Raw genomic sequence first — 71,695 nt, forward strand, 5'->3', positions numbered from 1 at the left:
ACACTATTCATGTGGACACGTTCCAGCAGGGTCGAATGCCCGGCGGCTCTTACGGTCACTGTTTTGTCCTAGCCTGGCTTGCTTTTCCCTTGGCCCTTGTTAGTGGGATTGTTTACATCCACCTTCGGAAAAAAGAGTGACTTACAACGAGGGAACTTCTCCGTTCACCTTGGAAGGAGACTTGTGCTCCTTTCAATTCAGCTATGCATTCATTCTTCACAGTTTTTGAAAGCACTCATGGCACGAAATTCTATGCAATGGGTAACTTGATCCGTGGGGGTTCTTGCATTATAAGCACACGGTTTTCTTTTGCATACAAGTAGTTCTCGACTTATGACCACAATTGAGCCCCAAATTTCTGTTGCCAAGCAAGACCATTTTTAAAGTGAGTAGGTACCCCGTTTTATGACCTTTTTGCTACAGCTGTTAAGCGAATCACAGCAGCTGTTAAGTGAACCATGTGGTCGTTAAAGGAATCCAGCTTTCCCCATTGGCTTAGTTTTCCAGACGTCAGCTGTGAAGCATCCGAATTTTGATCACATGACTATGGGGATGCTGCAGTGGTCATTAAACATGAAAACTATTTTTCAGTGCTGTTGTAACTTCAAACATGTCAGTAAAGGAAGGGTTGTAAGTCAAGGACTACCTGTATTTATATAGATCTCCCATGATATGGGAAATTAAAGTTGTGCCATCATACACTGGGCATTTCTTTAGTCCAACAGGTTACCATGAATTGATATCATGTCATATCATTTTGCCAGCAAAATATTCATGAATATTTTGCTGGCAAAATGATATGACATCATGCCATTCTATCAGCCCATTCTCTTAATATCTGGAGAAATGTTTGCTTCTTGTTTTTGTAATTATGTACATGTAGATTATAGCCACTTTTTACTTTTGCAAATGAGGGAACAATATATTCCTCCTGTAGTATTCTTTTAAAAAAAATGAATAATCTTCCTTTTTGATAAACTGAAGTATGGCAGACAATTCCCCGACCTTTTTTTAAAAAATAGAAACCAGTTTTATTTGAAATATGTATTTTAATGGGAAAAACATGGCATTGGTAGTATAGATATAAAATATATTTCTTTTTTAAAGTTTTTGCAAATGGAAGGCAAATTGAAACATCATGTAAGAGGATCCTCGTGGGGGGTTTAAAAAAGATTTTAAAATGGAGTTTAAATAAGAATCTGCTTCATAACATGTTGGTTTTATTGCAGATTTTTCTGTCTTTTCTCACTTGCCTCTTGGGACCTAAAATACAGCTTGGATAAAATACCTATTAAATTGCAGTTGAGAAAATCATTGAACTTTTAAAAGTTGAAAGAAGAGGCCACGGGACTCTGTGCTTGTTCCAATTTTTTAAAAATAATCTTTTAAAAAGTGTCTTCTTATTATTGTAACGGTAGGAGCATTTGTGAGGGAGGTCAAAAAAGTCAAGATGGCGGCCATAACTATGCAACTGATACCGCCTTTTGTATGCAACACATATAGAAAATTAGGGAGCTTCAGTTATGCACTTGTTTTGTACAGCCATTTCTATTTTTTTTACCTCTATTCCCACATATTAGCTTCATCCTATCTTTAGAATGCTTCCCCTCCAGAATATTCTACATAGGAAAAGTACATTGGGAAAATAATTACTTTTAAATAGATTTGTGGGATAAAAAGTTTAGTTGGTGGGATATTGGTTGTTCTGTATCTAAGATCTATGTTACTATTCCTTAACCTTCAGATTTCTTTATAGTATATAGGCATCATTTGGCAAGCAAAACTGGGACTGTCAACTGAGTCATTAAGCAAAATAGTCGCTAATTGAAAATCACAACTGCTTGTGATCTCCCCTTTACAGACCTATAAAGGTCATAAATATGAAAATTGACTGCAGTTACTTCTTCATCACCATCAGAACTGTGAATGGTCACTAAATGAGGGAGTCACTAAACAAGGACTAACTTTCAGTAACTTCATTCAGTGAGTTACAATTAATTGTAACTCCCTGCTCAGTGGGTGTACAGTGGCAACAGTATTTGTTCCCACTCGTACTTAAATATTTCAAGTTTTTCTAGCTTTTTCCAAATGTATCTCCCTTTATTTTCAACCTACTGGCTGAAAATTATAGGGACTGTAAGATGCATATCCAAAAATCTGCAGTTTAAGGAATGTTCAAATATTATGCATGTGTACCATCTTTCTTCAACAGGTTTGCTCCTCCTTCAAATTGATTGCTAGCCATAAAATTGATGCTTTACAAATGTCCCCTTTTGTCTTCTTCCAATGGCTTTTGATATTTTATATGTATTTTAGAAATTAAAAAAGCAACAAAAAGACTTGACGGAGCTGTTGTTTTCCTTCTTTGGGGTGGCAAATACTTTGTACTCCAATTCTCCTAACTTTCACAAGGGAAGCTCGTATTTAGAGACCGTGAAAGATTATGATTTGGATAGCTCTTCTTTAGCTGACACAATGCGACTATCAACTCCTGTTGCTAAGTAATGTGGTCACTAAGCATAAAATCATGCGACCACAATGGACTTATGATATGACTTGTACTTGGTTGGTAAGTACAGGTAAACCACAATGGCTGTAAAGTAAGGTGTCACATGTCTGTGGTTTCCGTGTCCTCCATTAGTTGTGAAGAATGTGAATAGCGCTCATTCGACTCCGATACTGCAGCATAAGCCATGTGCATTGGTTGTGAAGTGCCTGAACGGTGATCATGTGATTGGGATGCTGGGATGGTTGTGCCACAGAATTTGTGTCAGCAGTCTTTTTTAGAAAAATAACTCTAGCTTTGACACTGCATGAGTTAGTAAGTGAGGACCATCTGTAGCAGATTGCAACTTAAATATTATCCACACAGCTATGTCAGGGTCAGCCACAGTTCCACACTGCAGTTGTTCATTCACTGCCTTACCATCTAATTGGGAAAACTACAGGTAGTCCCTGACATGCAACCACAATTGAGCCCAAACTTTCTGTTGTAAAGTGAAATATTGGTTAACTGAGTTTTGACCTATTTCATCATCAAAATTCAGATGATTGGCAACTGACCCATGTTTATGACTGTTGCAGTGTCTCGTGGTTATGTGATCACTTTTTGTGACCTTCTGACAACAGCTATTTTGCCAACTCTCATGGTGGCTGCTTAGCTCCAACAACTTTTGGGGCTCTAAGGAGCCTGGGCGGGGAGGTGGAGTGGAGAGTAGAGGCTGACAAGGCACCCCTTCATGTGAGTGACATTGAGTGGCCACACCCACCAGTCAGTCATTAGGCAGATCATATTAGTGGTCCACGGGATTTAAAATTATGAATTTAGTGGTCCATGAGTTCTGAAAGATTGGTAACTCTTGTTCTAGGATCCCTTATTCACTTTGCACGTGTGGGGTATAAAATTGGAATGAGTTGCTTTTGGACTGCCTGTGCGGTATAACTACTGGACTGTCTGCCTCACTGACAAAGTAACCTACTCCCATCCATATTAGGCAAAAGTGCAGCTTAAAGTCTACAGAGGGTGCTAATTTGCCATCTGGCAAAGCACAGATCTGTGCCTCGGAATGAATAAATATTTAATCTTGTTGAGATCTGAAGAATATCTGCTGCCAAGCACAAATAGGAGTTGCCTTTTTGTAAGAACACAAGCAATCTGAGGAATAATAAGAGCCCAGACTTAGCAAAAAGATTGCACTAAAAAGAGGATTTACTAAACTGGAGGTTTCTGCAAAGGACAAATGGTTGCTGGCTACTGCAGACTATTAGCTCTTTGGAAACCATGCTTAGAGCATTCAGCGCCATTGCTGAAATTTTTAAGTCACTGTTTTTCAAATTTAGCCACTTTAAGACGTGCAGACTTCCATTCCTGGAATTCCCATGCTAGCTGGGGAATTCTAGGAATTGAAGTCCACATCTTAAAAGTTATGAAAAACATTGTTTAAACAAGTAGGCATTAATACAATGTAGTTATGGTTTGTTCTGTAAGATTTTCCATCCCAACCGGTTTCTCAATGCAAAAATGTGTTACCATCATTAATCATTGGGAAAGATGTTCAGATAAAAAGATTGCCTGACCAACGTGGCCAAGTTGCCTCCGTTTTATCTCTTTATATATATCTATATAAATAAATGACTAGGAGTGTAAGTTCCAGCATAACTCTGGAATGCCTCGAGCAATTTCAACCAAACTTGATACACAGTTTGACTTACCCCCTGGAAACAAATATTGTGGGGGTGAGATACCCCTAAAACCCCTTGGGCTGTGTATTCTATTAAAATACAGCCTGTTGTGCCTTAAAATGGCTTCTACTGTACAGCGCAGTGGAAAGTTTTCAACATTGTTATAACTGCAAACAGCTGCTAAACAAGACGGAAATTAAACAAAGGTTGCCTGTGTTGAGGAAAAAGCAGAGTAGTTATTGCTTTGAAATCAATCGTTTTGCCCAGATGTCAAATTCTAATATAATATCTAATAAAGGTATTATTGGGGATTAGTACCTGCCAACTCAAATAAAAAAGAAATTGCTCTGACAATTATATGGACCACCACAAGACACCACATGATCAGTTGCATTTTTATTGAGAGTCTTTAAACAGGGATAGCCAGATATTATTCTGATTTTTAAACTCCCCACCAGGAATTGAGCTCACCATCATGCTTTAGATGACAACATATAATCCATCTGATTTACAAGCTCTTATGGCCCTGAAACTAGAAATGGGGTATCTGCCCTTGAGCTCTCAGAGACATATCTATACAAAAGTACATGTTTGGACTGTACATGCCATTCAGAAGCATATCAACAAGAGGTTACAATTAATCCTTGACTACAACCTTTCAATTAGTGATTAATCAAAGTTAAAATGGCACTGATAAAAGTGACTTAAGACTAGATTGCACACATATGACCGCCGCCTCATCCTCATGGTCATATGATCAAAATTTGGCAACCAGCAGTCATTTACAATGGTTGCATTGTTCTGGGGTCATGTAATTGCCATTTTCGATTTGCCCAACTAACGTCTCACAAAGTCAATGGGAGAAGCCAGATTTGCTTAATGACTCCATGATTCGCTAGCAACTATAGTGATTTGTTTAGCAAGTGTGGCAAAAAAGATAGTAACCACAACAACTTGTTCCCAAAATTTCAAGTACTGGGAACTTCAGTAAAGCAGAACTGAAGAGGGTTCTTGGGTGAGAAGTGAAACATCTTCAAGGAAAAACAAAGTCCAGTTGCCCTCTGAAAAAGCACCATACAAAACCAGACACGCTGAAGAAAAGAAAATGCAGTGATGCACTAAAAAGTTTATTGCACATGAAAGAGACCTTTCTGTATCTCCCACAAACTATGAAGCATTCCCATTGGATGGAAGCGTGATTAGCATAAGCTCAGGCTCAAAGCCATCTGTCCTGAGGCTCCACTCCTACCACCATCCACGTAGGTATCACCCTGAAAATCTCTTTGGCCAATATCTGGAAACAGGTAACTAGATAGCAGCACCAGTCTCCTTGAAGGATCCCAAGTGAACGGCACGGAAATGTTCTCAACTAAATCATTATACTACAAATGTGTTTACTATTGGCTCTCTTGAGACCAGAGCAGTACTTTTAAACATTTCCCTCACTCATCTTGAGGCTATGTCTATGATTGACCTTTCAATAGAACCTAGAAAAAATTGGATTGCTGCTCTTGTTGCTCCTGTCATACTCTCAAACTTGTATGGACAGAATACAGATCTGATACAAGCGTCTTTCTGGCAGCTCCCCAAAGAATACATAGGCTTTCTCGAGACGAAGGAAGATGGGAAAGAGAAATAGGAGAAAAGCCTCATGTCTTCCAGCTAGGATGGACAAGGCTGCACCTGTTTCGAGAACACTCTTTAGAATAAAGTACATGCACCCATGCATTGAACATATATCAGCGACCCATCCATATAGACAAAAGTCAATGTTCAGGGAGTCACCATAGGGATAGAATAAGAACAGATTCACATGAAAATGCTCCAGTTCATGCACCCTTTCCAATTCATGTAATATGCCATCAGGTTATTGTCAATTCTTAATGACCGCCTATATTTTCTCCTTGACATTTATTTATTTAAAAGTAAAGGCTCCCCTCGCCCATATGTGCTAGTTGCTCCTAACTCTAGGGGGTGGGGATCATCTCCGTTTCAAAGCCGAAGAGCCAGCGATGTCTGAAGACGTCTCTGTGGTCATGACTAAACACCAAAGAAGCACAGAACGCTGTTACCTTCCCACCAAAAATGGTTCCTATTTTTCTACTTGCATTTTTACATGCTTTCGAACAGCTAGGTTGGCAGAAGCTGGAACAAGTAACAGGAGCTCACTCCGTTTCGTGGCGCTAGGGATTCAAACCGCCAAATTGACCACCTTTCTGATTGACAAGTTTGGCGTCTTAGCCACCGCATCCCTTTTTATTTATTTAGTGTATGACAAATACATAAACCTATAGTGGTTTGAAAGTTAATGTCCAGTCCATCCAGCCATTCAAGGACAGGGTGGTCTAGGTTGAAAAAAAATCAGACATTGGGCTGGTGTAAGCTCTTGATGGACATTCGGACACAATGTGATAGATATTTTGTCAAGGAGCAACACAGTCACACTGAGGGGTAGAGACAAGACCCCACTTAAACATTGAATCCTGGCAGATACCATGTTCTCCATGACAATTTCTCTATGACCTGGTCTTCCAGCCATGCATGCACTGTCCCCATAATAGAATTCCTTAGCTGTGTGCAAATTCCCAGATTTCAAATTTGAAGAGCAAAATATTTGTATTTTAGTGTAAAAATTACTGCACCGAGAGGAACAGGGATCTATTTTTCCAGCAAATCAGAACTTACCTATTAATTTATTTTTTCTCTACAAACAACCTGAACTTGCTATTTTCTTCAGGACCACACAGGATGGAAAACGTGAACCTCTGCCACCTCTGTAAAACTGGCAGGAAAAAAAAATTAAAGCAAGGAAGCCTAGCATGTGATATGGCTTTCAAGCCTGGCATTAAGTGTATACTATGCAATTCAAAGTGCTGCAGACGTGATTTAATATATTTTTCAGAAATGCCCCCAGCAGGCTAGCACATGATATTAAAAACCCATCTCGCCCTAAATGCAAAAGAGATTCACTGCTTTGCACAGTGCTCATTTCAAATGTAAACTGCTTCCCCTCATTCCTTGGGGAAAGAAAAATAAACAGCTCAAAGGGGAAAAAAACAGCATGTCTAATAAAAAGTGCTGATATTTTAAAAGCAAGAAAGTTCCTCTCTGTGAAGAAGAGAATCTGAGGTGCATTATGGCTTTGTATAATGAGGTCTAAGGTTGTACTCCAAATAGTACTTTCATAGCATGCAAATGTTAACATTACAGCACGTTTCCAACAGGATATCTGGAAGAAAATCTGGCGTTAACTGAAGCACATCTCGGGAGCTGAAATCCAATAGCTTCTAAGGATCCATGTGGCATAAGTAATTACACCACAGGGCACTGTTCTCTTAGAGCTTTGGAAAAATAAGGTTCACATCCTTTCGCCTTCAAAACCTGGCATGCTCAATACCACAGGGACAAGGCTGATTTAGAGCCCCAAACACCAATTAAAACAATCCTAGGAAGCTCTCATCCAATGACAGGATGGGCTGCTCCCTTAACTCCCAATTCCTTGAGATGCTTGCAGGCACGTTCAGCACAGAAGTTAATTTCAAGCCCAGAGCGTTGACGCAGCCAAGCCTCAACCTGTTTCCTCAGGTGTTCAACAGGGTTACAGTCTGCAAACGCAAAGAGAGGAGTCAGAGACCCTGCTGGAGCTGAGACAGACCCCCAGAGAAGCCCCCCCCCGCCTCCTGGCACCCCTATTCCAGCCCAAGGAATCAAAATCAGACCGTACCTGTTTCCACTCCTGTCTCCTTAGGCAAGGGCTGCTGCTGCTGGTGCCGTAATAGGAAACTGTGTGCCAAGATGACTTCCTTGGCATGCTCCTCCTGGGCTCGCAGAGTGAGGGCATTCAAAAGCTCTGAGTTATTGGAGGTGCTGCGGTAGTACAGCATATGTACCAGTTCGAGAGAGTGGATGTTCCTCCGCTGGCCAAAGACCTATAAAAAAAACATAGAATATAGATCAGCAACCCGCGGCTCAGGAGCCGCATGTGGCTCTTTCATCCCTCTGCTGCGGCTCCCTGTCACTGGTCAGCTCCACAATTGATAGGGCTATCGGTTAGGACAGGTAGAGGAAAAAGGATGCCGTGATAGGAGGAGACTCTATGGTGGGGGAACCGGACTTCTGGTTGGCTCTAGAATTGAATGGGGGGCTTCCGGTTAGGACCTTTGTGGCTCTTTGAGTGTTTAAGATTACTGACCCCTGATACAGGTAGCTCTTATAACAGTTCATTTAGTGACTGTTCAAAGTTACAACGGCACTGAATAAAGTGAGCTTTGGCTGTTTTTCGTACATGACCGTTACAGCATCTCCATGGTCACATGATCAAAATTCAGATGCTTGGCAACCGACTCATATTTATGACAGTTGCAGAGATGTGTGTGTCATGTTTTTGCAACCTTCTGACAAGCAACGTCAACGGGAAGCCGGATTCACACATAACAATTGTATTATTAATTTGATAAGTGCAGTGATTCAAGTGTAGCAGGAAAGGTCGTAAAATGGGGCAAATTTACATAACCAATGTTTCTCTTTGCAATAAAAATCTGAGGCTCAATTGTGGCCCTAAGGACTATCTTAGTAAAGCCTTAGTAAGACCACACCTGGTATACTCTATCCAGTTTTGGTCACATTACAAAAAAGATGTTGAGACTTTGGAAAAAGTGTAAAGTGTAAAGAAGAGCAACTAAGATGATTAAAGGCTTGTGACTAAAATATATGAAGAACGATTGCAAGATTTGGGTTTGGCCAGTCTAGAGAAAAGAAGGACTAGGGGAGACATGATAGCAGCATTACAGTATTACAGGAAGGGCTGCCACAAATAGGAGGGGGTCAATTTATTTTCCAAAGCACCAGAGGGCAGGACAAGAAACAATGGACGGAAACTAATCAAGGAGAGACGCAACCTGGAATAAAGAAGAAACTTCCTAACAGTGAGAACAATTAACCAGAGGAACAGCTTGAGCAGGGGGTTAGACTAGAAGATCTCCAAAGTTCCTTCCAGCTCTATTCTTACTCTGATTTTGTATTTGAATCCTTAGGAGGCCAAGTGTGGCGGAGGGGAGGGTCACACGTGAGAGACATAGCAAAATGCAAAGTGAGATCCTGGCCTCTTGGAGGAAGCATGCCAGAGTGCACAGACACCTCTCTGTAACATAATGGGAACAAAACGGCACAGTTATGATAAGCTGGTGAAATGTTTATGTCCATTATGGAAGTGTCATACAGTTAGGTCTCGATGGGAAAGAGGCACTCCCTTTAAGCGGCCTCTCTTTACTGCTAAAGTTAAGGGGCAAGAATGGAGAAAATTACTGGCATTGTTTCCTGCCAGTGAAGCAGAAACCACAGACATTATTACAAATTCTGACAAATTTAAGACACAGAGAAACCTCAGCCTGCTGCTTGTTTCAAGAAAGTCCTGTAAAAAGAATATATCAGGAAAATTTCTAATCAAGCCCTAACCAAGGCAGCACACTGTCTTCTTTGCATTTATCGGCTCTACCCCTGCATCAAAAGTACTTCACCCGCTATCAGTTTTCGTCTCAAGCAAACCTTAACCGCAAGATCTGGACTCCCTTCCCAGATATTTATTCAAAGAAAGCCAAAATGTCTGCGGGAAGACATAAATCTTCCTTCTACAGGAAGTTAAAAGGCCTCCTCTCTCAGAGCTGTCTCTTTGGCAGCAGCATCCCCCCCCCCCCACCAGCTGTACCACATGAGATTCCTCTAAGCAGAAGACATGTGCTCTGCCATAAAGCTCTTGACAGCTGTATGGGATAGAGGCCAAGCCTGCTTTCTGCCCTAGAAGAACCTCAATTAAATTAAGCTTGCTCCTACAAGGATAATCATGCCTCTCCATCTCCCTAGTCCAGAGCCCCCAAGAGCCCCTTCAAGAATTGCCCATGAATTATAATCGTTCATGTTACTGAAAGGGGAAAGTTATTAAAACATTATATTGCTGCATTTAATTAATTTGAAGGTCTGAGCAGGGTATTTTTATTTTTTTTTGGCTCGCAGCTCTGAGTTCCTGGAAACCCTGGAGACTGACTTACCTTCCAGGCCCTGAAGGCCATTAAGGCAGCAAAGAAGATGAGCAGAGTGGTGGTTCCTATCTTGAGGTCGGACAGCACCACCATGCCCACGTTCACAAAGAGGGCCAAGCCGCTCACAACCAGCATAGTGTTGAGCAGAGCTCTGTGGAAGATGGAGGTGCGGACTTTGACCAAGGGCAGCAGCTGCTCCAGGCCTTCCAGAGGGATGTCCTTAAAGCATTTCAGCACCAGTTTGGAATTCTTGGTTCGGGCAGCCACTATAACTCGTTTGAAGTAGTGCCTGGATTGGAAGAAAAAGAGGAGGAATTGAAGAAAAGCGATGTTAAGGAGGTGGATACAGACTCTTCAGATGTGGGCCAATGATTCTGCCCCGCTCTTAGATAGTATTGGCAGACTCCCCAAAATAAATACAGATTCAAAAAGGGCGAGATCTTACGAGAAAAACGAAACACCCAAAATGTTGGTGTTTTTCCATATGATCCTATGAATGAACGTTGAAATCTACAGGTGGTCCTCAACTCATGAAGCAATTGAGCATTTTATGTTTATGTTGCTAAGCAAGAGAGTTTTGACTCATTTTGCGACATCTTTTACCACATCACCGCAATTGTCAAGTTAATAATATGGTTGTTAAATGAATCTGGCTTCCCCATTGACTTTGCTAATCAGAAAGTCGTAAAAGGGGATCATATGCCCTCCCCCTTCCCGGGGACACTGCAACCGTCATGAATATGAGTCTGTTACCAAGCCTCTAAATTTTGATTTTGTGACCATGGGGATCAGTGGTGGGTTTCAAAAAATTTTGGAACCTCTTCTGTAGGTGTGGCTTGCTTTCCGGGCCCACTGGTGGAACCTCTTCTAACCGGTTTGGTAGATTTGACGAACCGGTTCTACCAAACCGGTGCGAACTGGTAGGAACCCACCTCTGATGGGGATGTGCGAACTGGTAGGAACCCACCTCTGATGGGGATGTTGCAACAGTCGCTCAGTGTCAGCGACACTGGAACTTTGAATGGTCACTAAATGAACTGTTGTAAATCGAGGACTACCTGTAATGTAATACTGGGGGAGGGAGGGAGGGGATAAAAATGTCAAAATTTGGAGGGTTGTGTTTTGTTTTGTTGAGGAAAGGAATGCAACTAAGACACCTAAAAACGATGCCAACCCCTGCCCTAATCAGCAACTTCATAGTTCCTCTCTCCCACCTCTCTACTTCCACGACCAAAGCTCTAAATTCTGCAACAAGACATTGTAAAAAGAATAGCCTGCTGGCCTTTTACTCTGGTTTTTTGAGAGGGGATCAATGCATTCACACATTAGGATGGACATTTGCTTTTACCTCCAAAACTTTAACCTTAAGACTCTCTACTATCAACCTCAGAAGTCTTTAAGTGGGAGTGCATAAGCGCACCAGCATGCCTAATGTTCCTGTCCTAATATTCTCTTGTATTCGTAGTCATTTCATGTATTCATACTCATATCTATACTTTTATCTGTTATCTAATTCATATTTGATGAAATAAATAAATAGATAGATTAGATAGATAGATAAATAGATAAGCTCGGAACACTCTAGAGCTAAGCCGATTTTTGTGTTCTAGACGGTCATGCTTTTTCCATCATTTTACCTCAGTACTTTCAGGCCAACACAAATAGCTATAGTGCAATGACTGCTACACAGGTGGAAAGGTGGGTCCCAAGAATGCACAGATCAAAGTCATCACTCAAAGAACCGCAGCTACACAATCAAATAACAACCTTCACAGTAATTTCAGAGGGTAGGGACTGCCTGCCATGACATCGTTAACCATCCAAATGCATCATTCAAAATAAGGCTTTATAGGTAGGTAGTCTTTAAGTTACAACAGTAATGGAGCCTGCCCATTATGATCAGAGTCAGGAGGGCTGTTGAGCGAATCTTCTCACTTAATGACAATACCCCCTCCCACATTTCTGCTCCCTCCCAATGCTTTTGTTAAACAAACATGCAGGTTATTAAACGGAATATGGAGTACCTCAAGGGTGGGGGAGACCCTAGTGTAGGCACAAGTCCACCTGCCTTGGGCCACCCCACACCCCAAGATATTCCCTGTTCCACTTCCTGCTCCTTGAGGTCCCCAAAGTCACTTGGGCGTCCTACTCATCGGCCTGAAAAATAATGCTGGCAAAGCTTTTGGTTTTCTTTTTCTCACTAATGCTTGCTTTTTAGCTCTGCCAATATTAGCTGCACCAGCATTATTTTTTACTCAGAAAAAGATGGCCACTTGTGGGTTGTGCCACATTGCCCAGCAACAGAGTGGCCTGTTCTCCTTCTCTACTCAGACCTCCTGAGCTCTGGGGATCTATAAACGTTAAGTAAACAGTTGGGGAGAAGCATGTGGTACCTGGTGGGGTGGCAAAGCAGAACCAGCGTATGTGTATGTGGGTACACAGCAGGGCAGGATGGGGGGGGGAGGAAATGGGAGGGGGGCATGCTAAACTATCATAAGGGCAAATGGCCACAGGGATGCTGCAGCTGAGGTAATTTCATGAGTGAATCATAGTACCTTAGGGAGGGCTGTTGTCACAACCTTGAATGGTTGTTAAGTGACCAGTCATAAGTCGAGGACTACTTGTATAAAAGCTGCCAATGCTGTCCAAAGAGCTTCACACAAGTCAAAGCACGGGATACCTAGCAGAGCTGCAATACACGAGGGACCAGCTAGCAAGGCAGCGTTTTGACAGCGTGTTGACAGTGGAAGATTATATAGTAGACATGATAATTAAATCATTTGCTACACGGTTTGGTACAATGAAACCGATGAGGACTTTGCGGCAGAGCAGTGCCAAAAAAAATGTGGAATCTTCCAGGTCAGGGCCTTGTCAAGCCAAAATACCAATATAGGATGAATGGCCAGAAAACGCAAAAAGAACTCTTAATACAGGTTTTATGATGGTTCAGATAAAATGGTACAGATACAGGTAGTTCTTGACTTACAATAGTTTGCTTAGTGACTGTTCAAGGTTACAACGGAACTGAAAAAAATGACTTATGATCATTTTTCCCACTTACGGTTATTGTAGCATCCCCATGTTCAGGTGATTTACATTCAGATGCTTGACAACTAACTCATATTCATGATGATTGCAGTGTGCAGGGGGAGGGTGTGTGTGTCATGTGTCATCCCCTTTTGCGACGTTTTGACAAGCAAAGTCAATGTGAAAGGCAGATTCACTTAACAATCTGGGTTACTAATACTCCAGTGATTCACTTAACAAAAGTGGCAAGAAAAGTCATAAAATGGGGCAAAACTCACTTAACTAATTTCTCACTTAGCAATATAAATTCTGGGCTCAATTGTGGCCATAAGTCGAGGACTGCCTGTAGTCCTTAACGTACAACCACAGTTGGAACCAGAATTACTGTTGCTAAACAAGGCAGTTGTTCAATGAATCACACCCTGATTTTAGGACCTTTTTTTGCCATGGTTTTTAAGCAAATCACTGCAGTTGTTAAATGAATGATGTGGTTGTTAAGCCAACCCAGCTTCCCCCATTGACTTTGCTTGTTGGAAGCCGGCTGGGCAGGTTGCACAGGGCGATTACATGACACCCCCCCCCCCCCCCCAGACACTGCAGCTCTCATGAATGAATACATGCTGGTTGCCAAACACATGAAGTTTGATCACACAGTCCTTGGGGAGATGCAATGATTTGTAAGGCCTGATGGTAAGTTCAGTTTTTCCAATGCTGTTGCCATCAGTCAATAAATGATAATTGTAATCAAGGATGACCTGTATTTCGGTGACGAAATACCACCGAGTCAAGGCCCTAAAACAGTTTTGAGAGCTTTCAATACCACCAGACGCTCCATTACACTGAAGGATCTCCAACTATGGCCATTTGGTATTGATAACCAGAGCATTACACTGAACTCCCCAGCTTGGTAAAGACGCGACACAAGGTCTGAGAGAAAAATCATAGAATAAATCTAGCATTGGAGATAAGTTTGAACTGGAGCTGGAAGGGGTAATTTGCATGATGATAAAAAAGAGCTGGAAACACTTTTGAAAGTATATTCTATCAATAAGGTTGCAGCCATGACAGCTGTTGAATATTGTGCAGAGTTTGATATGACTCCACCTGAAATTCATATATTGACTTCTATATTGTAACCACTTTATCTGGATCAAGGAATATGCCCCTAACTGAAAAATATTAGCCCTAAAACTGGAAGGAATTCAGAGGCGATAATTCCAAATTTACAGAAAGACGGAACGCAGAAAGACTCTTTTAACATAAAAATGATATCCCAGTTTATCTGGTTTCTAGATAGTGCCACAATTCAACAACTATAGGTAGTCCTTGACATGCGACCACAATTGAGCCCAAAATTTCTGTTGCTAAATGAGACAGTTAAGTGAATTTCCCCCCATTTTATGACCTTTCTTGCCACAGTTCTTAAGTGAATCATTGCAGTTGTTAAGTTAATAACACGGCTGTTAAGTGAATCTGGCTTCCCCATTGACTTTACTTGTCAGAAGATTGCAAAAGGGGATCACATGACCCTGAATCACTGCAATGGTCGTAAATATAAATCAGCTATCAAGTGTCTGAATTTTGATCATGTGATCAAGTGATGGACAATGGTCAAAGTATGACAGTCATGTCACTTTTTTTGTGCCCTTGTAACTTCAAACGGTCACCAAATGAACTAAGTTGAGGACTATCTGTACTGCATAAAACTATGCAGGCTTTAAAGATTACAAGGGCCAGACATTTCATAAGGTTTGTGGAGCCATCAAAAGATAAAAGATTTTGAATTGCAATAGCCAATCTCCAACAGGAAAACAGAGAAATCTCCAATGATCTGGTCAGATATTTATATCGAAGTTGGAATTCCAGAGAACTACTCGGGCAAATCATTCTCTGTAAGAAAGCAGGGGAAGGGAAGAATACTGTATTTTTCGGAATATAAGATGCACCTTTTTTCCTCAAAAAAGAGGCTGAAAATCTGGGTGCATCTTATACATAGAATACAGCATTTTTGCCTCCTGAAGCCTCATTCCTTCACCAAAATGGCCGTGCATAGCCTTATGAAGGCTTTCAGAGAGCTCCTGGGGAGGGCATAAATGAGCAAAAACGGGCCATTTTTTGTCCCAACCCCAGCCCCCAGCAGCACTCTATAAGCCTCCATAAGGCTATGCATGCAATTTGTGTGACAAAAAACAGGCCCGTTTTCATGAAAAATGGACCGTTTTTGCTCGTTTTTGGGTCCCCCACCTCCCAGGAGCATTCTGCAAGCCCCCCCTAAGGCTATTCATGCCTTTTGGGAGGGGGGAAACGGGCCCATTTTCACAAAAAATGGGCAGTTTTTGGGAGGTTTGCAGAGTGCAAAAACTCCCCCCCCTTTTTGGAAAGCTCTTTAACTGATTGATGATAATTACATTGATCAAGTTCTGTGCCAGCAGAAACAAAGGTGCTGCAGATTGTCAGCAATTTCCTTCTCCAGCACATGGATACACCTGGAAACATCTACCTACCTACCTACTCTCTCTCCCTCCCTACTTACCTACTGTATTTCTCTAACTCTTTTTATTTCTCTCTCTATCCCTCTACCTACCTACCTAACTAAATAACTACCTACCTATTCTCTCTCTCCCTACCTACCTACTGTGTTTCTCTCTCTTTCTCTCCCTCTCTATCCCTCTATCTACCTACCTACTTTTTTTTAAATTTGTCTCTTCAAAACCTTGGTGCGTCTTATATTCTGGTGTGTCTTATACTCTGAAAAATATGGTAACTACATCATTGTTATACGGGATAGATAAGACCAAGTAAATTCACCGTACTACGAGACAAAAAATGAGGTCTATCGTATTTTTGGTTCCACCACAAAACCGCATTCGACTAAACCGAGCTCGACGAAACCGCGTAGCTGACGTCATCAACAGGGCGACAACAGCGCGGAGACAGAAGCACGCTGTAAACGCTAAACCTAAAATTAAACCCTAAACCTAAACCTAACCCCCCTAAACCTAATCCTAAACCTAACCCTAAACCTAACCCTAAACCTAACCCTTAACATAACCCTAAACCTAATCCTAACCCTTAACCTAACCCTAAACCTAACCCTAACCCTTAACCTAACCCTAAAGCTAACCCTAAAGCTAACCCTAAACTTAACCCTTACCTTAACTTGAATCGGCTTGATTTCAAAGCGCTATTTAAAGCGCCCTTCTTTCTCCGCACTCGCTGTTGTCGCCCTGTTGATGACGTCAGCGACACGGTTTAATCGGGCGCGGCTTAGTCGAGCGCGGTTTTGTCGTGCCACGATTTTTTTTAGTGTTGTAAAATACTTGGATTAGGAACTAATGGGTCTTTTATAGGCATGGAAGTAACTCAATTACCCTTTTGACAAAAAGTTTCAGATTTTAGTCTTGAGGGTGATGATACAAGAGCCCTGGGGGGAAAAAGGGCACATTATTATGTCAGGTATTGCCAACACAGATGATCTGGAGGATGCAAAAATCAGGAACAAACAATTGAAAGGAATGTTTGTACAAAAGATGGAGTGATTGTAGCCAAATCACTCCAACCTGTTGAGGGGAAAAACAAAATATACATAAAATTGATAATAAACAATAATTACAAACAACATTTTATAATTTTCTCCGCAAATAATCTTTGCCCCGAATGATGTTTCCTCAAAGCTGACTGGGACAATGTGGAAAAGTGTGAACATTTCTGTGAGACTTCTATTCTTGTTAAGATATAAACTAAAAGCATCCCAATTTGGTTGCTGAAAATTAATTTGTGTGTAACCTTCCATAGTTGAACAACTAAAACCTATCTGGCAAGGCTTATTTTTCATTTTCTGATTTCATTTCATAATCCCTTCTGCTTCAGAACAGTCTTGCACTATCACATGCCAAAAATGTCATATGTTGCCTGACATCCTTAATCAATCTGGACAATCAGTCAAGCATGACCAAACCTGCTATAATTTTTTTTAAAAATACACAGTATTTTACCATACCACTGTATAATAATCTGCTACGTCAAGCTGTGTTAATTTTGCTGTGTTAATTCATGAAGAACAATCAATACGGTACTTTGTTATGCCTAGTAATAATATCTCAGCATTAATGCAATCTTCTATAAAAATAGTTGGCAAAAAGTAAGAAGGTCCAGGTGGAATATAACTTCCTATCTATGCTTTCACATCCCTTGCCATCCAACTATAATATGGTAGAATGGAACTTCTGGGATGAACATCTTTATATCCCTTTCATTTTTAAAATTATTTGTCCCTTTAAGACCATTTTTTGACTCCTGGCAACTGTCTGGAAAAGTCCTTGCAGTTTTATTTGGCAAGGTTTTTCAAAAGTGGCTTGCCTCTGATTTCTTTTTCCTAGGGCTGAGAGTGTGTGACCAGCTTAATGTGAGTCTGTCCACAGTCCCTAAGTCAAAATTAGAACTCACAAATACGGCTTCTGTTACAAGTTAAGAATTGGGTCATAGATAATAAATTAAACATATAAGCCCATCACCATCCAACAGAGTTGTTGGAAAATTAAGTGCCATATGCATTTTTAAGTTTTTCAATCTCAGCAACTTTTAAGATTTGGACATCAACTCCCAGAACATCCTAGCCAGCATGCCAAAATTGGCACATCTTGGTTGACGAACTTGAAAAACACTGATTAAAGGAACTGGGAAACAGTAATCAAACCATGTCAGAGCAGGTATGATGGAAGAGAGCACAATCTGGCCAGCCCAAATGCAGCTCCGAATGCCCTAAAAAAGCTTCTGGAGGCAAACCTTAGCATTTGATGAAATGAATCACAGATGAAAACATTTAACTTCTAAGAAAGAACATTCACACCACACACCCCCAAGAATGTATTTTTCAATTTTCTATCCACAGAACTTTAAGGAAAAAAAATCAGTACTCTTATTTTATGAACATTTCACTTAGAAGCCATAAAGCATTTCCCTCCAAGTTGTAAAGCGCCCCATCTATACTATCTCATTTACAACAGCACATAAAACTGGGTGAAAGAACCACAGTTCAGTAACAGAGTTTTTACAAGCAAAAAGCTTCAGGTTTATGAGACAGGAAAGGAACCACATAAATTCACCAAACCATGCAATTGATTTCTTAAATGTGTGACTGGGCCATCTTGAAAAGTGAGGAAAATGGCTGTTAGATTACGTCAAGGATCAGAGATGATATGCTTCTGAATTCAGTGGCAGACGAGTATCTTGAGGGCAAAGCTGCTCTCAATATTTGGTGGTGGGGCCCTACTCAGACTACCAGAATGCCAGTCTATGGTCTGTTCCATCACTGCTCTTCTTAAGACAAAGTAGGTAACATCAACCTAGATGGACAGAAATCTGACCTGTTAGAAGACTGAGTCTTGGGAATACTCCCCCAAAAGGATCTCCAGGTGGCAACAGATACTAAGGAGACCATTTTTTTTCTTGCCTGTCTGCAGGAATCCGAGCAGTGCCGAAGAAGCCTGCCCTCTGGGCTCGAGTTGCAGCCATCACTCGCAGAGGTCCTATCCGTTGGCCCAGAGCCCAGAAGGTGATGTATTCGTATTGATCCAAATTCACTGTCACCTGAAGAAGGGAAGCCAGAACTGACATGAAAACACAAGTTAATAGGGACTCCCACATTCTGAACATCACAAAGTGATGGGAAACAAACCATCTATCACTGTATGACTGGTGAAGCCAGCCGTAAATACCTGTCACCTGCTCAAGTCTGCTTATCTGTAGGCTTCCCCAGGTATGCTTAGAAAGAGGGCTGCTGCCATATGAATCAAAGTGCATGTCAAAATTCAGTGTCTTCCCAGCACTGCTGAGCAATGTTTGGTAAAATGAGAGAGCCCAATTTGGAAGGCATCAGATTCTTCCACCTTCACCCTGCTACCTCTTGTAGCACCTGTCAGCTCTGGGAAATGGTAAATTTATTTGTTTTTTTTTCCCCATCCTGCCTTTATTGTTTTTATAAGTACCATACTTTTCAGAGTATAAGACGCACCAAAGTTTTGAAGAGGCAAATAAAAAAAAGTTTTTGCACTCTGCAAACCTTCCAAAAATGGCCCCTTTTCATGAAAACGGGCCCATTTCTCTCCCCCCCCAAAGGCATGAATAGCCTTTAGGCGGCTTGCAGAGTGCTCCAGGGTGTGTGTGTTAAAAACAAGCAAAAAATGGCCCATTTTTTTCAAAAATGGGCCTGTTTTTGTAAAAAAAGGGGGCATGGATAGCCTTTAGGAACCCTATAGAGTACTCCTGGGGGCTGGGGAGGGGGGGTAGAATTGAGCAAAAAAATAGGCCATTTTTTGCTCATTTCTGCCCTCCCCAGCTCCCAGGAGTTCTCTAAAAGCTTCCCACAAGTTATGCACCATCATTTTGGTGAAGGGGGCGGGGCTTCAGGAGGCAAAAAATGCTGTATTCGGTGTATAAGACGCACCCAGATTTTCAGCCTCTTTTTTGAGGGAAAAAGGTGAGTCTTATACTTTGAAAAATACGGTAACTCAAGAGGGCAAACATACAATACATAATGGTCTTTCCTCCTCCTCCTCTTTTCCCAACAACAATCCTGTGAAGTGAGTTGGGATAGAAGTGACTGAATGACCAAAGGAAACCCAGATGGCTTTCGTGTCTAAGGTGGGATTAGAACTCAGAGTTTCCTGGTTTCTAGGCCAGCGCCTTAACCACTACACCGAACTGGAAAATACAATGGCTTTCATATTCATCATCTCCATGAATCAGCCATCTAACAACTTGTAGCTGATCTGTAAACTCCAGATGGGGATGTTAGACAGACCAATCTGGTTTGAAAGGGGTGGATTTTCTCACTCACAAAAATAATAGAGATAGTCCTCAACATACATCAATTCCTTCATGGCCATTTGAAGTTACAACAGCAATGGAAAAAGTGACTTATGATCATTTTCAGACTTATGACTGTTATGACGGGGTCATGCGACCACCTTTGGCAATCTTCTGACAGATAACGTCAGTGGGGAGCCTGATTCACTTAACAACCGCAGTGATTCATTTAACAACTGTGGCAAAAAAGGTCGTAAAATGACACAAAACTCACTTAACAGATTTCTCACTTAGCAACATAAATTTGGGGTCAATTGAGGTTCTAAGTTGAGGACTATCTATATGCAATTATGACCTTGGTGAAGTGCATCAAGGATCTGAGAGGAAGAGTCAGCGATAGCCCCAATTTGTGAGTAACCAAAAGATTCAGGTTGATCCCAGTGTCAGTGGGTCTCCTGTCTGCCTCCAAAGTAACAGGAAGCAAAATGTGACAAATTTTATATACCTTGCAGTGGCTGTTGAATACTATTGGCTTAAGGCTGAAATTATCACTTTAACACTGGAATATCAAAGGTGTTTGTTGCTGTTTCAGGAATGGGTTGTGAAGAAGATAAAAGTAACTACATGGGCACATACCCACTGTCTACAAAGAGAAAACCCAAGATGGCAAGGCATATGTGTTACATGCTTGGATCCTAGCAGGGCAGGGCCCTCTATCTGTAATGGGAATTCCATGCCTAATGTAAATATTTTTATATGTGATTTCTCTGACTGCAATCTGAAAAGGGGAAGTTTTTGCTTAGTCTCATTATCTCAAGCCAGGCCTATCCGTTTCCAGCACTGCTCAGACTCTTACAGCAAAAATGCAAATCCTACCCCTTTCCTCCCCCCGCTTTTAAAGTTGGTGAAGGCAGATTTTCTCAGGCTGGGATTACGCACAAAGGCAAATTATATAAGCAAGATAAGATGGATAGGATAGACTAAAAAATAACCTCTACAGTCCATTTTTCTGTGAGCACACTTGCCCACATTAAAATTGAAATTCTGTTGCCTACTCTCACCAGAAAGTGTGTGTGTGTGTGTGTATACACACACATACACACGCACGCACACAGACAGTCCATTTTGAATACAGAGCTGAAAGAGGAAGTGTGAGAATTCACAAGGTCGATGCTATATGGAACCAAACTGTCACTGAATCTGAATGTTCTGCTTTGGATACCACGAAGCTCCTCCCAGAAGGTTACAAGGAAAAGAGGTCGTGAAGAGGATGTTTAGCGTCCCTAACAAGTAGGAAGTGCCAATAATCTACTCTGCCATCCTCACCATTCTTTGAACTGCCTTCATGTCTGAAGCAGTAAGGCTTCCAGTAGAACAATTTGTTTGGCTCTTTAACATATATTTTTTTAGCAAATAAAAAACAGATGCAAAAATAAACAAACAAACAAATCAGAATTTACCAAAGGATAGGCAAACTGTGAACTGAATACAATCCCCAAAGTTCTGTTTTGTAGCTTTCAAAAGTCATACTATCAAATTTTAGAAGCAAACTATCAGGATACATGATTCATGCTTTTTTCCCCAGCTGAAAACATTTTGTAAAGTGTGAATCTTTCTTTAGATTTAATACCATTCAGCATCTACCTGCCTTGTGGTTACTCCCTCAGCAGCCTCAAAAAATAAAGAAAATGATGATCTCTAGCAGCCAAGATATCCTGCCACTAGCCAGAAATAACTTTGTACTCCGTATGTATTAACTGCATTTCATGTCTTAATAGATACAATTTCCCTGAAAATAAGACCTTCCTAGATAATAAGCCCAATTGGGCTTTTGAGTGCATGCGCTAAAATAAGCCCTCCCCCCAAAATAAGCCCTCCCTGAAAATATTGCAACACAGCCGCAGCCATGAGATGACCACATTCGCTGCCTCCTGCACCTCAAAAATAATAAGACCTCCCTGAAAATAAGGCCAAGCGGTCTTATGATGGTGTCAAAAGAAAATAAGATCCTGTCTTATTTTCGGGGAAACATGGTAGTAGCAATATAATAGATAGATATCTTATTACAGGGTCTTATTTTCATTTGACTCCCAAAATAAGCGCTTGGCCTTATTTTCAGGAAGGTCTGATTATTTTTGAGGTATGGGAGGCAGAGAGCATGGTCACCTTATGGCTGCTGCTGTGTTGCAATATTTTTGGGGAAGGCTTATTTTCAGGGGAGGGCTTACTTTAGCGCATGCGCTCAAAAGCCCGATTGGGCTTATTACCAGGGAGGTGTTATTTTCGGGAAAACAATGTAGATAATAGCAATTCGTCACCATATCTTGTAAGACAACCAAAGTTGTAAGGATAATAGGCAGCATATAATTTTCTAATAAAGGAGCTACATGTTAATTATGAATAAGGCACGACATAGGCAACTGTAGATGATCATATAAAGCGTAAGACAAATCTATGGAGAAAAAGGCTAAACTTTAACATGTCTTTTCTCCAGCATCAGACGGTATATGCCTCTTAATATGATCAATTGAAGTTATGACTGTTGAGGAACACAAACAAGTTGTCATTCGTATCCCGGTGAGGACTTTTTAATTGGCAGTAAACCAGTTATAGGGCAAAGAAACTGTGTTTCTTAGTTGCCTTCAAAAGATATCCGGCTGGAAAAGGTCAAAGTAAGGCAAAGCAAAAGGCTGAATAATACTGAGAAGTTGTGAAATTTTTATCTGTGGGCTTGGAGAGATCTAAGACCATCCAAAGAAATTCTAGGATTCTGTTTCCACTCATGTAATTTGCCTTTGTACATATCCCCAGCCTAATAAAATTCCACTTCTCCAAACTTTAAAAGAGAGGGGAAAGGGATAGGATTTGCATTTTATTATAAGAGTCTCAGAAGACAGTAGTGCTGGAAACCGATAGGCTTGGCTTGAGATAATGAGACTGTAAGCAAAAACTTCTCCATTTCTGATTGCAGTCAGAGACATCACACATAAAAATGCTGACACACAGAAAGCCATCAGGCAAAATTATTGTAACTTGTGTTTTTGGGTTGAATTTATTATTATTGGCCATGGTTCCGTTGAAATTATTTTATCTTTTGTATTTGTTGAATTGTCCTGCAGTGAGTTGGCTGTGATGAATTGGCCGTGGTGAGTTAGTAGCAAGTTGACCCATTCCAAGGAAGAGAACCTGAGTAACTGAAATTACAAGAGGTATGTCGGGGAAAATCCACAGGTATTATCTGCATCTAAAATGTTAGTTTGTTTTACCATTCCAGGACCCCTTCATCCTCTATCACAGGGATGGTTAAGCTTTTCGGCACCAAGTGCTAAAACAGGAGAGCATGCATGTGGATGTCGGAGCGCCAGAACCCAGAAGAGAGCAGCTGGCTGGTACGCATGCATGCGGCAGCCAGCTGCTCTTCCACGTTCCATCACGTGACCAGCTGGCCACCACGTATGCACACACTGGAACCCAGAAGAGAGCAGCTGGCTGGTGCACATGCATGCCGGACCAGCTGGCTGATTCTCATGCTCACTGGACCAGCTGGCTGGTGCTCATGCATGCGATGGAACCTGGAAGGGCAGCTGGTGATGGAAGAGCAGCTGTATGCCCATACAGAGGGTTCTGCCTGCCATCTCTGGCATGCGTGCCACAGATTCGCCATCACAGCTCTATCACATATAACATAGATGGGACACCTTGGAGGAAAAAGATGGAATGGGGGGTGATCTTTTTTGCAGGGCACACCTGAACTTCATCGTGAGGGTGATTGACAATCAGTGCATAAGCCAGTGCTTCTTCTGACAACTTGTTGAAGTTGGCTTGATCCAACAGTGGTTCCATCGTGGCCAAAACTTTATGTTCTTTTATTAACCGTTCGGCATCTGTCAAAGGGAATTCCTGCAGTGTGTCCCGGTCAGGATCAATAGGTGTATAGAGTGTCTAGAAGGGGAAAGCATAAGTGGGAAGATTAATGCAGTTAGTATTCATGTAGCCTATTTGCTTTATGTCTGGTCACTATGAGCAATTTATTATTGAAATCATTATCACAACAACAGTGGGTGAACAAGCAGAAGGAACGAATTACAAGTAGTCCTCGACTTACAACAGTTCATTTAGTGACTGCTTAAAGTTACAATGGCATTGAAAAAAGTGACATGACCATTTTTCATACTCGCATCCCCATGATCACATGATCAAAATTCAGATGCTTGGCAACTGATTCATATTTATGACGGTTGTAGTGTCCTGGGGTGATGTGAATACCTTTTGCAACCTTCTGAATAGTGGAAGCCAGATTCACTTAAAAACTGGGTTACTAACTTTTAACAACTGAAATGATTCACTTAACAGTAACAAGAAATCATAAAATGGGGCAAAATTCACTTAACAAGTGTTTGGTGCAAAAATGGGGCAAAATTCACTTAACAAGTGTTTCGCAAAGCAACAGAAATTTTAGGCTCAATTGTGGTCACATATCGAGGACTACCTGCATTCCGTCTTTGCTCTACCGGTTAGTTTCTATGCTGAACGGGCAGAGAACACAGATTTTTCTTCCCCCACCAAGGATAGGAATGTAACATTTCACTACACTCATCCAGAAGATATTGTAGGAAGGGAGTCATCTAAGTCGGTGATGATAAAAATCAGCAGGAGTTTGGCAACATCTTTTCTGATTACAATAACACATTTTATTAAAGGGCATAAAATTTAATGTTTAGTCAGGAAAGATGCTACCACTCTCCTTCCAATTTCTCGTGCAGTAAAAGTGTACTAGAGAAGGTGCTTCCGACCTTGGCAAGTTTACGACTCGTGGACTTCCAACTTCCAAAATTCTTCAGTCAACATGAGCCACAGTCTAGCATAGTGCACAGTCCAAAGTCCACAAGTCGTAAAGTTGCCAAGGCTGATGAGACCCCTATACTAGAGGACAGAAAATTATACTGGTCATCATTTCATCTGCTTTGGGATCAGTATTTTAGCAACTTTTGCTCAGGCAAGCAAAAAAATGTCAATCTTGAGTCCTGCTCAAGATTGGAAATGTAACACGCAGGATGTAGGAGAGTTAATTCTCCCAAGATCTTTTATTTTCAAAACAAAATCCCCACAGAGGGTGAATGCTAATGGGAGATGTTGCTATCAGAGCAGCTGCAGACACCCCTGCATTCTATAACATTTTTGGGATGAGCAAGTGTCTCATAATACATCCGGTAGCTATTGGTCTTGATTCAGACAACATGCTGGATCAATTTTAAAATACACCAACTTACTGAAAATCAGAGTTCAGTTTGTGACTGAGAAATGGTTTTACTGGAAGTCTTGGACTTATGATCACAAATGGGATTCCATTGCTAAGCAAGGCCATTAAATTCCATAGCTAAGCAAGGTTGTTTAATGTTGTTCCTAATTTTATATCCATTTTTGCCATGGTTAAGTGAATCAACTGCATTTGTTAAGTGAATCCAGAGTGATCCCATGACAATGGGACAATACAAGCATCTTAAATATGCTGGTTGTGAAGCACCTAAATTTGATCTTGTGACCTCTGAGTTGCTGCAATGGCCGTAAGTGATAGGACTGGCCATAAATCCTTTTTTTCAGTGCCATTGTAACTTCACATGGTCACTAAACAAATGGTTGTAAATCGAGGACTACTAGATTACAATCTGACCCATGCTCAAGATTGAGACAAATTGCCATGATCTCATATTCATAAAGGAAGGACAGATAGTGAGGATGGATCCATTTCTCCATCCTTTCGATTTTCATATTAATTACAGTGGCACCTTGGTACTCATCTGCTTTGAAACTTGTCAAATTTGATAGTCAATGTATTTTGATGGAAAAATGTTGTCCCAGTATTCATCATTTGTCTTGTACTCAAAGCAAAAGCTAGAACCTGTTACTGGTGGCTGCCTTATGACTCACTACATTATTCCTTATGGGAAAAATATGTTTGGTACTTGTTTTTGGTGCTCGCTCTGCCTCCTGGAACCAATTAACAATGTGTACCAAGGTACCACTGTATAAGGAAATTGAAGCTACCTGTTATTAGAAAAGGAAGTCAAGCAACCCAACCAAAAAGGCACACAGTGACCTGCATTTATCTGCCATTCCACTTGGTAAGGAGCTATTTTTATTTAGAAATATGGCAAAATGCTTTGTTTAAATAAATACAGATAAATATTTTGGGGGAATGCTCAGTAACATTAAAACCCTTACAAACAATTGTTGTCCAACAGTCAGCTCCCTTGCCATCTTTTACACAACCTGGAACAATTATAAATTGCCTGCCAAAAATTTTTTTGCAACTACCTGTAGCTGCTCCAAAACAGAGTAGTAATGGTGTACAAGGGATGAATCCACCTGAGACACAAACTGCAAGAATGAGATACGTTCTTCATGATTAGAAGAGTGGAACTCCTGAAAAAGGGGGGGAAAAGGACCTGATTAAATCTCTAAATGGCCATAAGAAGCAGTCTGTTTATTGAGATGTTCCTTGGGTAGTACCAAAATAAATACAGCTGTTTACTCAGTTCTGGTGCACTGTCATATCTCTGTAGCAGTCAATTAATGGCCTGTATAGCCTCTTGCTGCAGCACTATTATCCTTACAGTTTTCCATTTATTTCAAGCCACTTCTCTATAATACAGCTTAAAATTGGTTTGATATAAATGTTTTTAAACATGACCTGCAATAATGCTCAGAGGAATTCTGCAGTCATAGCTACTGGAAAAATCCTCTTTCCCCAATTCAAAACTAATCTACAATGGTAAATAGCCTAAATTCTTCAATAGGCATGTCTGAATCTTCATGGAGGTATAGGCTTATTTGTAGAGTTTGGTCTCCATAAATGAATTTTTGGATAACAGGTCTGCTAGCCAACATTTCTAGTAATCAATGTACCTTGGAATGTTTGTGTACAATGCCAGATCGTAAATTTCTATTTATTAGAGAAGGAACCACTGTTCAATAACAGAATGTATGTTTTGAATGTAGAAAGTTCCATTTTTAAAAAAAGGGGTACAAAGTAATAAACATTTTGATATTCTTGAAATTTTAAGAGTTTAGGAGAGAGATACCGATAATCATAACTTGACAGTTGACATAAAATACATGGCTTTAGAAAGTTGTCTTAACAAATTCAATAACAACATCCATCTTTATAACAATACAGGTAGTCCTTGACTTAAAACAGTTCATTTAATGACTGTTTGAAGTTACAATGGCACTGAAAAAAGGTTTTTCACACTTACAAACCATTGCAGCATTCCCATGTCACATAATCAAGATTCAGATGTTTGGTAACTGACTAATATTTATGACAGTTGCAGTATTCCCAGGCCATGTGTTCGCAACTTTCTGACAAGCAAAGGCAATGGGGAAGCCAGATTCACTTAACAACCATGTTACTAATTTAACAACTGAAGTAATTCACTTAAAGGAAAGATAGTAAAATGGGGCAAAAACTCACTTAACAAATATCTCACTTAGCACATAAATTTTGGGCTCAATTGTGATTATTAATCAAGGACTATCTGTAATGAAATTTACATCTTCAATTATATGCTTTGGGTCTCCCCCAATGAGAGAAAAAATGGAATATTTCATAAACAGACTTCAGATTTCCAATCCATACTTTTTTTTTGTTTCTCCACTTTTTTATCCATGACTATAGAAGAAGTGGCCATAAAGAACTCCTGGACAAAAAAAAAGGTCCTAATTTCTATAAGTTACATACATCATTATTAAGGTGGGTAAATTTATATGGCAGGATCATTATCCTAATTTGTCCCTTATGGGAATATAAGCATTATAATTTAGCACTAATTCAAGTCTAAAGTGCAAAGGGCTTATAGGTTGTGTAATCTCTATCTGCCTAGCAATAAAGTTCAAAAGAATTCGCTTCATATTCTCCAGATCATTAGTGTTCAATGTATTCCAGATCTTATATCAACTTTTTATAATCTCTGCTAAGTATATGGACTGCTTCTGTCTGGTAAAGGCCATTCTACCTTCTAGAGTGAGTCTCTCTAATATGAGCCTTCCCATTTAAATGAGAAAGGTGTATTTTCAGATTTAATCATAAAAGATCCTACATGTCAAATGATCAAAGCAAACACGAAGGGCTTCCAGGATAACATTATGACATTACCACCATTCCTCAACCATCAAGGAATCTAGATAGCTACCAATTGTAATTAGAATTCCTCTTTCATTCCCTTTTATATCCTTTTCCCCTTCCTACAAAAGCTTGTAATTTACCACCCTTTCATTTTTTTCATGCCATGCCACTCAACATATATATGATAACTGCCTTCTCCTCCTCTCCACATGCTATGCTTTTTCTCCATTTCTTTACATTTGTTGAACAAAACTTAAACCACTGTTTCCTCTACTCTTCAATTTCTACATGAACAGCACTTTGTTTCAAGAAGTGTTTTCATCTCTTCACAATGTTCTCTTCCAAAGGTTCATCCCATTTGGCCCATCTCACCACTTCAGAAGGTTGCCCCATTTTTTTAAAAGATCAGTTTAATTCATACTCCCATTTTCATGAAGACAGACCCAACTTTACAGGAAAAAGGGACTGCCTCCAGAGCTCTGAAATGAAGGAAAATTATGTTCTGAAATCAAGATTGCAGATAATTTGCTAAAAGAAAACACCTGATGTACTAAAGCAAGCACTGTCTGGGTCAAGAGAAACTACATTTTGCTATCCAAATGGATGATGCACATCAAATAAAACAGTATACAACATATTACTGTATAACACTTCACACTATTGCTGCTTGTGTTGTCTATAAGAAGGGGTGATACATTTCGCTTGCTTCTATGATTTCACCAAGCACTATAAGCACATTGTAAAAATTGTTTATGCTGTTTTGAGGCACTGAAACACTGCGAAAGCTGAGAGGGAGGATTGTGAATTTTGCTTTTGTGAAATGCATTCAAGGGATCTTGGAATTGACACAGAAGCCTATTTTTACCTTTACCAGGGCTTCAACCAGTTGGTTCTTGGAAAATGGGATGTATTTCTCCTGATAATCCAGTGCCCAGTTCTGTGGTTCTGTTGGCTTCCGCATCTTCCGATATTTCATCATCGTGGCAGCAAGGGAGGCCTTGCCACGCAAAGACAACCCTATAATCTTGGTCCCCAGGGCTAACCGGGTTATGCTCAGCATTCTGGGAGAGTCCAAAGCTTAACAGTTAACAAAATGGCAGCACAGGCATATTCATATTCCTTGGCTAAGTTTCCTCAAGCTGACATTTATTTTGCAAACACACTGCTTGAAGAGCTATGCCAGGCACCTTTCAAAACAGCAGATGTAGAAAGCTTTGAGAAGCCAAGTAGAGCAAATCTATCTTTTTGATAAACTGTAGGCAAAGAATGCTCAGTTAACATGGAGGTACCATGCACAAAAGGCCAGGTACTTTCCCACCACCACCACCACCCACAATTGCGTGTGAAAGCAAGCTCACAACCAGGACAGAACAACGGGGGTTAAAAGCCACTGATCAAAACCACCAGGCTATCCAAACTGTTGAAATTAAGCCCCCCCCTCCCAATTTACAAACCAAGGTGGTTATTTTTTCTCTCCCCCTTCACACACACAGACCCAGACACACACGCAAAAACCGTTTTAACTACAGATCCAATTCGGACCAAAAAAAGAGAAAAAGTCCACTATTGGAGCAACGAGCTCTGACCTTTAAAAAGAAGCCTGACATTGAATCTGGCGGCACATGCGCACAATGTTCCTTTCTCTCTTCCGCCCGCAATTCTAATCTTTTAGCTATTCCCGGCGAACTTCACATTGCGTCGTGCGCTTGCGCAATGGCTAACGTCGATTGCCGCGAGCTACGCTGAGCCCATAAACTAGAGATAGAAAATTTAAAACAGCTACCCGTAACGCGTAAAACTTGCCTATCAAGCCTGTTCTGATTCGGCCTCTGCAAAATACCGCCAAGGCTCACAATGGAGCCATTCTGTATCCTTCATCTTTTACTCAATGAGAACTACTGAAAACGTTTCGATTTCAGAGAAGCCGAGTTTTGGTTGCTCTATCCCATTTTCCTTTCCTGTCTCTATGGCCAAACCACGGGGCGTTTGCAACAATCAAAAGAATTTCACAGTATCGGAAATTCTTTCCAATCCGTTCGGTTTTAATATGATGCGCATGCGCCCAACACATTGTTCGGGCCAGCGAAATAAGACTGTGCTTCTCCGTCAGCGCGCGCGGAGTTCTCTAGAATCCTCTCAGGCGTCATTCTAACTCCCACCCCCACCCCCACACCCCAACAGTCATTTCCAACTGCCCTGTTGAACGCTCCAGCGTTCGAAAAGGGACACTGGCAGCTCTCCTGACCATTCAAGCTTCGAGTTCTCCCAAGCGCTTCCCCCCCCCTCCTTGGGCACGTGACGAGATTGAAAAGGCGGGAAAAACTTCATTTCCTTCACTTTCCCCAAGGGGTAAGTGAGGAAAGAGGGCGCTTCCGAAATGTTCCAGGATACTCAGGAAAATGTAAAGCGCTATGTCCTTCATTTCTGAGTAGGCTTTATCGTGCAGTCCCTTCCAATGTTACACTTGAGCTTTTTCGCTTTCTCCCATCTGCCATTTTCAGGATGTATTTTGGACGTCCATATTCATATGTAGATACGGTAATAAAGTAGGGATTGAAGCCAATTCCTCCTGCCTGAGGAAAGGAGACTGGGCTAAAAATAAGGGATACAGGTTGGGTTCTTGGTTACAATATTTTCCCCAAGGCACAGAATATAATGTAGCTGTAGTGAAATATTGAGGAACACAAAAAGCACCTTAAATGGATCTTTTTCAAGAAATTGGAGGCCACACACCTTTCCTTTTCCCTCATTCTAACAGGAGAGAAACAGTGCCTAGTTTAAAATTGCCCAGTCAATCTGGCTGAGCAGAGATTTCAGTACAGATCCTCTCTGCTAAAACTAGCCATTATCTTTCAGTACTTCTCAGGTAGGAGTAGAAATCAAAGGAATGTGTTTGGAGCGCCATTTGACATGGAATTTAAAATAATAGATCAATTTCTTATTTGCTATAGAGAAGTAAATCTGTATAGCCATATAGGTAAGTGTTTTCCTTTCAAGGGAATAACAACGATTTTGAATAATAAAACTTTTGCAAAAAAAATTCAGATAAAACTAATTAGATTAATGAAATTAGAATCTAATTAGAATCTAATTTCATTATGAACAAAATGAAAGGGCATATTGTGTAGTATTTGATTGTGCTCCGTCACTGAGGTGCTAGCTGATATTAGCTCTCTTTTAAGAAATTTAAATATGAACTGGAAAATGATATTAATACATGAATTCCTCATATAACTGAGGCATATCTTAGAGTGATGGTAACAACAGTGAAACTATAATATTATATTGTTAAACTGATATCAGAAGTATGGCTATCACTAAAAGCTGCTAGTTCAGTTTTTGTGCAACTAAAGGAATATTTGTTAAATAAAATTATTACTTTAAAAGATAATGGAAAATTCTATACATTGATTCTAAATATTTCATAATCACAGTTTAGTTGATCTACCATATGCCTGGTAGGTAGATTAAAGATTTGTTGGGCTGTGCTAAGGCAAGAAGAGAACACTGAAAAAATAACTATTTTTTTTTAAACATTCAGTTGGTAGATAGGATCTTAGCAATATTTGTATTATATTCTTAAAGTCCAGATAATGTTTCTCAGCTTCAATTTACAGCAACCTTCCAGCTTCAGCTTTGTTCTAATGACAAAAAGACAACTACAGGATGAGAAAAATGACTTCAGTCTTGCGGGACCTTTCGGACCACAATATGGTGCACTTCATCATACAACCTCAGATTGTTGCTAGAACACTAGCAGGGGTGAGACAAAATAACACTACTGTGTTTTCCCGAAAATAATAATTATTTTCTTTTAACCCCCAAAATAAGCACTTGGCCTCATTTTCGGGGAGGTCTTATTTTTGAGGTGCAGGAGGTGGTGTAAGTGGTCACCTCACGCTATGCTACTGCTGCTGTGTTGCACTATTTTGTGGGGAGGGCTTATTTTAGCTTATGTGCTCAAAAGCCTGATTAGGCTTATTATCTAGGGAGGTCTTATTTTCAGGGAAACAGGGTACTAACTAAATGGTGGTTTCTTCTATCTTTGGGTTCACATATAGTCTGATGCAGTTTTAACTTCACAATAGTGTTCCAACATTATGTTAAATGGAGGCTATGTTATGTTAAAAGAGGCTATGACAACATACAGTATTAGGATAGGTTGTACTATATCAGCAATAGCCATAATATCTTTATTTTAAAATACAATCCAGTCCTTTGCTTTATAAAAAAGTAGATAACGGTGACCCATTGGGACATTACATAGATATTTTCTGACTAAAACAAAAGAATTGCCATAGTTGGGCAAAAAAGCAGTGAGAGTAGGTGCAACTTCTGATTTCCTACCAGCTTCTTCATTGACTTTCCTTGTAGGAAGCTGACTTGCCTGCCTTCTAGTTTGGATTCACACCCCTCTTTCCTAATAGACCAAATTCTACTATCTGAATAATAATTATGCATTTCTGACTATACTATATTAATTTAGTGTCATCATTTTGTATACAAATGTGACTATTTCACTTCCATACTGCAGTACTTGTAAAATAAGGCTTATTATTTTGGTTTTTTAACTAGCATCCAGCAATTAAGTTCAAAGCCGCGAACAATTTGAATAAGATTAATGTCTGATGAAATCACTTAGATATAGGGAACATTAAGAGCGCAAGATGCCAACAAAATTCCTATCAAATCTATGGAGATCTTCAAGACTAAGCCTTGGCATGTATGCCAAAGGCATGCTGCATGCAGTTTATTCTCAGACATGAGTATGATTCAGCACTGGCTCAAGTCCCTAAATTTCCTGAGTTATCCACACAGCTTTTTATTGAGCTGCTTGTCCTGAGGAGGAGATAAAATAATTATGTGCCCCCCTTTCCATAGAAAATTCAGGTGAATAGCACCTTGATAGACTACTTGGAAAATTATTTTCCATCATTGTTTTTCTTCCTTATTTCAGCTGTGCTATAGACAGTATGTATGTCCTTTGGAGCGCAGGTAAAGTTCTAACCCTCAGAGATAAAAACAATTTCCCTGCTCCTTATGTTGGCTATAGAAGAGGTGAATGATCAGGTTAGTTTTTCTCTTTGCCTCAATGCAGATTCAAAAGAATGATGCTTGGATCCATTAAACTTGATTGCAAAATTGTATTTCATGGAATACACACAGTATTCAAACATTTGTATTTAACATGCCCATTTTTTTCTCTTGCCTCAGGTGTTTTCTCTGGTTATATTTGCCTCCTTGGTGACTGAAGGATATCAAAATTTGACAACTTCTTCCCAGCTACATTGTATTTTTAATGATAATGGGGCAGCCTGCTGCTATGGCATCACAGTTGGTGTACTTTCTTTTCTCCAGTGTCTCCTCTTTTTGGGCTGTGATGTCTATGATACTTGCATTATTAATCACAAGTTCAAGTATGCTATCCTTATATTGGATGTTACTTTCTCTAGTGAGTAATTTTTTCATTATTTTGAAAATAATCATGGGCTTAAATTTCAATATTTAACAATAATTAGGAGATAGCTGGTGCCTGAGAACCCCAATATTCGAAATATTTTACTTTATAGATCTATCAAAATTGTGCTCATATTTTCTCACTTCTATACTGTCCCCCCCAGATAGCAAGCCGTTACAATCGTGTCTTCCAACCACCTCTCCCCATTGAAATCACAAGTTCTATCAAAATGAAAATGTCAACTTTATTTTACAATCCAATTGCTGTTAGATTAGACCTATGCAGTTATTAAAAATTGTTTCCGAGGATCTTCCTTGGGTTCCTTTATTACTTGTATTGACAATAAGTAGTGATGAAAATGGGCACATTTCTAGGTTTTATACTTTGTTTCCAGGGAAAATAAGTTCTCTTCCATGGGGATCTTCAATTAAAATTTTTACTTCAGATAATTTGGGGCCCTCTGTAGTTATTTTGTTGCTGTTTGTTGCCTTTATTTATTGTTTTTAATATGTCTGATAACTTCCTGTAAGTTTCTTTGAGAAACTAAAGGCAGATTCTGTTTTCTTAATGAAAAAATACAAATTCAACAATTATGGAAGGAATAGATAAAAACGTTCTGTTCTGCTCACTTTGCAGTTTTAGGTCACTTTATTTTTTTAGCTTGTTTTCTGGTCTTTTAGCTATTTCAAACTTCTTTCTTTCCTCCCCCTCAAAATGTATGACTAAGATAGTTTATGTATTGATCTAACTACTTTCTTATTAATATTTACAAAGGAGTAACTACATTATTTAGATAATAAGATCTAGTTCTCTATAGAAGGCTCTAATGCCAGGAAAGGTGGAAGGAAAGAGAAGAGGATGACCAGCAGCATGCTGAATGGAAACAATCATTAGCGGGTGCACTGATAAAAGATTTGATAGACCATGTAGGGACTGATCACTATGAATATTTTTTTTTAATAGGGTTGCTAAGAGTCAACAACTTAATCACCATATAGTTACTCATTGCTTAATGACCAGTTGCTTAACATTTGAAGTTATGAAGGACTTCAAAACTACCTTTGATTCATCCTTTTTAAAGATTTTTTTATTTTTGAATAAACACAAACAGGCAAACACACACACACACAAACAAAAAACAATCTTCCATTACAAATTGTAGAAAATTATACATCAAATTGTGTTGATTGGTTACAAAAACCTTTATGCATCCCTTCCACATTCATCACCTACAATTCATATCAAATCGTATATTTTAACTCAAATATATTTATATATATTATTATCATCACACCTCAATCTTCATTTGACTATAATTGTTTTTATGTCCTTTTATATAAAATATTCCAGATTTAAAGCAAAATCACATAATGGCATTCCATTAGCTCTTCCCAATATCATACAGTAACATTACATCTTTATAAAATTAATAAATAAAAATTGGTTATATTTAATAACAGTTTCTAAACTTCCTTTAGTCACGATTTGCAATTTATATCAAATTTCCTCTTATCAAACCAATACATATATATGTATTATTATCATTATCAATCAATTATTTAACTATCCATTATCATTTCATTTTATACATAATGCTCTAAATTTAACTAAATTTGACTTAATTTTTTATTATAAGTTTTCATTACATCAACCTGTGTCTTTCCAGTAATAGTGCACTCTTGCCATTTGTGGCATTAGAATTCTGGTTATTTCCTTAGTAAATTTTGTATGGACTTCTTGAAACCCTCCATCTGCTTCTTCGATCAGCTTATCTTTGGTTATTACTAGTGCTTCTGACAAAATTTCTCTCCTTAGTTCCATCAATTCTTCTCTTTTTTCTTCTTCTATACTTTGAGATCTGGGGTGGAGCTCCAGTCCATCTATCTCCCCTTTCCATATTCCACTCTTTCCATTTCCAACCATGCTCAGTTCACTGTCAGTATCAACAATTTTCTTGTCTCTTTGTTTATTTTTTCCTTCAGTTCTCTCTGATCTCCACTTTCATTTGATGAACATCCTCAATTTTTCCATCAAATTTTACTGTTCTACGATCTATGTTCTCCAATCTCTTCTCAATTTTCCTTGTTACTTCTAATAATTTTTCAATTTCAAACATAATCTTTTGCAATGTTAAGGTTTCTTTTTCATGTTGCGCCACTCTTCCAACTTGTAAACACTGCTGCTCTGGCATTCAAAGCTTTTAAATTTAAAGCAAGTTCATTTATTATCTTTCAAGACAAGGCTTTGTTTTCACTCCACTCCAGCTGCCAATAAAGCTCATGAAGAGCACCTGTATAAACAAACCATGCTCTTCTCACTAACACTCTCTGTAAACAAGCTGAGGAAACTTGAAATGCAAAGTCAAATGATCAAAGAGAAAAAAGGCAATATTTCCAAGCCTCCAGCCTCCAAGTGGCAGTGTTACTTCCTTTCTCTCTGTTATTACAACCTTCTTTGTATTCCTTTTATATCTTCTTTATATTCCAGGCTTAAAGAAAATAAAATTCTTAAATGGAGCAAAAAAAAAACCACCATCCAATCCAGCATTATAAAAATAAGGAAAAGGATTTTAATCCATAGATATAAAAAAAGAATATAAAAAGTAGAAGAAAAAATCCGTTCAATTTAAAGAATAGGAAACATTTGCAAAAGTTCCATCCATAAAAGAATTTTTTAATTTATGAGCCGAGGTGGCGCAGTGGTTAAATGCAGCACTGCAGGCTACTGCTAGATCAGCAGTTCAGCGGTTCAAATCTCACCGGCTCAGGTTTGACTCAGCCTTCCATCCTTCCGAGGTGGGTAAAATGAGGACCCAGATTGTTGGGGGCAATATGCTGACTCTCTGTAAACCGCTTAGAGAGGGCTGAAAGCCCTATGAAGCGGTATATAAGTCTACTGCTATAAAAAAAGATAACACACTGTCTAGTGTAGCTTAATTTTGCCACTTGTTCCCTTCTGTTTTCAAATTTAATTTAGCTTTAATTTTTTTGAGGGTAGTCTCTTATAATAATAAGATTTCCTCACCAGATGGACACACTTTCTTTTTCAGTTTTCTATCTGTTCCGGAGCTGTCCCAACTTCAGCAGCTTCAATAGATCTTCTTCTGTCACCGGCAAAAAGAGATTATCCTGGATCAATCAGAGATTTTGCGGTGTCCCTGAGATCAGCAGGGCATACTCTTCCCTGTCACTGTCTCTTTGGAACGGTTTAGGTCCAAAAGGACCGTCCAGCGGCAAAAGTATTGACTGTGATCTTGGCGCTCCAAGATTGTACGTTGTGTCGTTGCGACGTCAGCTCCTCCTTTGATTCATCCTTGACTGCCAACCCCCCTCCTTGTGTTACACAATTACATTTCAGGTGCTTGGCAGCCAGCTCAAATTTATGACTAGTTGCAGCATTCCACAGTCACATTAGTGCAATCTGCAATGTTTTTTTTCTGTTTTCTAGCAGATATTAGATATGCTTGATTCACTTAATGATTATGTGGGGGTTTTCTAACTATCCCTTGATTAACAGTCACAGTGACTTGCTTAACAACCATTATAAAACCAGTTGTAAAATTGAGTCAGGTCACATGGTAATCAACAACTGCAACAACTTATGACTTCTCAATTGTGGTCATAAGTTGAGGACTGTCTGTAATCACTTTTTAAATATACAATTTATCTTTCTCTACATTAAGGAGTTGTACTGGGGCTGGACAGTGAAGAGCAGTACACTTATTAAATCTATACCATGTAGTGACATATTTTATCTTCATTTTTAATACAGAAAAATTTCAAAAATAATTTCAGATTCTGATTCAATTCTTCAATAGAAGGATGAGTTTAGAAGGAAGAGTTTATATAATATCTTTATCAGTAGAGCCAAACTTTTCATGAAATAATTTCATATTTTAAGAATATAGTTCCACTTCTATCAATCAAATCATATTTAAATATTATTTAAATAATCTTGAAATAATTTATTCCATAATTATTTTAATATGGTCCGGCATGAAACTCAAGTAAAACTATCATTGGTCAAGTCAAAAACAGAATTAAAGAACCCTCAAATTTTCTTACAATGCCAACTTTAAAAAAACATAATATCCAATCATTTTTAAGCACTGGTGGTCTAGAAGTGTCATAGCGTATGGCAAAAGAATAAAATAATAAAAATACTATTTTTCCCAAGATACAGCAGTGGGTCTCACAGGACTTATGCTAACACACAACTTACTTGTTTGTGTCACATTCTTAGTCATCTTCTTTCCTTAGTGACATGGACATGCCTGTGGTTTATTGGATTCTGTATCCTAACCAATCAGTGGAACCGGTCAACTCACTCCTACCTGCTGGGAACTAGTGCTGCACGGGCTAGCATTGCCTTTGCCTTCCTTTCTGTTCCATGCTGGGTGAGTCAGTCAAGTACATCCATTATTATTTCAGAATGAGTCTGCCATGGAAGCAAAGTATATCCCTACAGAGTATCATTAGCCACAAAGGCAATTTCATCTTATTAAGGCCAAATGAACTGCTTTAAGGAAGCATATATCATTTACTTTACTTATTAAATCAGATGAGGATAATTCCATAATGGGTGATGTTTACTTTTCAATGAAATTAATTTTTTAATTGTAAAAACAGTTTGGTGCAGCGTGAATAACATTTGTATTTGATCATTCTTAAATGTACCACTGCTACAATGTAGGTATTTCAAAAGAATGTATCAGACTGAGTTAAATCAAACTAGCTCTGTTATGTAACACTTAGATTTAGAGTGGTTGCTAAATAGACAATCATATTATAAACCTAATGATCTTACAATTCCTCAGATGCCACTGAACTACCAATTTTCTAGCAGCCTTTACTAGAATGGCTGCTTACTAATAGAGAAGGGAGATGGGAGTTGTAGTTAAGTGACATTTAGAACACTGCAAGTTCTGTATCCCCGTACTATTCTCAGATTTTGTCAGAAGCTTACACAAGATAACTCATATTTGTGTATTGAAAAAATATATCATTTTCTGTTAGCTTTCTGCTGTTTCTATGTCTTCCATTGTTTGTTGAATTTCTTTGTAATTTTCTGTGCTATCGTACTCAGGGGTCCTTGGTGCTCTCTGAGCTTGGTTGTTTTCTTGCAGATGTTTCATTACCAAACTAGGGAACATTGTCAATTCTGATAATGAAAAAAACCAAACTCAGGGAGCACCAAGGACCCCACAATTCAACCCTGAGCTACAATATTATCTTTTATTGGAATCATACCCAGTTCACCCATTTCCTGCAAAGATTGCTTCCAGGCATAAATAATTTTGAAATGGACCCTTGATTCCTTTAGATTGGTAATTAAAGTTGATGGTTCCTATTGAAAACATCAAACCAACCTACATTAAAAGCTAATTTTCTGGAATGTTAGTATTTAAGTATAGAAATACAACAAGGAAAATATGCTTACTGTATATACTCGAGTATAAGCCTAGTTTTTCAGCCCACTTTTTGGGCTGAAAAAAGCCGCCTCGGCTTATACTCGAGTCAGTGAAAAATTTGCCCAAAATGGAGGAGAAAAAGGGGCGGGGCCATGCCGCTGGGTGACACTCGTGAATGGCCCAGTGCCCCTGTGAGTTTCCCCTCCCTCTGTGTCAGTTTGCCGCGCAGCGCGCACCGCACCATACCCCCTCCTCACGTTCTAATGTAATGCAGGGCTGTCTTACGATTCCCCTTCCTCCCCCTCCTGCCGCTCTGCAACGATGTCCCACCTCCTCCTTGTTATGGCAAGCAGCCACATAGTGATGTCCCACCTCCTCTGGTACAGTGATCCAATGATAGGAATCACTGTGCCGTGTGTCATAGGAGGCGGGACATCGCTCCCGCGGCTGCACGGGACATCATCATCACAGCGGGACATCAGCATCATGAGGTGAGTGAAGTATTTCATTGAATACACCGCTAGTTTACTGTTTTTCTTTGAAATAAATATTCAAAAACATTATTGGTATCTATTTTTATTTTTGAAATTTACCGGTAGCTGCTGCATTTCCCACCCTAGGCTTATACTCGAGTCAATAACTTTTCCAGTTTTTTGTGGTAAAATTAGGTGCCTCGGCTTATATTCGGGTCGGCCTATACTCGAGTATATACGGTACTCTGTTTCAAAAGTTTAAAGTTAAAATCTAGTTTAATTTCTGGGAATGAAAAAACTAGTTCAGAAATGAGTTCTGAAGCAGGTTTATTCCTTCATTTGTTATGGAACTGGGTGACTCACATTTCCCATCAAAAATATAGAATAAATCAGGAGGAGCCTTCATGTACAGGCGATAGCAGTACTCATTTATTTACAAACTTGGCACAGAAAAAAGTCAAGCACTTCAGAACTCGGGCTAGTCCATGAATGATGTTCTTTAACTCAGGAAGACCGAACAGTTAACATACATTTTATATCCAGCAGAGAACATATTGGTAACAACTTACTTGACCTCCTGCCAAGCTCAGAGCATTTTAATTCCCACTGCTTACTCTGCCAATTTACTAAGTACATTTTGCAGAAAGTACACCTTTGACCAAAGTCTTAATTTAAAGATTGCAGAAAAATTGCAGATTTCTTGTTAGTTTCCCTCATTTATGAAGAGAAATGATCACAATTAACAGAAAATTAATGAATTGAGACTAAACTTTGTAGGAGTATAGATCTTTCTTCTGCAAGTTGTATTTTTCTGAGTGCTTTATAATTTTATCGCCAATTTAACTAGATGGAGTGTTACGCTTTCATAGTTTCTTGGATCCTTTAAAGCCCTTTTAAAAGCTTGGTGGCAATAAACTGCTTTCCAAGAGTTGAGTATAGGGGTAATTAACAGGGTCAAAATTGTAAAAAATATACTCCTGTCTAAAAAAAAAATACCCTAAAATAACCCTGAATTGTAAGGTACTCCAAAGAAGAATACACAGAAATAAATAAGTAAAGGAAAAATCTTACCATGTATCACACTCAAAAAAGGGGAAGAATCAATACAAAACAGAATTAATACCAATTTAATTAATGGCTACTGAGTTTTTCTTCTTCTGTTCAATTGTGTCTGATTTTGAGAGACTACCTGGATACCGTGTTTCCAGGGTCTTATTTTCTTTTGACCCACAAAATAAGCACTTGTCCTTATTTTCGGGGAAGTTTTATTTTTGAGGTACAGGAGGTGGGGAGTCATATTTTCAGGGAGGGCTTATTTTCAGGGGAGGGCTTATTTTAGCACATATGCTCAAAAGCCCAATTGGTCTTATTATTCGGGGAGGGATTATTTTTTGGGAAACAGGGTATGTGCTTGGAGTTTTGTTGTTGCATTTCCTTTTTCAAAAGTGGCCACCGCTCCCTTCCTAGGGCTGAGAGAAAGTGACTGGCCCAAAGTCACACAGTTGGTTTTGTGCCTAAGGCAGATTAGAAAGTATTTCAGTTTCTAGCCTAATGCTTTCACCACTACACCAACTGGCTCTTGATTTAACATTAATTATCTGTAAAATAAGATGCCCAATTTATTTTTAAAAAAATACATCATTTGCAATCTATCAAACATGCTGTTCACATTCTACTCCATCTTAGGAGAAGTGGTAAAAAGGAAGCAAAACAGCAATAACAACCCCCAACCCACCTCATCCTAGAATGAAAGTGAGAAAAGGCTACTGAATAGATGTATGGCGAGTGCAAGGAAAGAAAAAGAGGGAAATAAAGCTGGAGATAAAATGAGGGAAACAGATAACTGGAGAAGAAAGAGAAGAAAAAGTTCAAGATTTAGGCATTACTAAAAGCAGGCAAATAATCTCCCCTAATAATTTTAAGGAATATTAATTAGGAATATTCCAAAGAATCAGTCTCCTATGCTTTTGATAGCTAAGGTATGAGTTGCAGCTCCTGTTCATTTGTTTAATAGCAATATGGAAAACCTCTTCCTTTCCAATTTACCAATAATTATTTGGAGGAAAGTATACTGGTAGTTTTATTGGATAAATATAATTAATTACTTTTCCCAATACTCCTGCCTCAACTAAAAATCCCTTAAACCTGTTTAATTGAATTTATGCAAGAATAAGATCACTTTTCTTACAAACCAAGTGGGAGTCCCTAGAGTTTTGCATTTTTCTTGGTAATCTAAATTTTCTTCCAAGACTTTAAAATTACATTCTCCCACCTTCTCCTGGACTCTTAAGCATTATCTTCCAGCCTTTCAAGAATGACGTAGTCTCCACTCTACTATATATCCTACACAAGGATTATTAAAAGCCTCTTTCCTTGATAACGTACTGACAGGTCTACCATTCAGCACAATGTAGTATTATTTTTAAAATATTGCACTGCCTACAGAATATATGGATTTCTGACAAGATACGGGAGGAAAATTAATTTTTTCAAGATGCAGTTCTTGGGATAACACTAAACATACAGTGACTGCAACTTCAAGCATGATTTAACCTATGGGAAATCAAGCATTTGTAGGTCCATATTTGGGTGTTGCTTATCTTTTGTACATACACCCTGAATGTCAAGTTGTTTAGATTGTGTGCCATTAGCCAGAAAGTATTCAGATCACTTCAGTGGTTTATTCTACTTTTTCAGAGAATCATAACAGCTCAGAAACAGAATCATTGCCCAAGGAAGTTAGTTGGTGCATTTCTATAACTCCCTTAAAGAGTAAACCTTTTCAGGAGCCTTTTTCATTAGATCCGAGTCACTGAGATTCTTTTCTCCAAAGTTTGCTAATTTCAGGACAAGAATCTCGATATAAATTTGTTGGAACTGAAAGTAGTATACTAATACACACTTTTTCAACATTTAGTTCAGGGCAAACCCTGTCTTGACACACACGTCTGATCAAGTCCACTTATATCGTAAGAGGAAACATATTCCCAGGTTGGATTGAGGAAAGGCCTATTTTGAATATCAGCAGAACATGTGTAAGATTTAAGAATCAGTCCATAGTGGTGTATGTTCTACTTATAAGATAAAAGGGAATAGAATATCCACCAATAGTGTTCATTTGGGAATTCAGTGATTTGTCATAGTAGTTGTTAATCTTAATGTTTATCTAGCAAATAATAAGGCTAACAGGTCTTATCTCTGTATCCAAAGCAAGGAAAATGAAATGTTTTATCAATCAATGGCCTCAAGAATACATATTTTCCCTTGAGGAATCCAATTAGTTTTACTGCTTTGCAAGATATAGTTATAAAGAGTACTTGTAATTTTAGTAGTTCCAAATAATTAGTGGCCAAGGAAAATTTGATCTTAGATCTAGCCATGACAAGACTGTTTCCTATCTACTACAAAGGACCTTCTGGGCTTTAGTTTTTCACACAAATCCAGCATGACTATGACCATATACGTGGCTCTTGAGAATATCAGCATATAGTAATTGATACTATTTTGATATGTAGGAGATTTCATAAAGATGGTATATGAATTTGAGACTTTTATAATATAATGTGGGAAGTGGGAAGTTTGGGTTCAATCTGGACTAAAAAATGTTCTTGTATTTCTCAAAGAGTCAGGGCCTCCAATGATGCTATTGCATGTTCCCCCCTCTAATCCTCTACTAGCCTAGCTGCCTAATCTTAAAGCTAATATTTTTTGAGACATAGTATCCTGCTACAAAATCACTATTGTTGATTGGAACATGTCCTGGAATTACCACAGTATGTTTGGTCAATATTTTGATATTATTTTAAATTCTATGGCTTCACTTTACTCACATTTTCTCTGTATATATATACTATATATAGTTCAGGAATTACACATATTTAATAAGGGGAAATGATTGCCTGTATTTGATATTTATGATATCTTAAAATCATATTTGGATATTTGTACCTTTTAGATGTTTATATTTGTAGTTTTATTCAAATATTGTTCTGCATTGCAATAAGTGGGAAGAATAGTTAATTCATAGATATTCTGTTCACTGCAGAAAACATATATATCACATTAAGGACCTAATACTTGTTTTCTCAATTTGCTCCTAAAAATCCTATTCTGGAAAACTTTTCTCTTTTTCAATTCATCATTTGAAAATGATTAAACTCAGTATATTTCACTTATTTCTGTTGGAAACAAAGTGGTTTTTGTAAAATAGCTGAGAGAATATATTACTTATCAAGCTAAATACTTCATTATTCCATAAATCTTCTTTACAATTATTTCAGAAAGGCTAATATTTTATTGATTATTATACCATATTTTGTAATATCATTCTAAATCACCCAGAACAAGATCAAATTTCTTACCATAATATAACATAAGATTACAGGTACCTGACTTGCCACCGCTTCTCCTCCATAGGGATACCTAGCCTATCTGGCTGTGAAAAACCTGTGGGCTGAGCCACCTGTGCCGTATAAGCGGACGCTGGATGAAGGATCTGTTGCTCTGACCACTCTTTCTACATCCACCTCCTCCTCTCTTCCCAGTAATATGGGGTTCCCTGAAAATGTGGGTGCAGCTTCCTACCCATCCACTCCTGTACCTCATCGACTAACATTAATGAATACTGACGACTAAGCAGTTATTTGTTCCTGTAGTAAATAAATTTTACTAAAAAAAAGGTCCAACCCAAAATGTCTGAAGTTGATTTTACTGAAGCAAAGCAAAAATAAAGATGGATGGACAAGGAATTTGTAAGCACAATATAACATGTGGTTCTTGTGCTTAATATTAATACACAAAAACTTCATAAACCCTGAATGTTCATCCAGATTCTTCTGTCTTTTTTGGACGACAAACATACTGATTGTTTATCCTTTAAAGCCAAATTAAGCTCACATATTGGGGACCTGTCTATTAAAATACTAAAAACCATTATGTAGGAGGAAAAAAATACATATGGAGCTGCCAAGGTACTGTTATACAGTATTTTCAGGAATGAATATAGGTATTATAGATAAAAACTTATTTTAAAATATAAAAGCAAGCATGTGGGAAGACTATTTTTTATTCTCTATTGGCAATTGGTAAACAAGTAGAGGCAAATTGTGAAGCTGCTATAAAGAATTCTTTATATTATGCCTTTGTCAGACCAAACTGATTCAGATGCTCTATGCTGCTTATTATGAGGGACATGGTGGCTCAGTGGCTAAGACAATGAGCTTGTCAATAAGAAAGGTCAGCAGTTCGAATCCCTAGCACTGCGTAACAGAGTGAGCTCCCATTTGTCCCAGCTTCTGCCAACCTAACAGTTTGAAAGCATGTAAAAACGCAAGTAGAAAAATAGGGACCACCTTTTGTGGGAAAGTAACAATGTTCCGTGCGCCTTCGGTGTTTAATCATGCCAACATGACCATGGAGACATCTTCATACAGCACTGGCTCTTCGGCTTTGAAACAGAGATGAGCACTGCCCCCTAGAGTCGGGAACGACGAGCATGCATGTGCAAGGGGAATCTATGCTGTTTATTTGGGTTATATGGATGCTACAGCATAAGATTGTAGAAAAAAATTCAGTATAAACACAACGTGGATTCATTCCAGATGGTTGGATGTAACTGCCATAACCATTAGGTCAATTTTATAGTTTATGTGATCACAGAAGATTCATTCTCCAATGACTAATCACAATTCAAAACAAACTGCAAATTTTGCTTTATAAATTTAAGAAAACCAGCTATGGACTCATAGCAGATAATTAATTCAATAGATAATATTTTAATATGGCTATTTAGAAATTGCTCCTTCCTATATACACTGAATTCAATGCGACATTTCTAAGTAATTGTATCAAATCAGATGATCTGTGCAATCTTGCCTTCATAGTCTTCAAAGCAAGTATTCTAAAGATTTTGCTTTTGACTAAGCATACATGCAGGTTAAATCAAGGTGTAATACAAATTGAAAGTCTAGATTGGCTGAAGCATGGCTTGAATTTTAGTTTCACTGATTGTTCAGGTTCATAGCAGCAGTATAATAGAGATTTAAAATGTTCTCATGAAAACATACAAATTTGTTATCAATTCAGATATGATGTAGTATCAAGCAGCAGCAGTGACGGGGCATTTATAGAAAGAATGTTTTAATACAGTATTTAATAGTATAGGCCCCAGGAGAATAAGTCACTACTTTAAGAGAGATCAGAAAAAGCACAATAAAAAAATATGGGACAATGAAGACGAATAGCACAATATACTCTGAAGCACAAAGAGTACAAACTGGCAAAAAGCAGAATTTATTTTTATTTAAATTCCCATCCTTCCCACAAAGGCACTAATTAATAAGGGGAAGAGTTTTTCCATTTTATTTGTAGTGGATGAAGTTTTAATCATCAAATAATACAAAAATGAAGAAAGAGTAAGTGACAAATATTTAAAGGAGAAAGATATTTTCTTGCCACTGTTTCAAAAATAGATCCAAGGAAACCCATACTTAATAAAAAGAAACAATTTGCAAGCATTCCTGTCTATCTGGATAGCTTTGTAGCACCAGGCCTTCATGAACAGAAAAGCTTGCATTTATCAACATAACACCCAAAATAATGAGTGCAAACTAAGAGGATAGAGAGAACAGATTTTTTAAAAATGTATTTCCTATTTGTGCTGATTCATCAAAAAATAATACTCAAGCATTATAGACACCGAGAATCATCAAAATGGGTTTAAAAAACCCCAAAATCTACAATTTACATATTAACCAGGAGTAGTCATTGTTAGCTTGGGATTCAAGCTGTGCTTCACCTCACCCCCAATTATAGCAGTCTGTTTTGTAGAAAGACCATCCGTTGTTTTGTCTCAAACCACACTTAGATCAAAGTTCAGGGTGGAAGTTGAGATCAATAGGACACTAATATTTTAAAAGAAATCTCAATCTGCATATCCAATTTTCTGTGAAGCATTCCCTTCATTCTCCTTGGCCAAAGTATTTCGTTGCAGTCTTGATCTTAATTTATGCAGGCAAACTTAACTTCTTACCTTTTAGAACTGCAAAAGGAAACAGAAATAAGAAGAGGTAAGAATTTCATTAAACTTTAGGCAACATATCAAGTAATATGGTGCCATTGCTTCTAGAGAGAAAATATATATATATTTAATAATATTTTAATTAAGAAACTATTAACCAAGAATGGTCATTATACATGAGACACCATAACATTTGTTCTCTTATTTCATATATTGATAGCAATGTTTCATTTTTATCTATACATCCAGTTATTAAGTTTAAATATTGGTCATCTCACTCTTGGAGTGACTAGGCGGTGTACAGATAAAAGCAAAAAGCATATAAAGATATATCAATAAAAGGGAGCCTGATAAAACAAGGATGTAAGTAAAAATGCAGAGGGCTGGGGCTGGGATGCTAGTCATCCTATCAAAATAGCACTATGCATTAGCAATAGCAATCAGAGATTTATATACTGTTTCACAGTGCTTTACAACCGTCTCTAAACAGTTTACAGAGTTAGCCTATTGCCCCCAACAATCTGGGTCCTCACTTTACCCAACTTGGAAGGATGAAAGGCTGAATCAACCTTGAGCTGGTGAGATTTGAACTGCCAAATTGCAGTCAGCCGGCAGTCAGCAGAATTAGCCTGAAGTACTGCACTCTAACCATTGCACCACCACGGTTCATAAACTGCCTCTAAAGGACAGCAATTTTATTGGGCATGGAATACTAACATACTGTTATGCGAATCAAAAAATGAAAAGATGTAGCGGAAGAAGTTATGGCAGAATAGAAATATTACATACTATTACTTCCACTGTATATATTTCAATAATAATCCCAATTGTTTGCCTATCTGTATGAAGCAAGAACAATATTGGTACTCTTCAACGTACAACGGTGATTGGGCTCAGGATTATTGTCACGAAGCAATGATATCATAAAGTACAACCACTGTGCTTAGTGCCAGAAATCCAGGTAGTTCCGTTGCTATTATTAAGTGAATGTCCTGGTCATTAAATGAATTTCCTGGTCGCTTCCTATAATCTAATCAATGGGGAAGCTGGTAAGAAGTTAAAAGCCCCAGGCGTTGTTGGATGGAAAGGGGGGTGAGGGGATGTGAGAGAGGGCTGGGACAAAGCATGAAGTGTCTGGATTTTCAGCTCCAAAGGCTTCTGAAGCCTCTCTACTCTGGGCCTGAAAATCCTCTCTGGTTGAAAACTCTGCTTGGATTTCAGCACAGAGTTTTCAGCCTCCAGAGTGGAAAGGACTCACTCTTGTCTCTGGGAGCTGACTGAAAAAGTTCTGTGCCAAAAACCAAGCAGGACTCTGCAGAAAACACTTTGTGTCAAAGGAGAGGCCTTTGGATGGGTGGGTTTGAAAACAGCTTGTGCAAAAATCCTTGGATTTCAGCATGGAGCTTTTTCAGGCAGCTCCTAGAGATAACAGGGAATTCTCTTAGCAGGCAGTGGTGGCTTGCAACCTTCCCTGCTGGCTTTTCTATTGACATTTTGGGGAAGTCAGCAGGGAAGATTGCAAATGAGGATCAGATGCTTGTAGGACACTTGGCAGCTGTTCATAATTGTGAACAGGATGCCAAGCGCCTAGATCACAATCACATGACCATAGCGTTACTGGAACAGCTATAACTTTAAGGACCTGTTATAAATCCCTTCATTCAGCATTCATTCAGCATTATTGTAAGTTTGAACAGTCACTGAACGAATGATCATGAAATGAGGAGTACCTGTACTAACAAGTGGAAAATACAAGTTGCAGAAACCCAAAACAGTTTTTTTAATCAAGTAACAAGAACTGAGTATACAGTATGTATCAAATACACAATGCCAATATTTGTTGAAAAGGGACTGAAAATGGATGGGGAGCTGGACTGAAAGGGGATTTCTGAAAGAAGACACCTCTAGCTGTATCGCAAACTAAAATGTTTTCTTATAGTTGCTTTTAAGACTATATATATATCTTTACAATTATACTTTAGTAGTGCATGTATGCCTTTGTGCATGCACAGATATCTCCAAACTTGGCAATTTAAAATCTTTGACTTAAAAACAACACACACATTTCATTAAGGTTTTCAGTATTCAAGACACAAATAATTTTGATGCTATAAGTAAAAACAGTAAAAAAAACAAGACATATTTATCAAGCAATTGCCCTTTAATAGAATAACTAATAGAATAATTCAATCTCTGTTAGGCTAGCCCAACAGATTTTATTTTATTCAATCCTACAGAAATAGCTTTTTAGTGCTGTTTTGAATATCTGAGTACTATTTTTCTGCAACTTCTTTTTGATCCTAGGAAAAAAGGTGATGAAACAGCTAGTTAATTTGTCAACTTACAATTAGTAAAGAGCTATTGGTTAATATGCTTCCCAGCATCAAAAAGGATTGAGTTTAGATGAAGAGTGCCCTCTAGTGAACTTCCAGTTAAGCAGTAACATTTAGTTAACACACATTGGAGACATGTGGTTGAGATGTACTAATTCCCAAATAATGTTAAAATCCCAAGCACCTTGCTAAAGATGCCAGTTTTATTAATTTATTAAATACATTTATATGGTTGTCCAACTCAAACATGGTGACTCCAGGTGGAAGAGCGCTACTTCACTAGCTCATAGCAATGGGATTTCAGTCAGATCTAGTTTCCATTTGTTCTTGTTGCAAAATACCTTTTGTAATGTAGAGGTAGAAGAAATCGCAGTACAGTATCGTTTGCACCAAGCCAGCCACAATGGCAATGAGGTCGAAGAACCCCTCAAACTGATAGCGCCAAATCCAGTTGAACAGGTAGAGGGCACGGTAGACTCCCAAAGCGAAGAGATAATGACTTGTGATGGTCTCTGCCTCACCTGTTTTACTGACCATGAAGAGTTGCGGCAAAATAGCCACCGACTCCAGGTAGATGGAGAAGGTCCAGAGAATCTGGAGGAATCCAGGAGAAAAATAGCTTTATATTTTCTGATTACAGCTCATTATATCCCCAAATTTGTGTTGATGTCACAACAGTGTCAGAACTGAACATTTGTGTTGTCCACCATTGCACTGCAAGATTTAGGACGGATTTGTGCCATAGACTTAGGGCATGTCTGCTCCAGCTCACTTTTTGATGCTTTTGTCTGTGAAAGACTGCATATCTTAGTGCAACATGTATCTCTTTGTAAAATGTCCCCCCAAAAAACCCTTCTACTGGGTGTTTTGTGAATTCCAAGTGCCTCATCCTTTAATAGGTTACAGGTATTCCTCAACTTTCAACCATAATGGAGCTTGCTCATTACAGTCATGATTGGTCATACAGCAAATCATTACATGACTGATTCAATTTTACTATTTTTTTTGTGGGGATTATTACGCGAATCACTGTGGTTAAATGAATCTTTGATTGTAAGTGAATCAACTGTTTGCTATTGGGCGTTTCCCCCCAAAATTAGAAGTAAACATGGTTTATATGGTCACAGTTTTATATGGTCACATGACCATGGGACACTGCAAATGGCTATAAATGTGGGCCAGTTGCTGAGTACCCAAAATGCAGTCACATGACTGTGAGGGTGTATGTAGGCTGGCTGTCAGAACTGGTAGTAAATACTTTTGGGGAGGTCTGTTACAATTTCATTAAGTTGTAAGTCAAGGGCTGAATTGTCTTGAGAGAACTGTCTACATAGATGACAATGCTGAGTCAAATATTGTCTAATCAATAATAATAGTAATAATAATAATGATGATAATATTAGAGAGGGAACACTTGAAAATTACTATGGGCCAGATCAAGAAGTTAAAATCAACATCACTATCACCCTGGACTAAGGCAGTTAGCCAATCAGAAAACTACAGGAAGAAGATTGCCAGAAATCAACCTTGTTTTTGAAGTTTGAACCTTTGACTTATCCGTCTACAATATAAGGCCGAACCCAGGCTGAATCAGTTCATGCTTGAGCTGCACAGAATTAAATGAGTCAAGTTGGTCAAGATTTGGCAAGTTACAATTAAATTAAGTCTAGATTCAAGTACTCTCTTGACACGTCTGTTGCTCCAATCGATTGTTGAATAGTTTTCCTTTTAAAATAAAAATGGAGGCTGTAAACCCATAGATCACATAAAGCTTAATAATGTCTTCGGCTGGTTTCCAGTTAAAAAGACTGCAGGTATATCACAATTGTATCTCAGTATCATTTAGTCAACACATGAGCAGATAGCGATAGCTGAATAAATGTAGTGCTGGTTTGGAAAGCAAAATTAGTTCAAGCTTGTAATCCTAAAAGGAACTAGCTATAATGTAGCAGAACAAGCAGAGACTAGAATATTAAAGATGGCCATTTGCCAATTAAATGAATAATTTTAGCCACAGGACTCGAACACATCATATAGCTGCAGGTTGAGTATCTGGGGCTTGTTTTCACTAGCATACATTTAATTACCTCTAGGGGTGTGAAATCATGATTTACTAGGAAAGCTAACACTGCTGTTGGAATAACCAGGAATTCCACTCTGAAGGTATCATGGTTGCCATCATAGGTGGCTTTGAATTTGCTATAAATCATCCATACGGTAGCATAGGAACAGGCAACATACACCACCTGTAGGAGATAACGTAGATCAAGAAGGGTCATTTGAGATTAAATATTATTTCATCTCTCAGATATTTAGTGTAATCAATGCCAAAACTCTGAACCCTTCAACGGCTCCACCCTGGGGATCTTTCTGAAAGATTAGGGTTTCTTCTTGCGAACTAGATACCCTTCTTGGTAGCTCCTCATTTATATGAAGTATGAGGAACATGAAGCTTTTTAGATAGTGCTGAACTAGTTCCCAAGCAAGCTGCCAATAATAACATGCACCAAATTTTCAAGTTCAGCATTATCTGGAGGGCATCAGTTCTCACAATTCTTCTAATGACAACTATAACCAATCCCTCCCCCAGTACCATTAAGCTGTTTCCATCTCTAATTGAGATACACTGAGAATTGGGACACCAATCTCAGGAATCAGCTTAACATATTCTACAACTGTTTTTCAAGGTCAGAGCTGTCAACCAATACACTGGTTTTATCATTTAACTTACATAATAATATGCTACCTACTTACATTTAGCTTATCCAGGACTACTCGCAGGGTGAAGAGTGTCTTTAAGAATAAAACCTAACATTGCTAACAATCGCCTAACACTTATTCTCTGCCAACATAGAACCTGATGTTCACATCAAATTCTTCTTCTTCAACTGACTTCCTTGTACTGTGCAAATGCTGCTAACATGACAAGCTCTGTGATAAACAAATGAAGACTTCATAATTAGCTAGCAGGAGTTTTCATTAAAATAGGAGAAAGTACTTTTGGATTATTTGCATAAACTACCATTATAAAAGATTGTTTATCTTATCTTATCCCTTTTTGTAGCTGATAGTGATGCCACATTATTGAAGCAAAGTGTGCATACAGAAAGAAGTAGAAGACAACAGAAACTTGTAACTATTTTATTTTCTGTGGCACCAAGTCTATTAGCCTTCTAAAAAGGTAAAGGTTCCCCTCGCACATATGTGCTAGTTGTTCCCGACTCTAGGGGGCGGTGCTCATCTCCGTTTCAAAGCTGAAGAGCCAGCGCTGTCTGAAGACATCTCCGTGGTCATGTGGCCGGCATGACTAAACACCAAAGGCACACGTAATGCTGTTACCTTCCCACCAAAGGTGGTTCCTATTTTTCTACTTGCATTTTTATATGCTTTCGAACTGCTAGGTTAGCAGAAGCTGGGACAAGTAACGGGAGCTCACTCCGTTACGCAGTGCTAGGGATTTGAACCGCCAAACTACCAAACTTTCTGATCAACAAGCTCTGAGCCACTGAGCCTCTGCGTCCCTTCTAACTAGTTAATTAGCCTTCTAACTAGTCACAATAACACACTATATAATCCGACATCACTCCTGTACCTTCATGGAGGTGTTATACAACGAGATGTAGTTTGTAAATAGGTCTAGGTACCGAGTAGTGAAGACAATGGCAAAGAGAGCTTGGCTCTTCCCAGAGATCCCTGCAAGAAAAGCACAAGCCAAAATAACTCATGGTCAGATGAGGAAAAAACCATTTTTGATATTAAGGGAAAGAGCAGGAGGTCTTGACCATTAGGAAAAACAGAGAAGATCCTTCAAAACTCCTCACGATTCATCATCCAATGTCATACCTCCTTAACACAAAGAAAATTTGTAGCATTAAAAAAATCAGAAGAGGCCTGGAACTGGCACAGTAAGAGGTTTCCCACGTCTTATTGTGGCATCACCACAATAAGGCATCACCAGCAGGGCTTAATCAGTGCTCTTTTAGAGATCTACTCATGCTTTTTCTTCAAATTGAAAGAAATCCACACCCACAATTTGGCTTTCCTCTTTTTCTATAGGGCCAAATAGGTTGTCAGAAGGAAGAGATCAGCCAGTTTTATCCAATTCCACCTCAAGTAATTTCCATTTCATTATTCTGTGGGAAGTTATCATCCAGCCCTCTCCCAGAAAAATGAAATATCCTAGGAAATATTGAAAAGGCAGAATATAAAGGACATTTCTTTCAACAATTCTTTGCTTTTAACAAATTGTTTAAAAAAAACAAGAAAGAACAACATCAACTTTTCTGCATGAATGCTTCCTTTCTCCCTTCTTTTTTTGTCCAAACCAGGATGGCCATTCCCTTTTTCAAAGCAATTCTTTCTTTTTAGCAATAAATAAGAGGTTTTAAATATAGAACAGGAGTTTTAAATATTAACCCACAAATACTGGGTCTTTCTAAAACTATGTCATAGCAGATACATATAATGAAGGTCACAACAACAACCCAGTTGAGTTCCAGAAATATAAATCTATATAATTAAAAAAAGAGATAGAAGAAAGATCAGTGGTCACCAACTGGTGGCCCGTGGACCACTGGTGGTCCGCAAGAAAATTTTGGTGGTCTGAGAAAAATTATTTGCATTTTTTTATATTGCACTAAATACTATTTATCTTTTTTTTAAAATCATATTAGTGGTCCGCGGGATTTAAGATTATGAATTTAGTGGTCCCTGAGGTCCGAAAGGCTGGTGACCCCTGGACTAGATAGGTAAGACAGACAGATAGATAAGATGGACAGACAGACAGACAGATGAAGTCCAACTTGTGTGTTTTGGAAGGTTTACTTTGAGGTAACCTATAGCATGGAAGTGGACCCTTACAGTATACACAGAGAGGAAGGATTTACAAAAGGAAGAGAGGATTAGAGCAAATTTGGTAAATTGCACGTGTAAATCGGCTCCCAAATTGGTTGAGGTTCAGATCCATATATGCACTAGTAATTCCAAACAAAACATTTTCAGGCCAGAAATGAAGACCTAAGGAAGGAATGTGTTTATCTCCCCTTTCCTCCCCCCCGTTTTTCTTACCAGCACAGGATCTGGTCTTCCAAATTTTCAACAGCAAGATGATTATAGCCAACAGATGCGAGATGTCTCCCAGGAAGCGGAATAGATTCATGGCGTTCCGGATGGGCTGCCGTAGGAAAAGCTTGGCTTGACTTTCTCAGTGGGGAATCTGCCGAAAGAGAGGGAGAGGAGCCTGTTGGGGGAGGAGGAGATCCTCAACAAAACCGAGTTGGGGGAGGAGATGAAGTGGCTTTATTATCTCCCACCTTTCAATCTAAACCGACAAGCCGGATTATCAGAGTTGGCATATAAGGATGGCTCGGAACGAAGGCCACAAAAGGGGAGGGGAGAAAAGCTCGCCACGCCCACAGGTGGGCATGATTCAGACAGCGGGTGGGCGGGGCAGCGGGATGGAAGAAGGGAGGTGGGCGGGCCCCCGCTTGCTGTAGTTGGGCGGAGGAGCCCGCCCGCTTCCCCCTCTCCCCTGTGTGGAAAGCCAAAAATGAGGGGTGGGTGGGTATCTTCCTGGGGAGCCCCTTTTGCAAGGAACCTTTTTAAAAGGACAATTTTATATTACTTCTGTCTGGCTGTGGGAAGAGAGGGCCGGGGCGATCCGCGTGGCGGGGTAATCCCTGCCCGACCGTTTTCCCTTCACACCCACCGGAAAAGGCGCCAATGAGGGGAGCAACAAAGGGTTGCAGGGCTCCCCAAACTTGGCAACTTTAAGACTTGTGGACTTCAACTCCCAGAATTCTCCAGCTGGCTGGAGAATTCTGGGAATTGAAGTCCACAAGTCTTAAAGTCGCCATATTTTGAGACCTCTGGGTTAGAGGCATTGCTGCATTTGCACTGTAGCAATTAAAACACAGCCAATGATTTTTAAAGCTGCCTCGGAGGCAAGCTGGGCATCTTGCCCGAAGCAAGAAAGAGGAACGGCTCTGCTTTTTGGGGAAGGTGCCAGAGATTTAGCAGAGGTGCCTCCCCACAAACTGTTCCGCTCAGCTGGGGCCACGTTTGCACTAGACCAGGAAGCAGATTGAAAAGTACTATGTGGCAGAAATTCCGACACATAAACACACCCCTTCTTACAAAAAAATCTGTGAGGCTTAGGTCCCTTTCTATCCCAGTGGCTTACAGGTAGTCCTCGATTTACAACCGTTCTTTAAGTGACAGTTCAAAGAAAAAAGGGATGTCACTTTTTTCACATGACCGTTGCAGCACCCCAAAAGGTACGTGATCAAAATTCAGGTGTTTGGCAACTGACTCATATTTATGACGGGTGCAGTGCCCAAGAGTCCATTTTACGAACTTCTGACAAGCAAAGTCAATGGGGAAGCCAGGGTCACTTAACAACCATGTTACTAACTTAACAACTGGAATGATTTACTTAACAACTGCAGCAAGAAAGGTCATAAAATGGGGAAAAACTCAATAAATTATGATTCTCGATATCTTGTCTTTTTATGTACATGAGAGCATATGCACCAAAGACATATTCCTTCGTGGCACGACAAAACCGCGCTCGACTAAGCCGCGCCCGATTAAACTGCGTCGCTGACGTCATCAACAAGGCGACAACAGCTAGCGCGGAGAAAGAAAGGCGCTTTAAATAGCGCTTTGAAAGCAAGCCGATTCAACTTAAGGTAAGGGTTAGGTTTAGGGTTAGGTTTAGGGTTAGGTTAAGGGTTAGGGTTAGGGTTAGGTTAAGGGTTAGGGTTAGGGTTAGGTTAAGGGTTAGGATTAGGTTTAGGGTTAGGTTTAGGGTTAGGTTAAGGGTTAGGTTTAGGGTTAGGATTAGGTTTAGGGGGGGTAGGTTTAGGGGTTAATTTTAGGTTTAGCGTTTACAGCGTGCTTCTGTCTCCGCGCTGTTGTCGCCCTGTTGATGATGTCAGCTACGCGGTTTCGTCGAGCGCGGTTTAGTTGAACGCGGTTTTGTGGTGGAATCATATTCCTTGTGTGTCCACACTTGACCAATAAAGAATTCTATTCTATTCTATTCTATTCTATTCTATTCTATTCTATTCTATTCTATTCTAAATGTCTCCCTTGTCAACATAAATTTTGGACTCAATTGTGATCGTAAATCGAGGATATACCTGCATATGGTTTAACTTTCTTGTATATGGCTTTGAGAGCCTTTGGGCAGAAAATAGCATAAGAACTTATTTTATTTATTCAATTTATATACCATGATTTTGCTATTGAAGCAACTCTGGACTGCTATATAAATTAATAGTACTCAATAAAAACACTATAATTTTTATCTGTAGTGAGCACTTCATAATTCTAGTGCATGGGGCTTTTGTTGTTCCTGAGTAAGGTATTAACCATGCCTCTCCATGTATCCATTTGACTTTCTGCCAATGTAATAGCCTTTATAATTACAAATTTAAGGACTAGAGGTTTTTGTATGTTATCACAATCCAGTGGTACTGGTGATAGTAATACAACTATTTGTGTCTACTTATCATCAACAGGTGTTTTGTTGGTAACCTAGAAATTACAGTTGAGTATGTCCAGTTAAATTGATTATAATCTTTTCTTTTTATATTTCTGTTTTTCCCCCCAGGTGGTCAGTAAATCGCACTTTGGTGTGAGATAACTGCTCAGTTCTCTGATTAGGTTTCGGAAGATTCACCCTTAAATGTAAGAAGAACATCACTGGCATATGATTTCTTGTTACTGTACATTACCAGTGTTACTGTTGGTAAAATCATACTGCAAAATGCAATAACACAACCATGGGATACTGCAAACAGCCATAAACAAGACCATGTTTCTGAGCATCTGAAGTGTGGTCAGATTATTGGGGAGGGAGCAACTGTCATGTTGTAAATTACCCTTTTGAGGTACTTACCCTTTTGCAGGTAAGTTGAAACTTCAAATAGTTTCTCAGTAATGGATCCAGTGGTGGGTTCCTACCAGTTTGGCCCAGTTTGGCCAAACTGGTAGGAACCAGTAGTGGTTTGGCGGCCTGGGTCGCTGGAACCAGCAGCGACCCAGACCTGCCATGCTCCCAAACCGGTTCCCCGGTTGTCACCATCACTGCCACCATATTGTTTTTCAATATGCACAGAACAATTTCTATTGCACTATGCATGTGCGCACGCAAAGCATGCACACAAGTGAATTGATAGTAGTGCCATCCGGAACCCACCCCTGGATGGGTCATAAATCAAGGATCACCTGCAGGTTTTTTTAGATTGCTTACTGTATAGAACAAAATAAGGCAGAATGTCAATATATGTTCACAAAGCTATAACTGATATTACTGTAGTTTTGAGGAGAAAATAAAAAGATTATTTTTTGCTAATTGCACATTGGGGCTTAAAGCTTTTATTGCTATATGAATATGCCTGATGTGGAAGTTTCAGTCTCTACTGATAGCTCTAGAGACCACTATTTCTCAATCTTGGAATTTTAAGATGTATTGACTTCATCTCCCAGAATTAAATGTTTGCATTGTCATGCATCCCTTAGTTCTGTTTAGTATCTAAGCCTTTTAAAAAATAAAGCCAATTTTTTTTGAATGGATTCTATGAGTAGAATCTCTTCTTATGGACTGATGATTGCCAACAGTGTCAATCAATCAATCAATCAATCAATCAATCAGAAGAGAGCTGGAAGGGATTTTGGAGGCCTTCTAGTCCAACCCACTGCTCAAGCAGGAGACCCCATACCATTTTAAGTAGGTAGCTGTCCAGTCTTTTCTTAAAGACCTCCAGTGATGAAGCCCCTACAAGTTCTGAAGGTAAGCTGTTACACTGGTTAATTGTTCTCACTGTTGGAAAGTTTCTTCTTAACTCGAGGTTTCTTCTCTCCTTAATTAGTATCCATCCATCGTTTCTTCTCCTGCCCCCTGGTGCTTTGGAAAATAAGTTGATCTTCTTTGTGGCAGCCCCTCAAATACTGGAATATTGCTACCATGCCACCCATAGTCCTTCTTTTCTCTAGTGTTCTGGGTTCAGTTACAAGTGGGGAAAAAGACACTGGAAACATGGAGGCTGCTTGGAAAGATGGTTTAATGGTGAACAGGATCACATGGCTTGAGCTCCTGAACAGAAAAAAAAAGGATTATCACATGCTTGCAGATGTTGGGTAAAGAAGAAAAGAGAGAGAAGAAGGGGCTTCCTGGGTTTTTATACTCTATTCGGCCCCACCTTTCTATTTCCTGTTCCTGTGTAAGAAACGTATTCTGATTGGTTGTCAGGATCCCATGGGGCCAGGCAGGGATAACTCTCTAGGTTGTGTTTTGAGTCCATGTTAGATTGAGTTTCCAGATGCCACGTGGTGAGTTTCTGTAGAAGGCTAATCCCACTTTTATTATGTAAAGTAGACTAGCTCAGGCTTTAATGGCTCATTGGCAAAGGGGGGGGGGCAGGAAGCTGCAGGGAATTACTCTGTCTTTAAGAACATGTTTCTCCCTTTTCACATCCAGGGAAATATAATATTCTGCCTTCTTAATATTTCCCAGGAAATTTCAATTTTCTAGCAGAAGGGTGGATTTTAACTTCCTACAATCCCTACTTTTTTTTAAAAAAACCATGTGAGATGGACACACATGTTCTTGGCAAATGATTAAAATTGGCCAGGTCAGGGAGATTTAACTTTTTTCTGATGCAAAGAGAGAGGCATTGAGAGAGGCAGCAGGAAAAAAAAATCCTTCAGTGGCTCCCAGAGAGCTTTCAACCATGGAAGGTCTAACAGCCAGGGCAAAAGTCCTGAAACATCATTTGTGAGTCACAGTCAGGGTTTGGATTTTGGAGATCCTTTCTGCTAGCTCTTGAAGTGGGAGAATTGCCTGAGGAGAATTTTCCCTCCCCCATGGGATTAACAGGTATATATGATTGTTTGGGCTTTAGTGCCACAGAGCAGAAATCAACCTAAGGAAAACACTGTGGAGGTAGGTGAAGGGAATAAAATTCAGTCTGATTCTGAATGGTGTGTGTGTCTGTGTGTGCGCGTGCGTGTGTCTGCGCGTGCGCGTGCGTGTGCATGCCCAGCTGCTTCTACAATACAGAAAATACAGTCATTTGGACAAATTTCCCTCCCACTAGACAGAAATCTAAGGGGTTCAGAACTTGCTGGGCCAGTCACTCTCAAATACAATTCTTACATGAGTACATCAAACTGATTACAATATAAATAAGACAAGAAAGAAAACCTTACAATGAATTTCTGTGAATGAAGCAAAGAAAAAAAAACTTACAATCAATTTCCACCCTCCCCCATAGTCTTTACGGCTGTCTTCTGGGGATTGAAAAGAATCTTTCAGTCTTTACTTGTCCATCTCAGGGTCCTTTCTTTCATGTCTCTGGATGGCATACTTGGCTTGGTGGTAAGGCTGGTGAGTCAGGCTTGGGAAGGTCTGCTCCACTCTGATTGCTGTGATGGCTTTCAGTGGAGAACTGGATCCAAACCCAATTCCTGGCTCAAATGGATGGAAGATCTCCTCTGGAGGCATCTGGATCCATGTGCTCTTCTCATCTGTGCAGGGCTGAAAAACATGATAACAAGGGTCCCCCACAGGAAAGACATTGTTGGAGGATTAGAGGTACCGGGGGAGGGGGGGAGGGGATAGATAGCTTGCATTTTGTCTTATCCAGGTGACCCGCCATAAGTTTTGGGGGAGAAAAGATTCTGGGAAGGATTTCGATTCCCTCAATGAAGTATTCGGCCCCTTTTCTTGTAGGGAAGGTTTTTGGATCCAAAAAGGTGACCTCTGCCCCTCTGCAGTTTAGTCACTGCACCTCCTACACTTTTCCACGAACAATGGACCTTTGCTTTTTGGCTTTCACAGGATAAAAAACAAAACAAATTTTCTTCACAGCCAGTTACTTTTTCTCATTCACTTTTCCATCCCATTTTCACACATACTCTCTTTTTCCTAACAGAAGGTCCTGTGCTCTGGCCTGACCCCAATACTTTCCAGGCTCTCTTGGTAAAATACAGAGGAAGCAAGATCCAGCTGTGATTGGGAGAAGGATCCCATCACCCACACACATGCAGGCATGTACACATTTCCCACACTTTGCCATGCTTTAAAATTAAATTTTAGAGAATTAAAATTTAGAAGTACTCACCTTCTTTCCAAACAGTCTTTGAGCTCAAATTCAAAACCCCTTTAAAACCTAGTTCCAAATGGCTAAAGTCCAGGAAAAATCCACCCGCAGACTCAATGGGGTCTGTGCCAGCAAGGGAGGCCTACCTGGGTCATATCCATTGGTTAGGTTAGGGTATGTGTTCTGTTATGATAAAACCTGTTGTGCCTTCAAATGGCTTCTACTGAACTGCCATAAAATGGCTACTGTACAGCGCAGTTGAGTTGCCATGGTAACGGCTTCACAGTACTCCACAAGGGGGCTCCCCCTGGTAATGGGGGAAACCCAACATTAGAAATGATTTTTGATCTGGACATTTTCCTCCTATAAATAAATACCTGGACAATGCCAGATTATCAGCTAGTATTTGGTATAAAGAAATAGATTTGTTGCATTGTGTTTGAAGGCTATAGGCCACCAATCTCTGGTACAGTGCTTGAGATCCTTTTCTCTAGTGACCATAATATTATCTAAACAACACAGGGTGCCTGCACTGTCTTGTAACAGTATAGCTTTCTGCGAAAGCATTGATGCAGATGGTATTCAGAAGCAATTCTATTATAATGATATAACCATTTGTACCAAATGTATGATGAGGAATACCCAGAATCTACCATAAATACCTCAGGTTCTACTAGGCCTGCTTTCTTAAAATGCTTCTCTCCACCCGAGGTGGCGCAGTGGTTAAATGCAGCACTGCAGGCTACTTCAGCTGACTGCAGTTCTGTAGTTTGGCTGTTCAAATCTCACCGGCTCATGGTTGAGACTCAGCCTTCCATCCTTCCGAGGTGGGTAAAATGAGGACCCGGATTGTTGGGGGCAATATGCTGACTCTGTAAACCGCTTAGAGAGGGCTGAAAGCCCTATGAAGCGGTATATAAGTCTAACTGCTATTGCTATTGCTATTAATGCAACAATCCTCAATTGGATGACAATTGCAGCATCCTGGAGTCAAAGGATCACCATTTGTGACATTCCAACCAGCTTCCAATAAGCAAAAGAGGGAGCTGAATTTGCTTAATGAACACTAGTAACATAGTAATTTGCTGAATAACATTGGCAAAAAAGGTAGTAGGCACTCACTTTACCATCACCTTACTTAGCATTGGAAATTCTACCAGTTATGGTCAAGAACCACATCTGGTGGAGCATGGTAACTCAAAAATCACCATAGATGATTTTACCTTACAGTTCTACAGTATTCTTTTTTTAGTAGTGGGATCAGTTTTCCCTCTGATCTATGTCGCTTTCTGTTTTTTTGGGGAAGGCTTATGGGATTGGATATGGTGGTGGAATTTTTCGTAAAAGTATTTTAAACGTTTGTGTATACCAGTGCCATCTACTGACAACACCTGCAGCATTGCTCAGCATCTTCAGCTTAACTTTTAGTGGCCTCCATGTTAGGAAGCGCATAGGGCAGATGTTGACAGGTATCTGTCCAATGGGAATTATATTTTTTCCACTACAAAAATTAAATGACATTTCTGGCTTTAGTTTAGGATCTGCAAAATGCTTCTCCAATTTATGTTGTGATAGAACTGATAAAGCAAAACCAGCAACCAAGGGCATTGATAATGTTTTTGCCATTTGCTTCTAATGTGAGCCATAAATACACATAAAGGATTATATCATTATAACAGACTTGGTTTTGAAGTAGCATCAACACCAATCTTTTGGCCGAAAGCCATAGATTGAATGCTATTAGGCTGTTGAGACTTTTTAAGTGACATCATCGCCACTAGAGAAAATGAACCCTGTTCTTAAGATATATCTTACGCTCAAGGTTGGATCATCTCAAATCTAATTTGAGAAGAAGTGTTCAGGATAAATAGCTGAAACAGCCTGAGCAATCTTGTCATACTGAAGAGAGCCCGAATGGTACAGTGTTTAAGTTATTGGCCTAGGGCACAAAAGCTTACTGGGTGACATTAGGCAGGTCACTCTCTCTGGACACAACCCACCTCACAGAGTGGTTGTTATGGGGAAAATAGAGGGAGGAAGCAGTATTAAGTATGTTTGATCCTTTGAGTTATATTATAAAAATAATAAAAGGTGAGATCAAACATCTAATTAATAAGTACCATATTTTTCTGACTGTAAGGCACACCGGAGTATAAGACACGCTAAGATTTTGAAGAGGTAAATTTAAAAAAAAGTTTTTGCACTCTGCAGGCCTCCAAACTCTCTGCATGCCTCATTTTTTGTGAAAAACGGAGCATGCAGAGAGTTTGAGAGGCCTGCAAAGTGCTCCTGGGGTTGGAGGGGGGGCAAAAAATGAGCAAAAAAAGGCCCATTTCCCACTCATTTTTTGCCCTCCCCAGCCCCCAGGAATACTTTGCAGGCCTCCCAAACCCTCTGCATGTCCATTTTTGCAAAGGAGTGGGGTTTTGGGAGGCAAAAAATGCTGTATTCAGATTTTCAACCTCTTTTTTTTGGGGGGGGGAAGGGGCAACTCATAGTCTGGAAAATATGTTAAATAGTAATAAATAAACAAGACATATGGACCACCTCAGTGGAACACAAAGAAGTTGCATCTGATGTGTTTGAACATTCAAACAGTAATCCTCAGGTACTCACTCCAGAAAACTCTGGGTAGTATAGTGTCCAAATATACAATTAAAAGAGGCAGTGTGGCGTAATAGTTAAGATTCTAGCCTAGAAACCAGGAGAATGTGAATTCTAGTCCCATCTTAAGTATCAAAGCCAGCTGGATGACCTTGGACCAGTCATTCTTTCAGCCCAACCCACCTCACAGGATTGCTGCTGTGGGGAAAACAGGAGGAGGCAAGAAATATTGGGTATGTTCCAGGGGTGAAATCCAGCAGGTTCTGGAGAACCGGTAGTGGAAATTTTGAGTAGTTCGGAGAACCTGCAAATATCACCTCTGGCTGGCCCCAGAGTGGGGAGGGAATGGAGATTTTGCAATATCCTTCCCCTGCCACACTCACCAAGCTACGCCCACAGAACTGGCAGTAAAAAAAAATTGAATTTCACCACTGGTACCTTCACCACTTTTAGCTCCTTAAAAAGTGATTAAGGCAGGACAGGATAAAAATATCCAGAGACAGGATAAAAGTCTAATAAACAAAAAACAGTTTAAAAAACATGAAAACAAGACATGGTGGTCTGAGCTAAAAGCAAGCATAATAATAAAAGCAAAACAGGAGCTCTACAGAAACACTAACATCAGTCTGGGAACAAACCAGGGTATTAAGGGTTTTCTGGCACCCCAGAAGATGTGGGGGGGGGCTTACATATCTTTTGGGGAGATGCTGTTCTAGACAACAGGGCAGCAACAGAGAAGACACACCTCCTCAGACCCACAAGGTGGTATAGTTTAATTGAGGGGACTCTCTGCCCAAATGTACTATTGTCTCATTGTAGTTCTTCTATAATTTTTTAGTTAAAGCAAGCTGCAGAAAAGCCTACCCTTAACTTTTCTGGGGTCTTTTCTCGATCAGTAGAAAAGACACAACAGTGATGAATCTGGACCTCCTTTAGATGTATTAGTCCTTGACCTACATACCTGCCCTCAAGGAAATCCAGGAATCCTGAATCTCAGTTCATGTTCAGAAAGCTGCAATTCACACCAGTTTTTAGGAGAAAAGGAGGTGGTTATTTTTGCTAGTGTCTACCAATTTCAAAGTGGGACATGGTGGCTCAGTGGCTAAGGCGCTAAGCTTTTCAATCAGAAAGGTCAGCAGTTTGGCGATTCGAATGCCTAACGCCACACAACAGAGTGGGCTCCCGTTACTTGTCCCAGCTTCTGCCAACCTAGTAATTTGAAAGCATGTAAAAATGCAAGTAGAAAAATAGAGGCCATCTTTGGTGGGAAGGTAACAGTGTTCCCTGCGCCTTTGGCATTTAATCATGCCGGCCACATGACCACGGAGACGTCTTTGGACAGCGCTGGCTCTTTAGCTTTGAAACGGAGATCAGCAATGCCCCCTAGAGTTGGAAACGACTAGCACATATGTGTGAAGGGAACCTTTACCTTTACATGATTTAAAGCTTTTTATCGGGTGTTCCCATCACTACATGATAGCTTTATAGTTCAGCGTTTCTCAACCTTGGGAACTTTAAGATCTGTGGTCTTGAACTTCCAGAATTTCCCAGCCAGCCAAGTACCCAAGGTTGAGAAACTCTGCTGTATACCAAAAGCAGCTCACTAAGGCTATATAGACATTCTTCAGGATATAAACTTTTCAGGACACCATTTTGACAATTACCTATAATTGAAGCTGTTTGTTTCTTGTTTCCAGCGAAACATTTGAACGAGATACTGTCTTCTTATTTAGGAAAAAGAATGAATGTAAGGACTTGTGGTCCTATCAATTCAATCAGAACCCCCTTGTGACAATACAAGCAATCACAGGGCCAAACCTGGTGCTTGCCTGGGCTTAAATTGCAACATAACCAGTCACTTCTCTTAGTGAAAAAATTGGAATATAGCCTCTCAGCTGAAGAGAACTGCTCAAGAACTGAAAAAACTGTGATTGAGAAGAGTTGAAAGGGTCTGATGGGGAAAAAAACGAAAGTGGGTAGTATTGTGTAGTGGGCTTCAGTAGGCAAGAACCAGACCAGCCTAGCTACAACAGCATTAATTGACTCAAAACTGGAAATGAGGAACAGCAGGCAAATGCCTATAATTTATTCTCTGGCGTATAGGGTCTTAACCAAGCATAATGCTTGAAAAACCTGCCCAAATATGAATGTTTAAAGTTTCCCTTCAAAACATTTGGAGCTAACAGTGAGGGTCATCTAAAGGTTAGTTTCACTTTAGCAGGGTTAACAGTTAGGGTCATCTAAAGGTTAGTTTCACTTTAGCAGGGATTAACACAACTATATACATTCAATAAATAGCAGGTAAAATAAAGGTCAAATACTTTGGCCACTTAATGAGAAAGAAGGACTCACTGGAGAAGAGCCTAATGCTGGGAAAGATTGAGATCAAAAGAAGAAGGTGACGACAGAGAATGAGGTGGCCGGATGGAGTCACCGAATCAGTAGGCCTGAGCTTAAATGGACTCCAGAGGTTGGTAGAGGACAGGAAGGCCTGGAGAAACATTGTCCATAGTGTGGCGATGGGTCGGACACGACTTTGCAACGAACAACATCAAGAATGAAGGAGTGTTCTGTTTAAGAGACTACTCCAAAAAAACATATTTGCTGAAATCAAAGTACTTACAATGGGAACAAGGAGGATCAACTATAAGTGCTTTCAAAGGCCATTTCTCTTTGAAGAAGATCATATAAGGAAGGCACTTCTGTATGGAAATCATCCTGGTTTCATTCACTCCTTTTTGTACACTATTATATATGGGCTGTTGGTTTGAGCTCCAAGCTTGGCTATTTGGTTGCAGACGTTTCATCTTATCACTTAGACATTGTCAGTGCTTTCTGAACTGCGAAACACATTTCAACTATCATATTTGATTATTCTTTGTTGTGTTGTATCCATTTCTGACTCTTTATGGCCTTTATGGAACATGATATCGGTCAGGATTCTTCTGAGTTCTGTAAGATCTTGCTTGTGTCATCAGCAATGGAGTCTAGCCACCAGCTTGTCTTTTGATTGCCTCTTTTTTATTGCTTTGGATTTTTCCTAGCATCAGGGTTTTTTCCCCCCACTCACTCCTATCTTTTCATTATGTGTGCAAAATATTTACAGGTGAAACTCGAAAAATTAGAATATCGTGCAAAAGTTCATTTATTTCAGTCATGCAACCTAAAAGGTGAAACTAATATATGAGATAGACTCATTACATGCAAAGCAAGATAGTTCAAGCTGTGATTTGTCATAATTGTGATGATTATGGCTTACAGCTCATGAAAACCCCAAATCCAAAATCTCAGAAAATTAGAATATTGTGAAAAGGTGCAATATTCTAGGCTCAAAGTGTCCCACTCTAATCAGCTAATTAAACCATAACACCTGCATAGGGTTCCTGAGCCTTTAAATGGGATCTCAGTCTGGTTCAGTAGGAATAGCAATCATGGGAAAGACTGCTTACCTGACAGTTGTGCAGAAAACCATCATTGACACCTTCCATAATGAGGGAAAGCCAGGAGATTTTGGAGCACTTCATGCTTCCTTCCTCAGACAAGCTTTATGAGGATGCTGACTTCATTTTCCAGCAGGACTTGGCACCTGCCCACACTGCCAAAAGCACCAAAACCTGGTTCAATGACCGTGGGATTACTGTGCTTGATTGGCCAGCAAACTCACCTGACCTGAACCCCATAGAGAATCTGTGGGGCATTGCCAAGAGAAAGATGAGAGACATGAGACCAAACAATGCAGAAGAGCTGAAGGCCACTATTGAAGCTTCCTGGTCTTCCATTACACCTCAGCAGTGCCACAGGCTGATAGCTTCCATGCCACACCGCATTGAGGCAGTAATTGCTGCAAAAGGGGCCCAAACCAAGTACTGAGTACATATGCATGCTTATACTTTTCAGAGGTCCGATATTGTTCTATGTACAATTCTTGTTTTATTGATTGCATGTAATATTCTAATTTTCTGAGATTGTGGATTTGGGGTTTTCATGAGCTGTAAGCCATAATCATCACAATTATGACAAATCACAGCTTGAACTATCTTGCTTTGCATGTAATGAGTCTATCTCAAATATTAGTTTCACCTTTTGTTGCATGACTGAAATAAATGAACTTTTGCAAAATATTATAATTTTTCAAGTTTCACCTGTAAGCTTTAACTTCATTGTTGGTGTTTCCAGTGATGTGGTCTGGTTGTTCCTTCATCTAATATTGAATAATAGGTTCTTCTTGTGGTCCAGCATATCCTCAGTGGTTTTCTCCAGCGTCACAATCCAAAGACATCCATTTTTATTTGTTCGGTTCTTGACAGGTTCCAACTTTCACATACATATGTTACAACCACAGGTTTGACAACAAAAACTTTGTTCTCAGTGTGATGGTTCTAAATTATAATATTTTGTCCAGATCTGTAATAATTTTTCTTCTGAGTAACAGACATCTGTTTTAATTAATGGCTACACAGCTCCCATCCTTGTGAAATTTTGACACTAGGAAGGTAAACATCTGTTACTACTTCAGCTTATTTTCTACCTGTTTATTGTATTGATGTTGCTTTTTCATACAATCTCAGGTTTCTTTAATTTCAGCAGTCGCCCAATTTATTTCATTTTCTTCTTCACCTGCAAAAGAGATTCCTTGTGTTCTTGGCTTCCATTCATCAAACGGGTATAGTCAGGATATCTCATGCTGTGAATGTTTCTCCCAACAATTTTAGTTCCAATTTCTAATTCTTTTAGTCCAACATCTCTGTATATATTATGCATGTAACCTAAGTAAATAAAGTGATTGTATAAGGTGCACTTCTTTTCCACTTACAGGTATTTCTCAGCTTACAATCATTTGTTTAGTGACCATTTGAAGTTATAACAGCCCTGAAAAAAATGGCTTGCAGCTGGTCCTTCCACTTATGGCCATTATAGCATTCTCATAGTAATATGATCCAAATTTGTGTGCTTGTCAACTGAGCAATAAAGGTGATTAGAGGACTGGAGGCTAAAACATATGAAGAACAGTGGTAGGGACTGGGCTTGTCTAATCTAATGAAAAGAAGGATTGGGGTGACATGATAGCAATGTTCCAGTATCTAAGGAGCTGGCAAAAAGAAGCTATTATCCAAAGCACCTGAAGGCAGAACAAGAAACAATAAATGGAAACTAATTATGGAGAGAACCAACCTAGAACTAAGGAGAAATGTCCTGACAGTGAAAACAATTAACCAGGAGTGGGAATGACTTGCCTTCAGAAGTTGTGGATGCTCCATCACTGGAGATTTTAAAGACGAGATTGGACATTTGTCTGAAATGGTATAGGCCCTAGGTTTCCTGCCTGAGCAGAGGGGGGGGGGTTGGACTAGAAGGCCTCCAAGATGCCTTCCAATTCTGTTATTCTGTATGTTTTTACAATGGCTGCAGTGTCATAGGGTTGTGTGATTGCCATTTGTGACCTTTCCAGCTAGTTTTTGAGAAGCCAAGTCTATAGGAGACGCTAGATTTGCTTGACAACCAAGTGATTCACTTAACAACTGCAACGATCCGTTTAATATCCATAGCAAATAAGGTTGTGAAATTGGGCACAGCTCACTTAACAATAGCATTGCTTAATAATGGAAATTTTGGTCCCAATTGTGGTCCTAAGTCGAGGGCTATCTGTAATTGTTCCATTCTGTTGTTTCCTGATCATTGTACAAATTCTTTAATGGGTAGATGAGGTACCCTGGGACACCCATGGATTTCATAGGTATCCAGAGCTTATTATGATCTATACAGTCAACAGACTTTGTACTAATAGAAACCTCTTCTCTTACCCACCAGGTATTAACTGTGTGAACTGAGGCGCCCCTGACTCTCTTGAACCCAATTAACAGACTTCTATTTCCTTCTTTTTATTAAAGTCTAGATTGTAAAATCTTCAGCATTATCATATGTAAAATTGCGCAATTATTCAATAATTTGAGCAGTGTTCAGTACTATCTTTTTGGTACTGGAAAATAAATCGAACTTTTCCAATCCTTTGGCCTTTGTTTGTTTTCCATTTACCTGTTTACAAACTGCAGGTAACATCCACCTCACCTTGTAAGATTGTGCTTATTATCAACTTGGCGGTTAGCAGTATTTTCTAGGGGCTATTTAATTTCTCTTCCCAAAACCCCTCTGCATAAATAGAGGGCCCACGCAACAGTCTACAAAGTTGCAAACATCCAAACTCCACCCCCCTCTATCTATGAAGATGAGTATTTCTCTCAACTGTATGCATTTATATGTACTTATATATAAAGTGGGATGTGTTGGTTCAGTGGCTAAGACGCTGAGCCTGTCGATCAGAAAGATCGGTAGTTTGGCAGTTCGAATCCCTAGCACCACATAATGGAGTGAGCTCCCATTACTTGTCCCAGTTTCTGCCAACCTAGCAGTTCGAAAGCACGTAAAAAATGCAAGTAGAAAAATAGGAACCACCTTTGGTGGGAAGGTACAACAGCGTTCCCTGTGCTTTTGGTGTTTAGCCCATGCTGGCCACTTGACCATGGAGATGTCTTTGGACAACGCTGGCTCTTTGCCTTTGAAACAGAGATGAGCATTGCCCCCTAGAGTCGAGAATGACTAGCACATATAGTATGTGCAAGGGGATCCTTTGCTTTTACCTTATATGTAAAGTGCATATATTTACGATAATCGTATGACAACTACATATACACTTCAACAGAATTTATCACCTAGCATTGAATGTGAAGCAATTCTTACTTAGGAGAAAATCTTGAGGCACTTCATCAAATATCTACATTTGCTCCTCTCTCTCTCTCCAATAAGTGATTTCCCCCCCTTTGCATTTGCAGTCTCTGCTGTGGGCAACAGAGGGCAGTTCAACCTCAAAATTGGTCTCTAGATTCTTCCAGTACTTCCACTGCAAATGTCTGTATGAATGTACTCAAGCACTTCAAATGCAGGCAGGGGGACATAACTCAAACTCACATACCAGTTAACAAGTGGGTGAAAAATGCTTGAAGGTTTTCTAGGTAAGAGGTTGGCAAGGATATAAAAAAAAAAAGGAAGACACTTTCTGCATAACATTATTAGCTACCTGGTAACTGAAGAGAGGGCATTCTCTACATTCCATCCATGCATTCTTTATTTCTTATTTTCATGTCAAGTTTACAGTTTGCTTGAACTTGATCTGAGCTTGTTTTTCCTTGACACACTTCACTAAAATGTGTCACAGCTGACCCTTATGAGTTCTATATTTTGGGAAGTAACCAAATCATACCATTACTTCATTTACATATGACTGGTAAGTCCTCAACTAACAACCAGTTAGTAACTATTTGAAGTTATGAGTTATCTGGAAAAAGGGAGTTATGACCAAGTTCTGAAATATTCATTCTCTCTCTCACCTCCCCACCCCCCACATCATGGTCATGTGACTGCACTTTAGGCACTTGGCAACATGACCAAATGTCCATCCGTTTGCAACAACCCATGGCCATGTGATCACATTTTACATTACTTCTGGCTTTCAGAAAAACTGTGCCAAAGCTAACAATTGTTTAATGACAATCCCCCCCCTCCATTCATTTTACGAAGTGCTGCATTCACTTAACGTCTGCTGCAAAAAAAAATTGTACAAGCATTGCAGTCACATGTCAAGGACTACCTGTTGAACACTAATAGAGACTCTGTAGAATAGCCAGTCTGGTCTTTTCCATGCTTTGGACTTACAGATCTCATAATCACGCAGACTGGTGTTTATAGGAGGTGTTATCCAAGACACATGGGAGGTATCAGATTTATTCCCCCCCTTTTTTTTGAGAGAGAGAAAGGCAGACCTTGAAGCCTTCTGCATGTTAAAACTTACTTTATTTCTTTGGAAAGAAGGTTCCTTTACTAGTGCTTAGTTGGTGGCGTTGCCTATATCCAACATTTTCAAAGCCAGGTGTCCCATCTTTAAAACCGAAGCCAGGGCCTATGGATATCCTTTGCAGGACAGTGAGGCCGTTTGTGAGAACCTGGGCAGCATCGCTTTCTTTCGTAATAGAGCTGTTAGCAACCATTCAGGTGGAACGAATGTTCGAAAGGGAGATAACCCCTTCCTTTGTGAACCAGTCAGTAAGATACTTTATTCCTCTCCCCTCCACTGAAGAAGCCCATCTGTTTCCTGCCCCAGAAGATCCAGGGTCTAACCACTCTCGTTTTCAATTAAGACTGCAGGATCTGCCTTAGCCACGTGGATTTTCTCCCTGGGAAGCCCACTGGCTTGTTCTCATTACTCTTGCAGAAAACCCAAAGATCTCCGAGCACAATAGTTGTTTTGGTCTCATTCATGCGGAGCAGAGCACATCCAGGAAAGCAATTAACAAAGGGTTTAAAAAGCAGGGAAACATTAATTTTACCCAGGCAGCCACGGCCAATGGCAATGGCAACATCATTAAGGGTGGCTGAGAGGAATAAATGAATCATTTTCTTCCGTTTTCAGTACCACAGAGACCTTCCAGGCCAAATGGCACCACATGCTGCTTGTGGAAGAGCAATAAAAGGGGGTGTCAATTGCCACATACAATATCTCCTAGGAAATATTAGTGAACATTGCTAGTGTGAGAAATAAAAATAAAAGGGAGTAAAGGAGCATTCTGAATGAGAGCCAGATCAAGACTCTGGTGACTTTTGTGCAGTTAAAGGGAAAGAGGCTGGGTGAGGGGTTGATGGAGCCAAAGCATGCTGAGATGCCGGGCCTTCTTCAAGTCTGCTTCAAATCACTCATTCTTCCAGCTAGGAAGATTGACTAACAGAGAAAAGTGCCTCTAAGTACCTGTATTTTTTCCCCTTGAGCACCAATGAAGACAAACAATTTTCTAAGCAATGGTTGAATCAGTGAAGCTTCCAGGGTTTCTTGGAATATTCCAGAGAATTGGCCTATAGCTTTTGTTTGTTTGCAAGAGTTTTGCTTCCTGTAAGAACAGAAGAAAGCAAAATGTGCACCAGAAAACAAGACTCATCCTGGTAAGTTGGTTCAAATAATTTTCTCTTTGTCAACTGGAAATATACCGTTTGTTTAGATTATTAGCCACTGCGCCTTTGCCTATTGGTTTTCTCTGGATGTGGACATTTTAATTGTGTTAGAGTGATACTG

General features: G+C 39.5%; 4 protein-coding genes across 7 annotated transcripts in view; 2 read left to right on the plus strand and 2 right to left on the minus strand.

The window, feature by feature from the left end:
• The window catches only part of EMP3 (epithelial membrane protein 3), a 15,796-nt gene extending 12,725 nt beyond the window's left edge, over window positions 1-3,071 (plus strand). The window contains exon 5 of the mRNA XM_032237885.1: window positions 1-3,071. This exon is cut by the window's left edge and continues 30 nt beyond it. Coding sequence (XP_032093776.1) covers window positions 1-140 — 140 coding nt within the window. The 3' untranslated portion in view covers window positions 141-3,071.
• Window positions 3,072-6,889: 3,818 nt separating this feature from the next.
• TMEM143 (transmembrane protein 143) lies at window positions 6,890-29,848 on the minus strand. 3 transcript variants are annotated; one of them, XM_032236697.1, is made up of 8 exons: window positions 29,763-29,848; window positions 29,042-29,237; window positions 26,367-26,474; window positions 23,799-23,993; window positions 18,697-18,833; window positions 10,227-10,506; window positions 7,907-8,111; window positions 6,890-7,787 (listed from the first exon to the last, which is right to left on the minus strand). In XM_032236697.1, exons 2-8 carry the CDS (start codon window positions 29,234-29,236, stop codon window positions 7,639-7,641), a joined length of 1,269 nt encoding a protein of 422 aa, XP_032092588.1. In that variant the 5' UTR covers window position 29,237; window positions 29,763-29,848; the 3' UTR covers window positions 6,890-7,638. The 3 variants fall into 3 exon arrangements, with proteins under 3 accessions (XP_032092588.1, XP_032092590.1, XP_032092591.1); XM_032236699.1 differs by lacking the exon at window positions 26,367-26,474; XM_032236700.1 differs by lacking the exon at window positions 29,042-29,237 and having other exon boundaries at window positions 29,763-29,823.
• A 1,906-nt stretch (window positions 29,849-31,754) lies between these two features.
• On the plus strand, window positions 31,755-44,754 carry SYNGR4 (synaptogyrin 4). The gene is made up of 4 exons (XM_032237796.1): window positions 31,755-31,938; window positions 33,391-33,628; window positions 37,894-38,030; window positions 43,934-44,754. Exons 1-4 carry the CDS (start codon window positions 31,843-31,845, stop codon window positions 44,150-44,152), a joined length of 690 nt encoding a protein of 229 aa, XP_032093687.1. The 5' UTR covers window positions 31,755-31,842; the 3' UTR covers window positions 44,153-44,754.
• A 783-nt stretch (window positions 44,755-45,537) lies between these two features.
• KDELR1 (KDEL endoplasmic reticulum protein retention receptor 1) lies at window positions 45,538-54,267 on the minus strand. Of its 2 annotated transcripts, XM_032237471.1 has the most exons (6): window positions 54,181-54,254; window positions 53,936-54,083; window positions 52,461-52,561; window positions 50,956-51,114; window positions 49,210-49,462; window positions 45,538-46,556 (listed from the first exon to the last, which is right to left on the minus strand). In XM_032237471.1, exons 2-6 carry the CDS (start codon window positions 54,024-54,026, stop codon window positions 46,522-46,524), a joined length of 639 nt encoding a protein of 212 aa, XP_032093362.1. In that variant the 5' UTR covers window positions 54,027-54,083; window positions 54,181-54,254; the 3' UTR covers window positions 45,538-46,521. The 2 variants fall into 2 exon arrangements, with proteins under 2 accessions (XP_032093362.1, XP_032093360.1); XM_032237469.1 differs by having other exon boundaries at window positions 53,936-54,267.
• Window positions 54,268-71,695: the final 17,428 nt, after the last annotated feature.

This window comes from Thamnophis elegans, chromosome Z, assembly GCF_009769535.1.
Source record: "Thamnophis elegans isolate rThaEle1 chromosome Z, rThaEle1.pri, whole genome shotgun sequence".
Classification (NCBI taxonomy): domain Eukaryota; kingdom Metazoa; phylum Chordata; class Lepidosauria; order Squamata; family Colubridae; genus Thamnophis; species Thamnophis elegans.

Coding starts and splice junctions, on each gene's coding strand:
- KDELR1 (XM_032237469.1), bottom strand. CDS start 54,026: ATGAATCTATTCCGCTTCCTGGGAGACATCTCGCATCTGTTGGCTATA. Junction 52,562..53,935: donor GAAGACCAGATCCTGTGCTG/GTAAGAAAAACG, acceptor CTTTTCTTGCAG/GGATCTCTGGGAAGAGCCAA. Junction 46,557..49,209: donor CTACCTCTACATTACAAAAG/GTATTTTGCAAC, acceptor TTCCTTTTGCAG/TTCTAAAAGGTAAGAAGTTA.
- SYNGR4 (XM_032237796.1), top strand. CDS start 31,843: ATGAGAAAAATGACTTCAGTCTTGCGGGACCTTTCGGACCACAATATG. Junction 31,939..33,390: donor TTGCTAGAACACTAGCAGGG/GTGAGACAAAAT, acceptor CTCTTGCCTCAG/GTGTTTTCTCTGGTTATATT. Junction 38,031..43,933: donor TCCTTTCTGTTCCATGCTGG/GTGAGTCAGTCA, acceptor TCTCCTCCATAG/GGATACCTAGCCTATCTGGC.
- TMEM143 (XM_032236697.1), bottom strand. CDS start 29,236: ATGCTGAGCATAACCCGGTTAGCCCTGGGGACCAAGATTATAGGGTTG. Junction 18,834..23,798: donor ACCCTCACGATGAAGTTCAG/GTGTGCCCTGCA, acceptor TCCCTTCTTCAG/GTGACAGTGAATTTGGATCA. Junction 7,788..7,906: donor GGAGACAGGAGTGGAAACAG/GTACGGTCTGAT, acceptor TTGCGTTTGCAG/ACTGTAACCCTGTTGAACAC.